Consider the following 72089-nt stretch of genomic DNA (forward strand, 5'->3'; position numbering starts at 1 on the left):
ACACACGAGATAAAATAATTTATTGCACAGCTCCGGGGGTCTTCCGTCTTCGGGGGTCTTCTCGCCGGACTCCTCCACTATCTTCTTGTAGCTCTTTTACTAGCGGAGGAGCCCGGCATTCTTCTTCGTCGCCGCGGCCTCTTCTTCCGACTTCAGGGGTCTTGTCCCCCTCTTCGGTTCTTCTGCTGGGCCACCGCGCCTTCTTATAGCTCTTTTACAGGCGGTGGCCCGGTCTTCTGTCGCCGCCGTCGCCGCCGCCTTCCGTTCTTCTTCTTCTTCTTCTCCAGGAGATGTTGACTCGACAATCTCTCCGGCCGCAATGCCAGGGACGCGCTGCGCTGCCACTTATATAGGGACAAGGGGCGGTGTCACATGGCTTTATGTCACATGGGTTGGTGTCACATGGTGACCCCCCCCTTACGATGTCACAGTCCCGAGGATGCTGGGACTGTCGCCATGTGACATCAACCCATGTGACCAACCCATGTGACATCAACCCATGTGACACCGCTCCTTGTCACTATATAAGTGGCAGCGCAGGACGTCCCTGGCATTGCGGCCGGAGAGATCGTCGAGTCAACATCTCCTGGAGAAGAAGAAGAAGAAGAAGAACGGGAGGCAGCGGCGACGGCGGCGACAGAAGACTGGGCCACCGCCTGTAAAAGAGCTATAAGAAGGCGCGGTGGCCCGGCAGAAGAACCGAAGAGGGGGACAAGACCCCCGAAGTCGGAAGAAGAGGCCACGGCGACGAAGAAGAATGCCGGGCTCCTCCGCTAGTAAAAGAGCTACAAAAAGATAGCGGAGGAGTCCGGCGAGAAGACATCCGAAGACGGAAGACCCCTGGAGCTGTGCAATAAATTATTTTATCTCGTGTGTTGTGTTTTTTTTTTGTACTTTATTTTACAGGTGAATGGGTAGGGGTACATTGTACCCCATACTCATTCACATAGGGTGGGGGGCCGGTATCCGGGGGCCCCCTTATTAAAGGGGGCTCCCGGATTCCGATAAGCCCCCCGCCCGCAGACCCCGACAACCAACGGCCAGGGTTGTCGGGAAGAGGCCCTTGTCCTCATCAACATGGGGACAAGGTGCTTTGGGGTGGGGGGGCCGCGCGGCCCCCCCTTCCCCAAGGCACCCCCCATGTTGAGGGCACGCGGCCTGGTACGGCTCAGGAGGGGTGGCGCTCGCTCGCCCCCCCTTTCCTGGCCGGCCGGGTAGCGTGCTCGGACAAGAGTCTGTTGTGGACTTGGGGGGACCCCCACGCCGATCTTTTCCGGCGTTGGGGTTCCCCTTTAAGTCCATATCAGGCGGCGGGGCCAGTGACGTCTCCTTCGCGGGCCCCGCCTACCTGGAGACCCGCTCGAAATGAGCAGACTTTTCTCGGGGCGGGAAAAGTCCGCTCATTTCAAAAGTACGGCGGACTGGCATACACACGGCCGGATTGTCCGCCGAAATGCGAGTCCGGCGGGAAGATTGGAGTGCAACACGGCATTCTAAGTCCGCCGTACTTTCGGGTCAAAAAAGTATGCCGGAGGCTACACACGGTGGGATTGTTTGGCGGACTTGAGTTTGCCGGACTTTTCCACCGGATTGTTTGATCGTGTGTACGCGGCATAAGAGACCGTGTGAATTTTCCCCTCTGGTGATGGATCCTTCCCAGCACTTATTTGTGTGGACCTGCACTCATTGGACTGTTTTTACATCTGTTTTTACTATCTTTCTAGTATTTGGAGTATTTTTACTAGTGTTTAGCGTTGCACTTATGATTTATTATATTGTGATTATTTTCTGTACCAGGAGAATTGTGCCAGCAGCTTTCACTTTTACCATCATCTGTACCATTTGTGATTGTATTTAGTGTGGGTATTTGTGTTTTTTTTTTTTTTTTTTTCATTGAATAGGATGTCTGGAAATCCTATAAATCTTAATGTTGATGATCTTTATGGATGAACGAATATATTGATAATGACTGAAACCTCTTATACCGAGTAACAGCATGTCAGCAATACAGTTCCAGAGAGAGCAAGGTGATCCTCAGATGCTATGTGCCATTGACCCTATAGCCTACCTGTTTCGTGATGCATTATCATGTGTTTTTTTCAGCAAATAGGGAAATTATGCTTCTTCAGTAAAACCACCACATTTTAAACCACGTTCTGGCATCATCTACTGTATGTACTTTGGAAAATTGACACTCTGGTGAGTTTACAAATCTTCCACAACGTGCAACACACATATTGGCTTAAAGTTAAAAGTATAATGGTTTCTGGTCAACTGAATTTTATTTTTAGGTTTGCAAGTGTATATACTGTTTTTTTTTTTAAGTAAGAATAAAAAAATAATGCTTATTTAATTTTAAAAAAAGTAATATAGAGTTCATTCATAGCATCTATTATTATACAAGATTTATATGGCGCCAACAATTGCGCAGCACTTAAAGCGGTAGTAAACCCGATGACTTTTTTTTTCTATACCTGTAAGGCAAAAGGCATATGTCAAGTCACCTTGAGGCGAGGTGACAGATGCACACCGTAGGGATCAGGAGTGCACCGCAAGGTTGTGGACCCTACGGCTGACTGCTGCGGACGGGAGACAGGTCCCACCGGGGTTAAAGCGTAAGATTCCCTGGGGCACGGAGTCTAAGAGCCAGCAGGTGTTCACCAGAGCCTCAAGTGGTGAGGATGGACTTGGCTGCAACTGGCTCCAGGTTGCAACCCCCAGGGTCCCCCAGCTCACACCCACAGTAGGCAACAGGAGGATAGGGATGGTGAGGGACAAAGCCAAGGTCGGGGCCACAAGCAGACGGGAATAGTCAGGGATACGCCAAAAGGTCAGGATCACAGGCAAACAGGGATAGTCAAAGACATGCCAAAGTCGGTAACGGAACAACAGAAGAGCACACGGCAGGTAACAGGAAGCTAACACACAATGGTTGATCAGCAGGGTTGGCTAGCAGTGCACAGGTTAATATAGGGTTCCCTGATAGGGCCTGGGGTGGAGCCATGCTTAGAGGAGAGGTTATAAAAACCACCAGGTGGAAGTGGCTGGCCTCTTAGTCTGAACACATGAGGGGAGGTAAGCAAACAGGAAGATCACTGCATAACCATGACAGCATAATAAGCTAGTATGCGTTGCATACTAGCTCATTATGAAATATTTACCTTAGAACGAGACGTTGGTATCTCATCCAGTCCACGCAGAGGGAGCCAGCATTTTGCCTTGGCATGTCTTCCGGGTTTTGCCGCTCCAGCGCTGTCAGTGGCCAGAGCCGAAATGTCGTCACTCCCCCGCATGCACGTGGGAGACTTCTTTCAGGCATGACCCGGCATCTGATGGACTTTCAGTCGAGAATCCCCAGAGTGCATGCGCCGCTGGAGGGGAATATCTCCTAAACCATACAGGTTTAGGAGATATTCTTTTTTTTTTTTACATTCAAGAAATATGTTTATTGAAAGGTAATAACAGTACAGAGGAAAAGTACAGACTCGGAGTAGAATCAGACAAAAATAAGGCAGAAGGATACAAATTGCGGGTTAATAAGTGCATCAGGTTATGTCCAGAAAGACAATTATCTACCAGCTCAGATCTGTTCAGGATTGCAAACCAGGTTTGGCAGCACAGCTAATTGGCCGCATAGATTGTAGCTAACAATGAGTAGCGTAAGATATCCGTACTTCGTGAGATAAAGGAGAATAGGAAGAAACAGAGGAAAAGGGGACAAAGAGGAAAAGGAAAGTAAAGGCAGCAGGAAAGGCGGTGGGGAATCTGGTGGACTAAGGACACTGTATACAGCATGTAATAAATATCACATAGTGGTGGGTCATCTATCTAGCCAACGGTTATTTTGTATTGCCACTAAAACGAACTCCAGGTCACAGGACCAATGTTTTGAATTCTGGCGAGAGCCGGTACGCGAACCAGGGAGACCAGGTCCTGTGATAGCGTTCAATGTTCTCCTCCGATTGTGCTTTAGTGTCCTCCATTTCACAAATGGAAGAAATTTTGAGTAGCCATTCTTTCAAGGAGGGAGAGCAAGTGGTCTTCCAATGCAGAGGAACAAGCGACCGAGCCGCATTAATCAAGTGCCTAGATAAGGAGTTTTTGTACTTCTTCATAGAGAAGTTGGAAATGTTGAGCAGACAACACGCAGCATCTAAAGTAAGCCTGGTCTCCGTGATTCGACGCACCAACCCAATCACGCCACTCCAGTATGGCCTTATCTTTTCACACGTCCACCAAATATGTAACATAGTACCCTTATCTTTGTGACAGCGCCAACATAGGTCACTCGACAGAGGATACCAATTGTGAATTTTGTCGGGTGTAGCATACCAACGGGTAAGTACCTTGTAAGCTGTCTCCTGCATCCTTGTACTGATGGAGCACTTATGAGCCAGTGAGCAAGCCCTTTCCCATTGGACATTGGAGATGTTTACATTCAGGTCCTCCGACCATCTCTCTCTGAACCGGTCGCTCGTTACTGCTTTTAGGTGCTGTAACCACTCGTAGGCTGTAGAGGTTGTTTTTAGAACCCTGTCCCCTTTGAGGCACACCGACTCCAACTCAGTGAGGTCTCTGGTAAAAAGATGTTTACCAGACCGTCGATTAACAAAAGAACGTATTTGGAAATATGTCCACAGGGGCAGGTCGGGTATGTCGTTGTCAGTCTTCAGGTCAGAAAAGTCCTTCATGACTCCCCCATTAAAGCAATGAAGTGCAAGGAGGGGGAGTTGTTTGTTACTGGGTCGTAACAATTGGTTCCCCAGTCCTGGGGTAAATTCTGGATTGTTTTGTAAGGGCGTGAGGGGACCCAAGGGTGTGGTAAGTCTGTCCTGTTTAGATAGTAAATGGAAGGTGTCCAGTGTTGTCCCTATCAAGGGATGTTTTTTTAGTTGCGAAGGGTACATGGATTTCGAGATCCAGGGGGAAAAAAGCAGAGGTATTGGGGCAGACTCCCTTTCCAACACCACCCACTCCTTTGTATCGGCATGACAGTGCCAATCAATAATGCGGGCAATGTGGGAGGCATGATAGTAATTCCTGAAATTCGGCACCCCCAACCCTCCCAGATTTTTGGGTCTCATTAATAGGGCGAACTTAATACGAGGTGTTTTTCGCGCCCATAAAAATTTCAGCAGTATCGCCTGCATGGACCTAAAGAAACTTTGGGGAATTCTGACAGGTAGGGCGCGGATTAGATATAGTACCTTAGGCAGGACATTCATTTTACAAATTGCAGCCCTACCAAACCATGAGAAGAGCTTGGCATGCCAGTGTTGCAAGTCTTTCTCAATTGACCGTAGGAGGGGCACAAAGTTATGGGTGAAAATAGAGTCAACCTTGGGAGTTAACCAAACCCCCAGATATTTAATGGCATGCGTGACCCATCTGAAGGTACTATTGTCCATAATATGTTGCAATTTCAGTGCCGGCAATGATACGTTCATCGCTTCCGACTTGGAGTAATTTATTTTAAGGTTAGAGATGTAACCGTATGTCGTGAATTCCTTTAAAAGGGATGGGACTGTTATGTGTGGTTCGGTCACAAAAAATAGGAGATCGTCGGCGTAACCGGCCACCTTAAACTCCTTCCCCCCGATCTCGAAACCCCTCACCGACCTGTTGGTTGTGATCTTTCTGATGAAGGGTTCAAGCGTAATGATGAATAGTAAGGGGGACAGGGGACAACCCTGTCGAGTGCCATTCCTTATGCTTACCCTGTTAGACAACATGCCGTTAATCTTAAGTCTAGCCGAGGGGCTTTGGTACAGGGACGCTATCAGGTTTAACATGCCGGGCCCTAGTCCCACATGTCTGCAAGTCTCAAACATGTAATCCCAGGCTACTCTATCGAAGGCCTTCTCCGCATCGGTTGACAGGAGAAGGCCCTCGATTTTTCGCTCATGGGCCGCATGTATCAGGTCCAGGGCCTTAGTGACGTTGTCTCTGGCCTCTTTTCCAGGCATAAAACCCGCCTGACTCGGGCCAATCAGTTTGGGAAGAAAAGGTAACAATCTCGTAGCTACAATCTTCGCTAGTAGTTTGATATCTAAATTTAACAGCGAGATTGGCCTATAACTAGCGCAGTTTACTGGGTCTTTGTCCGGTTTTAAAATAACTGCAATATATGCGGACAGAAAGTCAGGTGGGACCCGCCCTCCCTCCGTTAAAGAATTCAAAGCGGCAAGAAGGTGTGGGGCCAGTATGTCCTGGAATGTCTTGTAGTATATGGCTGTGTATCCGTCCGGGCCCGGGCTTTTGCTCGTTTTAAGTTCCTTGATTGCCAATCTGATTTCTGCTTGGCTTATGGGGGCGTCAAGAGCAATAGAGTCTTCCTGTGTAAGTGTAGGGAGACCCGAGTCATGTAGGTATTCCCGTATCGCTTGTGTTCTATCACTCCGTATGTCTGGGGGTTTATGCTGTGGCGGGAGATTGTAAAGTTTAGTATAAAAATCGTGAAAGTGTTGGGCTATTTTGTCAGTCGTCCTGTCAACATGGCCGTCGTTGTTACGGATACCCGGTATGTTGGTATTATTTGTAAGGTCTCTCAGGGCTCTAGCGAACAAGCATCCTGCTTTGTCTCCCTGTTCATAATACACCTTTTTCCCGTAGGAACAGGAGACGCTTGGTTTTTGAGTCAAAGAGCTGTTTAAGGGTCATCCGCGCCTCTAGTAGTGTTGTAGCTGAGTGTTCGGACAGAGACTGCTTATGGAGGGTTTCTAAATGACGGATGGCGTGGGTCAGTTGTCTAATTTCGTCTTCCCTTTCCCTCTTCCGCTGAGCCCCCATTGCCATCAGTACCCCCCTAACGGTACATTTATGGGCTTCCAGAGCAATAAAGGGTCAATATCAGGAGTCACGTTATGCTCAAAAAATTCTTTTATGGCCTCTTCAATTTTTGGGAACAGTGAAGGATCTGTCAGGAGTGAGGAGTTCAGTCTCCACATGGGGGTCGTTTTAGTGTTAGACCCCAAGTCAAGGCTGAGCGACACCGGGGCATGGTCAGAAATAGATTGGATTCCTATATGGGCCGCATGTACCAAGTGTAGATCCCTTTGGGAGACAAATAGGTAGTCGATCCGCGAGTGTCTGTCGTGAGGGATAGAGTAAAATGAAAAGTCTTTATCAGCTGGGTGTAGGTAACGCCATGCGTCTACCAAGTCTAAAGTGTGGAGAAGAGTTTTTATTGTTTTCAGGGTCTGGAAGGAGACAAAAGTTTTCCCGGTAGAAGTGTCGAGTAAGGGGTTGAGCGGGATATTAAAATCCCCTCCTAGAACTAAGCACCCCGACCCAAAGCTCTCAAGTTCCTTCATCATCCTTCTGCAGAAGGCTAGTTGGGAGGTATTAGGGAAATATACATTCGCCAACGTGGTAGGCATCCCTGCCAAGGTCCCCTTTAGGAAGATAAATCTCTCGTCTGGGTCCACTAGCTTGTCAGAGAGCTCAAAGTTAGCCCCCTTACTTAGGAGGATAGAAACTCCTTTCGACTTAGAGACATCATTAGTGGAGTGGTGTGCTTCTGTGAAGTAGGAGTCGGTGAGCCTAGGGACCTGGTTTGTTCTAAAATGAGTCTCCTGTAGGAAGACGATCTTTGGCTTACCTTTTTTCAACTCCCTCAATAGGGTTGAGCGCTTCTCTGGGATGTTTAACCCTTTCACATTGTGGGACACCAGCGTAGGCGCTGTGCCCAGTGCCGAGTAAGCCATCGGTCCAGGTCAGAGAGAGATGGTGGGCCGTGTCCAAAATCCCAACCTGTGGAGAGCAGAAAAGACAAACTTATAAATTAACACACCCCCACCGATTCCACCGGAAAGGAGGCCAAGAGAAGCAAACGGTACGGGAAAAGGAAACAAAGAAAGAAAAAGGCAAAAGAGAGTCAGATGTAGAGGGGGAGTTAAAGGTAACGACCCACCTGGACTACTAAGTCGTCCAAGTACGTCAAAAATCTGGAGCCCGGGCGGTAACAGAAGCACCGCCCAGACCCCTAACTGTTTGTGAGGACAAGGGAGGCACCCAAACGGAGCTGCGGTCACAACCCTGTACGCAATGACATAAACAAAATGTTGTAAATGCCAGAACGCAAAGGGTATACCAGCAAAGGAAAAAACAATAAACCAGAGGGAGCCAAGCCTTAGCCCCTGTAGCGTACACAACTAGCTATAAAATCCTCTCTGCCATAAGAGGAGACGTATAAAACATAACTGTTAAACGGGTGAACATACTAAACCAGATCTGGGCAAAAGAACTGAGAATCAAACCTGCGAAACATAGAAGTTAGCATCAGAGGGCGCCACCGGCAGAGGTGCGGGTAGAAAGAACGGACTAACCCACCCCTCCACCACCACACACCCCTCCCGGCCAGCGCCCCCCGTTCAGGCACTCTGTGAAATACCCCATATCCCATCCCAAGCCAACTTAGGTCCCGTAGCTCTTTAAGCAATAGAGATGTTTTCAGGGTCCAGCGATGGTAGGGCAATAAACCGCTGCGAACCTAACAGCGCCCTGAAGACCAACAAACCCGGGGGGTCCAATGCCGAATCATCATTTCAGATCAGTTTAATGAAAGGCGTAAGTTGCTGAGGTCCAAATATGCCTTAGAACATCCACAGTAATACTGATAGCGCAGGAGTAATAGAAATTGTTTGCCCAGGAAATAAGTGGTGAGGGCAGACCACAAAAACCAGGAACTTGTACACAGGGATCCAACATGGCAACCTCTAGTCTTCAGGCTGGGACCGCGAGGAATGTGCTCTTCTACGTGGCGTGCCCACACCAGGGCTCTCCTGCCAGGCCTGACGTTGCTTTTTGGAATGGCGCTTGTCGGGCGTCGACACGGGGGAATGGGGCGGACTCCTCTCCCTGGGTGGTAGTGCATACTCCTGGTACCAGTCCGGTAAGTCCACAGGATCTAGGTGCAGGGCGTTGCAAAATTCTGGGAGATCATTCGGTGTGCGGAGCGTGTATTGCTTGCCATTGTGTGACACCAGGAGGGCAAAGGGGAAGCGCCATGTGTAACGGAGGTCCCTGGCCCGCAGTATCTCCAGCAGAGGGTGCAGGGCTCTGCGATTTTTAAGTGTTATTTGCGAGAGATCTTGAAAAAGTTTAATGTTTTCGCCGTTAAACACAATCAGGTCGTTTCTACGTGCCTTAAGCATAATTTCCTCCTTCAGGGAAAAGTTCTGTAAGCAGCATATTATGTCACGCGGAGGCAAGGTATCGGGGCCTCTAGCTCGGAGAGCCCTGTGGGCCCGAAGGAATTCAATAGCAGAATCCTCCGGCCTCTCCAATACACTATTGAAGACTCTCTGGAGAGCTGGTACTATCTGCTCGGCGGTCACTGACTCTGGCACCCCCCTGACTCTTATATTGTTCCTCCTCCCTCTGTTGTCGAGGTCCTCCATGTGCCTATTTAACTCAATAAAGTGCTGAGCATGTGTGGAGGTGACATTGTCCAACCGGAGTATTGCTTTGTCTCTAAGCTTCCCTGCTGTTTCAGCGGTAGCCATCTTTTCAGTGAGCACAAGCAGGTTGGTTTTCAAATCTGTGATGGCCGCTGAAAATGATGCCTTGATATCAGCAGCAAAACCTGACATGTCTGCATATGTGAGGGGATGGTCAGGTCGTGCCATTCTCCTACCGTTATCCTCTGTAGCGGATTGAGAGTCCTCGCTGAGATCACCGTCTGTGTGGACCGGCGCCATCTTGCCTCTCTCCGGGGCCTGCTGTGCCATCGCCTGTTTCTGAAATATGTCGGAGATATTCCTGCTAGCTGACACCGCGGTGGATCGGCGGGATCGTGAGTGCTGTGATCCGCGAAATTGTTTGTTCATCCTCGCAGGGTGCTTGGCAGAGAGGTGCTTAGGGCTTCAGGCTGCACGGAGCTCCTCTTTCAAGCCGCCATCTCCGTTGCGCGCCAAGCCACGCCCCGTTTGCTTTGTTTTGTAGGTGATGTGCTAGGAGATATTCTTTTTACCTACAGGTAAGCCTTATTATAGGCTTACCAGTAAGTAAAAGTAAAAAAAACTACTATACAACCACTTTAACAATATTAGAGAGACAGTACAGTTGGACTACAACAAGAGGGTTAAAAATTCCCTGCTTGTGAAAACTTACACTCTAATAGGGAGAGGCAAGTGATACAAAAGGTAACAACAATGAGGGATGAGCTGATAGAAGAACTAAAAGTTCAGTAGTCATGAGTAGGTGGGATATGTTTTCAGGAATCACCTAAAGGTGGATAGAGTAGGAGATAGTCCGTCAGATTGAGGTAAGGAGTTCCAGAGGATGGGCTAGGCTCTGGAGAAGTCTTGGAGGTGTACATGGGAGGAGGAGACAAGGGAGCAGGAGAAGGAGGTCTTGGGAGGAGCGGAGAGGACAGTTTGGTTGATATAATGAGACAAGATTGGTGATGTAGCTGGGCACAGAGTTGTGGAGTGCTTTGTATTTAGAATTTTATTTGTTGGGTGATCAGAAGTCAGTGGAGGGATTGGCAGAAAAGGGTAGCGGAAACTGAATGGTTCGTTAGGTGGATGAGTCTGTCAGCAGCATTCATGATGGACTGAAGTTAGGATAGCCTGTGTGGAGGTAGTTCTATAAGAAGGAAGTTGCAATTGTCAAGACAAGAGATAACCAGAGAGTGAATGAGTAGCTTGATGGTTTCATTGGTTGGTAGATGTCTTCTCTCTGCAGTCCTCAATTCCTGTTATAAAGTCACCATCTCTTTCTGCAATCTCCAGGCCAAATGTTGTACCCTTAAAAAAATGAGCCATCTTACCTCTTATATGCTTTTTATTTTAATAATGTCAAAAAAGAAAACGTGATGAATATATTTTGATATTTACTTACATAATACATGTTCAGCAAGTTAAATCAAGTGATTTTAAATTGTATATATCTTATACAGTACATTACACAATTTCAGAAATTGTATCGTATATACCTAGAATCTTAACATTCATAAAAACAAGTGTAGCACTGGCTCCTAAAGAGCATGCGCTATGTTTTTGAAATTTAATGTTACACCTGAACTTCAGTTTGGTTTGGGTATGATTATTATTCCTAATTTGGACCTCAGCATCAGTCTGACTGGACTATAGGGTGTTCAGTCTGGCCATAGGGGCACTGTCTCTTTTGGCAGGCATGGAACCACAGTCTGGTTGGGTGCTTTAAGGTTATTTTCTCTCAGAGCCAGCCCAGTGGGAGTGTCACTTTTTCTGTGCTTTCTGGGAGGGGGTACTTAAAATGCGGATGTCACGTGGTTCGGGGTTCCAGTCCAGAAGTATGTTCTGACTCCATGGTTCTGGTCCTCCTGACCAGTCCCCAGGAAGGCTATGGCCTGGGGTGCGGATCCATCCGACTTTATGTCTCGGGGCTGGCTAGCCCGAGGCAAGGAAACTAAAGAAAGGATTCTGAGGTGGTCCGGTGCCGTCTCCGGTTGTGGAGAGGCTGAGCAACTTCGTAGGTATCCAGGGGAGGACTCTTCAGAAGAAGGCCATGTATGGTTTGGCTTCTTAGCAAGAGCCTGGTGAGGCTGAGGGACCTAAGTGATTCCAATCTCGTAAGTATCGCCGAACCGGCTGAAAGATACTGGTACCACACGAATGTTCTACAAATTTCAGTTTCCTACATGTCCTACAACAACGTCTGTGGCAGAGACTTATTCCTAAATGTTCTACAACAACATCTGTGGCAGAGACGTGTTTCCTGATTTAAGCACCTTGTTGGCTGCGAGGCCTTGTAAGAGGGGGGCTATCCAACTTGAGTGAACATCCAGTTGTGAATGGCTATTCTCTGGATTTAGTCAAAGTAAGCAAGTCCTTTATTATTGACTTTGACACTAAGAGTACCTGAACTTTCTTTCTAACCCTCTGATCCTACACTAGAGACTGTTGTTAACTAAGTTTTTGCAGATAAAAATCCCTTTAAGCGGATCTGTCTCTAGTCTCTAAAGTTTCTGCGCCATCTACCACGGGAAACACCTAGACGCAGATCGTGGTGAAGAAGGTAACGGTAAGCCCAATTAAACCAGCAGCTCCTTCGGGGGTTAGTGCTACACAAGGATTAGCTTCTTAGATTTTTTATTTTTTTTTCATTTCATTTTGGTTACAAAATTGCGCAAGACATTTAACATGAACACATGTCGTAATACAACCCACAGTGCAGCAGTCTAATCAGTCTAATCAGTACAACAAATTACATTGCAGATTGTGGTCAGCAAGGTTTAGGAAATGTCAGGTTCCCGCTGTCCATGGCAACCAGAAATTGCAACCTAGGGACCACAGTCTGCAACAGAGCAGGAGGTCAGCAACTTCTGAGATGCTACAACTACCACCTCTAGTGCCAGCAATCATTCCACCATAAGAGTGGCTTAGATTCCACATCTTACCTAGGATAAGGTTGATCACATATGTATCGATGTGATCGTTTGTTACCAGAAACATTTACATATAATAATAATATAATATGTAAAAATCTGTGGTTTCAATCAATACTTCTTATGGTTTTAAGTGATAGCAATTTAATTGAATAAGCAAATGGGTCATTGAAATTGAAAATTATGTGAAATTGAAAAATTGCCTGATTATTTAATAAGATATATATATCCATGTTGTAAAGATTAGCTTCAATGGTAAGAGCATTGAGTAAAACTGTAAATATCGTCAGAACTATCACTGATGGTATGGCATGATGGATAAGTATCTTCCTGTATTTCTCAGCATCGAGGACACCATTGATCAGGCAACCTTGAGGACTGTAGACGCAGTGGTTGACCTAGGAAACTTAATGCAGCAGATGAAGGACACATCATGCTTACTGACCTTTGACAGATAGAGTTAAGTCAAATAGCCTCTTTTCCACATCAGACGTATAGGTTTTAAGCTAAAATTCTTCCATGAAGACCACTTCTTGCCAGACTTCTCCAGACAGTAGATGGTTGTACCTGGATTCCATTGGTTTCCACCAGTTCTGTGTGGAAGATGTCCATCAGTACCATCCACACAGAACTGGTGGAAACCAATGGGACCCAGGTACACCCATCTACTGTCTGGAGAAGTCTGGCAAGAAGTGGTCTTCATGGAAGAATTGTGGCTTAAAACCTATACCTCGGATATGGAAAAGAGGCTATGTGACTTAACTTTATCCACTTCGGTTCTCACTCCTGTTCACCCCTTATGGACCAGAGCAATTTTGCTATGAGTCTGTTTATTCAGCAATAATTCTGTCTTTATTTAAGATAACAATATAATACATAAATTGTTTTTTTAAGGACAAACAAGGCTTTCTTTCTGTGAATATTGTCCTGCAACAATTCTTTTTTCTAGCAATCCTTAGACAATTAAACATAATAAAAGTAAAATAAAAGGCACTTTTTTTTTATTTTATTTTTTTGAGCATTGTTAGTTTAAAAATAAATGGTGTTACTGCACATAAAAAGTTTACATTTTACTCTGCAATTTGTCATTTTTAAAACAAGACTAAAATTATGATTTTGGTAAAAAGCATTGCAAGGTTATTTACAAATGAAGTAAAGTTTTTTTTTTTTTTCAATTTTTGTGATACGTGTAAATATATGTAAAAATATTAATGAACAAAGCAAACAAAAACAGAAAGAAAGTTTAAATGTAAGTTAATAAAATAGAAAACATACATTAAAAAATCACCAGAAAAATTATAATATAACAGAGAAGGAGAATAGGGAGTTAATTAGGGCTGATTAGCTTAAACTAAGGGTTAATAAGGGGTTTAATAGAGGAACATTTAATAAAAAAAACCAAAAAACTTTTTTTTAGGCCTCATGTACACTGCTGCTGGTAAATGGATATTTAGGAGCAGTTGAGCATTTTTTTCAGCTGACCCGGCCTGAACTCTCCTCAGTTATCTCATCAGTACATGAACACAGGGTCGTTTATAGTCGTTTCTAGGCAGTTGAGTTTAGAAGCATTTATTGGAAAGCCAAAAAAATGCGACCAGGACAGATGCTCAGAGGCATTTGAAACGCCAAACGCATGTAGCAGCTTGTAAACGCGGTAACTCACGCTTAGCCGTTTTTTGTTTACAGGCGCTTTTAATTTTTGACTATTTGAAAAAAAAGCTTCTAAACACAAACGCGCCAAAACGGGCGTTTTTAAACGTCAGTTATTATCTGCCAAGTTAAATTGTTCAGGAGAGGTTTATAACATCCCGTGTAAATTTATGCCGCGTACACACGATCGCACTATCAGGCAGACTTGGCTACACACGATCACTCCAAAAGTCCGGCGGATTCAAACGTGATGACGTAGAATAAGGAAGTTCATAGCCAGTAGCCAATAGCTGCCCTAGCGTCAGTTTTAGTCTGCTGGACTAGCATATAGATGAACGGATTGTCCGCTAAAAGCCGAGTCCAGCGGACAATTTTGAAGCCTTTGAAGTCTAATTTCTAAGTCCGTCAGACCTATGGGAAGAAAAAGTCCGCTGGAGACCACACACGATCGAATTGTCCGCCGGATAGTCCGATCGTGTGCACGCAGCATAAGCCTTACCTGTTAGGTTGCTTTAACTGACTTCATCTGCAGATTGAAGTTCGTCCCTTTGATCTGTAAATGAATAAACAGAAAAATACAAAATGAAACAATGTTTCATTGTAGCTTTCTGTATTCACTGCTTAAAGTGGAATTTCAGTCATGTTTTCATCTTTCCATCTATTAAATCTTCTGCCCTTGTTGCTTTAACTTTGGATAGTAAAACATTTTTTTCTGTCTGTAAATGCCTTATGCAGCCCACTTCCTGTTTCTTGTCTGGAAAAAAAGCCTAGGCTTATGACATCATACACAGCTCACGCTCTCACTCTCCTGAGAGTTTGCCAGGAAGGAAGGGGGGATGAATCATAAGAGGGCCAATGAGAGCTGCAGAGCTGGAGGTGTGTCTGTGTAAATCCATGAAGTGAACAGGCAGCAGCTTCAGCTGCCCACAGTTAAAATGGTTGCAGCCAGACTCGGTGGAGGGAGATTTCTGCAGCATATTTGGCAAGTACAGAATCACAGTATATATAAAATAATATGCAAAGTGGTCGGAGGGAAGCTTTATAACGACAAATATGTTTTTATTACAAATTATGTGAGCAGACCGCCGTTCCTTTTTAAGCAATGTTGTTGCTAAACATTGCCAGACTTACCTGCTGAGGTTTCCCGATTCTTCACCATCCCCAGTTGGTGAGAATACTGCTCCAGTACTTGCTCCAGTTACTCACTGTGGTCGCTGATAATAAGGTGGATGGTCCCTTAGTGGCGACAGCTTCCCCTCTACCTCCGACCATGACAGGTTCTCCAGCCGGCAAAACCGTCACTTCTGGTTGAACTGCAAGCCGCAATCCCAACCCTGCACTGCTCTCTTGCTTCTGGATAGGCCCTCAGATAGCCTTGCAGTCAGATGAGCCAGGGATAGGTCCAAACAACAGCCTAGCAGCCTGGGCAGCACAACACACGTCCACCCCGACAGCCGTCCAGGTGGCACAGGACACTGATCACCTGACTCCACCCAAAGATATAGGTTCTCCCAGCAGGCCAAGGGATTTAAGAAAACATCTGCCCATTGGCTGAGATATGCCATATACTCTTAATCTGACCTTGCAGTGCCCTTGTCTTATTTAATGCCACCAAGTGCCCGGCCATCTAGTGACAACAGAGAAAAGTGCAGCAATCACAGACTTATGCCCTATACACACGGTCAGATTTTCCGACGGGAAATATTCAATGGGAGCTTGTTGTCAGAAATTTCGACCATGTGTAGGTTCCATCGGACATTTTCTGGATCTGGATCTCAAATTTTCTGACAACAAATTCCGTTAAATTCCAATCGTGTGTACACGATTCCGATGCACAAAGTTCCACGCATGCTCGGAATCAAGCAGAAAAGCCGCACTGGCTATTGAACTTCATTTTTCTCGGCTCGTTGTATGTGTTGTATGTCACCGCGTTCTTGGCGAACGGAATTTCCGTCAAGATTTGTGTGACCATGTGTATGTAAGACAAGTTTGAGCCAACGTCCGTCAGAAATTTGTTGTCGGAATGTGCAATCGTGTGTACGCGGCAATAGAGTGAAATCAATTGATCCTCAACAATTAGGTAGCTATAGGTGGCAGGTGTAAAAATATACTAAAGCGATAATGTGAATAATATTATATATATGTGAACTGATGCGCAAAAATAAATTGTTTTGAATGAATAATTGCGCTAATATTAACCTACTAATATTGCACAGTGTACCACCAAATTAAGTGAATAATATTGAACACATAGTGAACCATACAAAATATAAGAAATATATAAAATATATAAAATTCCTTCTGTGTAATGGTAACAATAGTGCAAACTTTTTCCACAGGTAAAAGAATATCACATTCCACTGTGTACAAACCAAAGTCTCTGCCAATAAATTCACATACGTGGGACTAGATAATCAAGCCTTAATGAGTCTTCTGAGTAACAGATGGTTCATTAGAGATTTCACTGCTAATTCCCATGGATGAACTTGCAGCTTTCAGCAGGACTTCCCCGCAGGATAGATCGCATATGAAATGATCAGTTGCATACAGCATAACGCTGGGAACTCCTCATATGCTGACAGTGCACACAAAACACTGCTGGTAACGTCACAGGCTCCTCCTCCCGACTAGTTGCGTCACTGGACATGTGACTTTTTCCTTTTTCCTGACTTTCCTTCAAGACTTTTTGAGATTTGTTTACAAGTTATAAACATTTTTTTTGCTAGAAAATTACTTAAAACCCCCAAATATTCCACTTTTTTTTCTAGCAGCTTAGAAAATAAAATGGCGGTCGTTGCAATACTTTCTTTCACACCGTATTTGCACAGCGGTCTTACAAGTGCACTTTTTTTTTTTTAAATACACTTTTTTGAATAAAAAAATAAGACAACAGTAAAGTTAGCCCAATTTTTTTTTAGATGTGAAAGATAATGTTATGCCGAGTAAATTGATACCCAACACATCACGCTTCAAAATTGCGCCCACTCGTGGAATGGCGACAAACTTTTACCCTTAAAAATATCTATACTCAACGTTTAAAATTTTTTACAGGTTGCGAGTTACAGAGGAAGTCTAGGGTTAGAATTATTGCATGTGATATATGTGATACCTCACATGTGTGGTTTGAACATCGTTTTCATATGCGGGCGCTACTCACGTATGCGTTCGCTTCTGCACGCGAGATCGGTGGGATGGGGCGCGTTTCAAAAAAATGTTTTTTTTATTATTTATTTTACATTTTATTTTTACACTGTTCTTTTTAAAAAAAAAATTGTGTCACTTTTATTCCTATTACAAGGAATGTAAACCCCTTTTAATAAGAAAAAAAGCATGGTATGACCTCTTAAATATGAGATCTGGGGTCAAAAAGAATATTTACACTATAATGCAATAAAAAAATTAAAAAAATAAAAAATATGACCCTTTAAGAGCCTATGGGTGGATGTGACATTTTGACGTTGCTTCCACCCAGCAATGGTATGGAGACAGGTGGGGGCCATCTTCCCCTCACTCGTCTCCATACCCAGCAAGGGAGAATATCAGATCGCCTCTGCCGCTGGTGACGGCTGCAGTAAGTGGCGGAGGGCAACAGAGAGTGAGGGGGGCCCTCTCCCGCCGCCGATTAAAGTGATCTCTCGGCGAATCTACCACAGAGACCACTATTATTGGAAACTGGACTGCAGGCTGAAGAAGAGGATACCAGGGTTATGTCACCTAGCTGCTGCCATAACAACAATATTCCACTTCAAATTTAGGATGTATATCAGCGCGCGGCGGTCCGGAAGTGTTTAATGTCTGTACCAACTTCCGTTAAAAAATCTACTAATTTATGGCCAGATTTAGATGGCCAGTATTTATTCATTGACCCCCAAGGTCTTGGTTGGTCCTAAGATGTGCCAAAACAAAATCTCAATAATGAGTATTGAGTAGAATAGACAGCCATGCATGAGCGCCTAGAAACAGGGCCAAAGTGATTAACAGCTGAATTGCAATTTTGTGCAAACATTACCCTCCTGTGTGGTTCATGCTTAGGTAAGTACACATTATTTTCAATGCAACCAAAACTGCCTTTCGTAGATCAAAACCAGAAGGTAGGTCTAAATATAAGGTAGGTCTAAGTCAAAACTCCAGTTTTTGGTGTTTCTGCCGAAGAATTCCAGATGTCACTTGGGGGCTTAACACGGGACGGGTCTTAACAGGCAGGTATTAGCCCCGACCCACAACATAGAGTCTCCATTCATGTATTAGACGGTGTAATCACTTCTGTCTTGATGTGATGGATGAGGAAAACACATCCGAGGAACAACACACAACCTGATAGTGCCAGACGTATTATGTTCACTGTTGTATAATCCGTTCTGCGGTTTCCTCCTAAAATTAGAACATGGTACATTAGTATAGTAGGGGAATTACTAAAAACTTTGAAATGTACAACACTTTCAACAGTTTGTATTCACTATATTATAGGTGCGCTCATGTTATTCCTATTCACATACAGTATATGGGATGTGCCACTCTATTACAATTTACTTTAGTAAGGTCTCGGTTCTGGTATTGCCATTACAATATATATCTACGAGAGCTCTGGCTACTTGAAATCTGGGTAAAGGGAAAGATCAATATACTAATTGATTGCATTATTTTATGCTTTATCATAGATCTAGTTTGAACTGGACAGAGTGTTGGTTTTGTGTATATTATTTTACAACAGTGAGCTTATGTGTCGGGTAAAAAAGAAGTAGAACTGGGAGAGAAGTTGGGTCCATTGTGGTCTGCTTCATAACTATTCTACTATTTTTGTACATTTGCATAAACAGTAAAGGTCCTCTATTTCTCAATTGTGGTATGTTATGTGTTTAGCTAGTGAGGGGCATTTTTTGGCACAAATGAGTCAAGGATAATTGAAATGTAGCGCTAAAGAAATTTATAGCCCTTTGCCAAATGTAGGCTGCATAAGGCTTATAATAATATATTTATGTATGCTATATTTCATAATTACTCAACTAAAAGGAAAACAATTTGTTTGGTTTTACAGGTACTATGGGATTTTAGTGAATCCTGCATGTCTGAGGCTCAGGGGCCAGGCAAACCAATGCAGGAGTTCATCAGACAGGATTCATTATAACCATTATGCACTTTCTGATCTTTAAACTTAGGTCAGCTGGTTTCGAAGAACCTCCTCAACATTAGCAATTCAACCCTCGTCTTCGTATTCTGATGTACTCAGGACTGTAGCCCAGGAGAATCAAAGACAGAGGATCACAGTTCAGAGGATCAGAGACATGTTTTTTATTAGAGGGGATCCTACCACCATCAGAAACTGCGATGAAGAGCTTCTTTTCCTAGCATCTCCTCAAAGTTTCAGATTTTGAGCACCCTTTGGGATGATGGCAGTAAATCTGCCATCTCACCCTTGTATTGGGGATCTAATAGAGTGACCACCCAATAGCGGCCTCCTCCTTAGATTACCCAAATCCTGGGGTACTTGTGCAGGCTTTTGAACTTAAAGACCCCATTCACCAAAATGTGCCTGCAGTAGAGGACCTAGTATCCCTCCCAACCTCATCCCACCCACATACAACTTCTGGGATTGGGAAAGGATGAAACCTCTCACTTGAAGTCTGCCCCATTTCCTACTCCACCTCACTGGCAGCACCTCTTCCCTCCTCCCAGTATTCTTCCTCTGCCCCCTGCTGCCTCATTGCATTCCACATGATGATAGAGGGCAGGAATGGCCTTCTGGGCAAAATAATGGCAGCTGGGAAAGTCTTCTGGTAAGAATAATGACAGTTTGGTAGCGGCCACTGTGGTGTAGCACAGGCTAAAAGAGGTAAGTCCTTAATCTGGAATCAAATAAACTGCAGATCCAATAGTTTTGCCCAGCTGGCATTAAGATGCAGGGCATGGGGTTGATTTGGAGAATTTGTTTTCCATATACCTCTAACTTTAGGTCTGCTTTATTTTTTTAAAAATACATTTAATGACAATTATGGCAATAGAGGGATAAATATGTGGCGCTTTGGATCACACTCCTGATTGTCTCTCAGAAAATAAACTCAAATTTTTATTGCAAGATAAGTGCTTACATACTTTTCTGACACTAGCCAATTTCTATCATAAACATACCGTATATACTCGAGTATAAGCCGAGATTTTCAGCCTCTTTTTTGAGGCTGAAAGTGCCCCCTCGGCTTATACTCGAGTCACCGCTGTCTGACTGCTCGATCAGCGTATCGAGCAGACAGACAGCGGCCATTCTAAAATTCAAAAGCCGCGCCTCCGTCTCCGCCTTCGCCTGTGATAGGCGGAACACTGAATTTCCCAGCAGTCAGTGTTCCGCCTATCACGGACATCGTCTCATCCTCGTACTACGGACGAGGATGAGACGATGTCCGTGATAGGCGGAACACAGGCTGCTGGGAAATTCAGTGTTCCGCCTATCACAGGCGAAGGCGGAGGCGGAGGCGCGGCTTTTGAATATTAGAATGGCCGCCGAGAAGAGCGGCGATCCTGGAAGGACGGAGGAGGCTCGGGACGACGGCTCAGGACGGCGGCTCGGGACGGCGGCTCGGGACGGCGGCTCGGGACGGAGGCTCGGGACGGAGGCTCGGGACACAGGCTCGGGACACAGGTAGGCTGGACACACACACAAGGCTGCACGGACACACACACACAGGGATGGATGGATGGACACACACACACACACACACACAGGGATGGATGGACACACACACAGGGATGGATGGATGGACGGACACACACACAGGGATGGATGGATGGACGGACACACACACAGGGATGGATGGATGGACGGACACACACACAGGGATGGACGGACACACACACAGGGATGGACGGACACACAGGGATGGACAGCCATGTCTCACCCTCGGCTTATACACGAGTCAATAAGTTTTCCAGTTTTTTGGGGGTAAATTGGGGGCCTCGGCTTATATTCGGGTCGGCCTATACTCGAGTATATACGGTACTTAAAAGTGTTACTAAACCCAAAACAGTAAAATGAGTCTGTATATGCAGTAAAGCATGCTTGTCATACCTACTGTGGAACCTAAGGGGTTAATCCTCCGGATTGTGTAAAAAGGCTGTTTGGTCCTGTCCGCTCTGATCCTCCCCTTCTTTTACTGTCCCCAATCCATCTGCTGATAGAACAGAGTCTAGGAGGTACTCTGCACATGCTCAGCTTGGTGTGCATTGCTAGAGAGTTTTTTTTCCTGGGAAGCGGCATGTGATCAGCACAGGGCCAATCAGCACTGTCGAGACAGAGGGTCAGGAGTCATGCAGCCTCTTGGGACTGTCAGAGCAGAATAAAAACCTACTCCTACAAGCTTTAACCAGTGCTCAGCCAGACACTGATAGAAGTGACAAGACTGCTATATACTGCTGATGAGAAAAGGTATTTATCAATTTATATTTACTAAAATAATTGCATTTCCATGTTCTGTGTGTAGTGGATGACATTTTGGATAAAATGTAATACGCATGTAAATTTTCTTTTTGCCTCAGAACAATAGGGGTTCTGAGGGTTAATTATGTAGGTTAGGCCTTAACACCAGTCTGGCCAGGCTGTGTTTGGAAGTTCTGCCTGGTCATGTGAGTGGTGAGGTACACATGACAGGCCAGAACCAGGTCTGGTTGGATGTTTAAGTATCAGCCTTCTCGGAACCAATCAGTTGGAGTGCCCGCTGAGGACTCTGAGAAGGGGTACTTAAGCTGTGTGGGTCACGTGTTTAGAGGAGAGAGGAGTTTGTGAGACCCGTGGGGTCTGGTCTGGTTCCAGGACCGGGGTAGGCCCCTGATAGACCCATCTGGTCTGGCGTAGGGATCCGTCTGTTCCCGAGTCTCGGACACGGCTGGTCCGAGGCGCAGTAACTGTGGGAGGATTCAAGGTGACCGGGTGTGCTCTTGGCTTGGAGAGGCACCACAGCTCGTGGAAGTGACTGGGGGAGGACTCTTCGGAGGAGGGTCGGCAAGTGGCCTCCTGGGAAGTGCCTGGTTACTGAGTTGGGAAGGACATTGACAAATTCACGTTTTTCTAGTACCATTGAGGAGATGGGAAACGTTCCAGGTACTGAAGAAAAGGTTCCCGTTCACCCTTAGTTACATTTTGTACACGTTCACGGGACTGTTTCAAGTTTTGAGTCAACGTGCTGACTGCCATGATCTCTGGCTAGAGATTTAGAGGAATTAGGTGGAATTAGAGACTTTGCTAGACCTGCAGTTCAAGGTGCCTGAGTTCTTCACCCATGCCCTCTGTTCCCTAAGAGACTGTGTTGTCTGAAAATTATCGCAAAATAAAACCTTTTAAAGAGGACTTCATCTGTGTCAGTGTGCAAGTCATTGGGTATCAACACTGGGAACCCCTAGACGCGGAAGAGCAGGCCGAGAGAAGGTAACTGGTAAGCCTAACAAGTCAAGGCCGCACAGCAAAGGTTGTGGCCGCTACATGTGTACTTTGGAAGACCAGATATAGTGAGTGCAGGGTCCTGGGTTTACTAACACTTTAAAGTCTACAGTTTTAATATTTTGGGAATAATTGGGATTACAGAGACGTGGTTCAGGGAATATGAGGTTGTAGTTTTTGTGCACTAAGTTTTCACATTTTAATAAAATTAAGACAATGAAGTGTCGTACACTGAAAAAAAAAAATTACCGTATTTATCGGTGTATAACACGCACTTTTTTCCCCTTAAAATCAGGGGGAAATCGTGGGTGCGTGTTATACGCCAATACTCCCCGATTTCCGCACAATTTTTTGGGCTCTGAGCCCTTTTCGCGGCTTTTGGCCGCTCTCGGACCTTCTCTGCGGCTTTCGGCCGCTCTCGGATCTTCTCGGCGGCTTTCAGACGCTCTCGGACCTTCTGAGAGTGGCCGAAAGCTGCCGAGGTCCGAGAGCGGCTGAAAGTCGTCGAGAAGGTCCGAGAGCGCCCAAAAGCCACCGAGAAAGTCCGAGAGCGGCCGAAAACCGCCGAGAAGGTCCGAGAGCGAACGAAAGCTGCAGAGAAGGTCCGAGAGCGGCCGAAAGCCGCCAAGAACTTCCAGGTGGCGCCGAGATACACGGGACATCTCAGCAGCGCCATTTTTAAAAACATAAGCAGACAATGCACTAAGACTGACAAGCTGCATGTCAAGGCTGCAATGACTACAGGCTGCAATGACTACAGGCTGCAATGACGAGGCTGCAATTAGGACAGGCTTCATGACGAGGCTGCAATGAGGACAGGCTGCATGACAAGGCTGCAATGAGGACAGGCTGCATGACAAGGCTGCAATGAGGACAGGCTGCATGACAAGGCTGCAATGCGGACAGGCTGCATGACAAGGTTGCAATGCGGACAGGCTGCATGACAAGGCTGCAAATGACGCTGACGAGGCTTCAGATAGACACTGATAAGGCTGCATTGATGGACATTTAAATGTAAGTTTTTTTTCCTTAAATTTCCCTCCTAAAAGTTTTTTCCACAAAATTCCCTCCTAAACTTGGGGTGCGTGTTATACGCCGGCGCGTGTTATACGCCGATAAATACAGTACATACACAAAATATGTGATGCCAGAATACGTTTTTACTGATGCTGTCGATGAGAATTGTTTTGTTCTGTAACACCACATACAGCTTAAAGGCATCTCCAAAGAATGTAATTGAAAGGATTGGGGTTTTTAACTTGTCCTCCTTAAAATTGCATTAAATTAACACCCCCACACACACACACACACACACACACACACACACACACACACACACACACACACACACACACACACACTATATTATGTGTCTTTTTTCAGCCTATGTATCTATGGTATTTGCAAAATAAAAAATGCCAGATATTAGTATCAAGATTTATAGACTTCACTGGGGATAGCGTCAAGTTTGGGGTTAATGGATTACAAGCAGGAGTCAACCAACCCCTTGCGATTTGAATCCGGGCAGATTCACTTATTTTTGTCTAGCGAGGTATTTGGTGTATTTGTATTATAGTTAAAACATTATGGATTCAGTGTGCGTTTATGCAGAACCTCCAGACTAGAGCTCGTTCTTAAAGATTTCAGCAGTTGTACCATCGGGGCCTTTGCACTTTATCTACAGAATATTGGTGTGTGCAGATCTTTAATAGGGTTTGACCCGGAGACTCGGTTTTATCCCATGGTTCAGCCATGTAATATAACTTTATATCAACATTGTGTATAAGCTCTCTCTTTCATACTGCGACCCCAGTGCCCTAACTATTACACATTATTACCTTGTATCTGGAAATATAATTCTTCACTTCTTTTGATGACACTGTTGGTCGGAGTTCTCACTTCACAGGAATAATTCCCAGAATCCTTTGGCTGAGCAGACTGGACTTCATATCGATGAGATGAACTAAATTTCTGAACCTCTAGTCCATCTCGGTAGAAAGCAAACTGCAGTTCTGTCCCCTGTCTGGGTGGACTGAGACTTGTGTCACATATCAGGGCCATGTTGTCACTTTCTGTCTTTGGATACAGAATGGTGGTAATATTTGGCTTTGAGAACAGGTCTAGGAAAAAAAAAAAAAAAACAATTGTTAGATTTAATAATAACATGGAACACAAACTAAAAGATAAATATGTCCACCTAAACTACTAGCAAGCATGGTTGACTCCTGACATTGGGTCACTTGTGAAGAAAAAGTCATATTTTGCTCTGCTTTGTAAAATAAGTTATTTCACAGGAATAATTCCCCAAATCCTCCAGCTCAATGGATTGGACGCCATTTTAATTGGATGAATTGAATCTTTTAAAATTCTCTGCATTAAGCAAACTGTGGTGTCACTTGAGTCTGCGGGTTCTACTGACATCATATCCAAGATGTAATAGGTCAAATAGAGCGCCAAACAAAAATCCTTGGAAGTCCAGAGTATTTAAATATTTAACTGATTACAACTGGAAGAGCAAAAGGACAGCCAATTTGTTTTAAGGGCCATATACCACTATCTTCATTAGGGGAGAGCTGGACACAAAATACTTCTAAAAAAAACTGATTTGCTGAAGAGGATATTATAAATCACAGTCAGTGTTGATGTTACCAGCAGAAATGGCAAGAACCATATGAGCAATTAAAGATTTTGAACTCTCAAGGATTTTTGTTGGGCACTCTCATTGACTTATTAAATTTGCGGTAAGCTACCAAACACAAGCCATTAGGCTCAAATAATGATTTAGTCTGCCTTTTGATGATCTGTGAAAACTCATGTCCAGAGGCCTACCACCACATCTTCTTCATTACATCCAAGATGGAGGTACCCAACAGCAGTCTCACGGCTTTTGGATGTCACAGGGGAGGCTTTTACAACAAAATCATACCGTATCTCACAAAAGTGAGTACACCCCTCAGATTTTTGTAAATATTTTCTTCTATCTTTTCATGTGACAACACTGAAGAAATGGCACTTTGCTACAATGTAAAGTAGTGAGTGTACAGCTTGTATAACAGTGTAAATTTGCTGTCCCCTCAAAATAACTCAACACACAGCCATTAATGTCTAAACCGCTGGCAACAAAAGTGAGCACCCTTAAGTGAAAATGTTCAAATTAGGCCCAAATTAGCCATTTTTTTCTCCCTGGTGTTATGAGACTCATTAGTGTTACAAGGTCTCAGGTGTGAATGGGGAGCAGGTGTGTTAAATTTGGTGTTATCGCTCTCACTCTCTTATACTGGTCACTGGAATTTCAACGAGGCCCCATTTGTCAAAGAACTCTGAGGAACTACAAAAAAAGAATTGTTGCTCTACATAAAGATGGCCTAGGCTATAAGAAGATTGCCAATACCCTGAAAATTAGCTGCAGCATGGTGGCCAAGACCATACAGAGGTTTAACAAGACAGGTTCCACTCAAAACAGGCCTCACCAAGGTCAACCAAAGAAGTTGAGGTCACGTGCTCAGCATTATATCCAGAGATTGTCTTTGGCAAATAGACGTATGAGTGCTGCCAGCATTGCTGCAGAGGTTGAAGGGGTGGAGGGTCAGCGTTGTCAGTGCTTAGTCTATACGCCCCACACTGCAAATTGGCTGTCATCCCAGAAGGAAGCCTCTTCTGAAGATGATGCACAAGAAAGACTGCAAACAGTTTTCTGAAGACAAGCAGACTAATGCCGCGTACACACGATCAAATTGTATGACGTACTTAGTCCGTTGAAACGCATTTCAACGGACAGTCCGATCGTGTGTGGGCTTCAGTGGACTTTTTCAGCGTGCAATCCGGAGTACTAAGAAGGCCGGTTTGCACACCAATCTTCCCGTCATACTTTGGTTTCAGCGGACAATACGTTCGTCAGTATGCTAGTCCGACGGACTAAGAATGGCGCATGCCCAGAAATGATTTACAGGGCGGAAGCGCGCTGTCTTGTAAAACTAGTGTTCGTATTGAAGCTAGCATATTCGTCATGCTGCTAATTTTGTGATTTTTTAATATAGCACATTCTTTTCTTCTTCATAATGCGAGAAAAGTGAAGTTGCTTTGCTGCTTATATTCACACAGAGTTATCACAAATGTCTTTATTCATCCTCATCTTATGATTAATATTCCAATTCGAGAATAAATAAAAAAAAAAATAACGGACGAATTAAGCTGAAGTCTGAAAAGCGCGAATCGTCTCTAACCAAACTTCCACTAACGCAAAGTCAACAGAAGGAGCCCAAAGGGTGCTTTGCTGTGTCTTGGACTTCCTATTTCTAGTCCCGTCGTACGTGCTGTACGTCATCGCGCAAGCTTTCGTCGGACTGTTTGTGTATCCGTGTGTGGCCAAGTCCGTTCAGTACAAAGTACGCCGGATTGTCCGTAGGATTGTATGATGGACTAAGTACGTCATACAATTCAATCGTGTGTACGCGGCATTAGGACATGGATTACTGGAACCATGTCCTGTGGTCTGATAAGACCAAGATAAACGTATTTGGTTCAGATGGTGACAAGCGTGTGTGGGGGCAACCAGGTGAGGAGGTCAAAGACAAGTGTTTCTTGCCTACAGTCAGGCATGGTGGTGGGAGTGTCATGGTCTGGGGCTGCATGAGTGCTCCAGGCACTGGGGAGCTACAGTTCATTAAGGGAACCATGAATGCCAACATGTACTATGACATACTGAAACAGAGCATGATCCCCTCCATTTGGAGACTGCAGGGCAGTATTCCAACATGATAACAACCCCAAACACACCTCCAAGATGACCACTGCCTTGCTAAAGAAGCTGAGGGTAAAGGTGATGGACTGGCCAAGCATGTCTCCAGACCTAAACCCTATTGAGCATTTGTGGAGCATCCTCAAACAGAACATAGAGGAGCGCAAGGTCTCTAACATCAACCAGCTCCATGATGTCATCATGGAGGAGTGGAAGAGGACTCTAGAGGCAACCTGTGAAGCTCTGGTGAACTCCATGCCCAAGAGAGTTAAGGCAGTGCTGGAAAATAATGGTGGCCACACAAAATATTGACACTTTGGGCCCAATTTGGACATTTTCACTTAGGGATGTACTCACTTTTGTTGCTAGCGGTTTAGACATTAATGGCTGTGTGTTGAGTTATTTTGAGGGGACAGCAAATTCACACTTTTATACAAGCTGTACACTCACTACTTTACATTGTAGACAAGTGTCATTTCTTCAGTGTTGTCACATGAAAAGATAGAATAAAATATTTACAAAAATGTGAGGGGTATATTCACTTTTGTGAGATACAGTATGTCTAAAATATGTTAAATGTACATATAATCTTATGAAAAGATTGTTGTTGACGTAGCCTGGGTCTACCCACCACCTCATGATTCAGCTGACCGTAAAGTTAAAATAGTGAAAGATGGTAAGAGCTGGCTTCAGCTTGGTTCTCCACTGGTATAAGAACCCCAATGCATTTCACCAATGTAGGGCTTAATCATAGTGGTAACCATGACTGCAAACATTCATTATATATAGCATCCTGAGCCACAGAGAAGAAAATTGCTGCCCAAATGGTTTATATTCCAGCCTGGTTGACTTATGTGGTGTGAATCTGTGTAACTCCCTTTTTTAGGTTAGTCAGTGTTTAGTGACGTCTGCATTAGGAACAACTGACAAATAAGTGGCGCTTTGAGCACAGGCATATCTTTTCTCTGTTGTAACACAGGTCACATTACTATAAAGATAAAAACCGCGCTGGTCAACACTGGGTGTAGGATAGATAAAAAAACAATAACAATAAATTCAGGGCAAGTGCTATATGTATATATAATTCTAGGTTGCTGCCCCCCACAAAAAGAAAAACCCCACTAGGGGTTTCTCCCAACAATAAAAAGAATCTTACGACCGGGGTAACTGGCGCTACCTATTTAGCATGAATAAATATTAACTCTCATTAATGAAACAGATGTGTTTTTAGAAAAAGAAAATTAAAAAATGCCAAGAATACAAATAAGAATAATCTATCTCACCATTAGTATTTTGCATATATCCAATCGCACCTCAATGAAGATAAAAACTCCCTTACGGAAGACAGTATGTCCTTTAGGACCCACTTATTTCAGTCCAGAACAGAAAAAAGGAACAGAAAAAAGGAACACACAAGCGGCTTCTCCCAGAAGTTACAAATAATCGCACAGATTCCCTACTGCGACTCCAATGTGACAATAACCAGTGTAATGATTTAGGACCTTGTTCTAAAAAACTCCATATAATCCCAAACAAATCAAAAATAGATCCTGTGAAGAGGAAAATAAAAGAATAGAAAAACTCGTACTGAGTGCGATTTTTCTTTAAAATCGCATTAGTGCTAAAATGTGGTTAGCCCAACGATCTGTCAACTGAATGACAACTATGGAAACTCCAATTGCTAAATGTGAGAAATAAATATAAAAATACAAACTCTAGTAAATATAAACATAAGTGAAAGTGCAATCAAAGTGCAGGAAAAAACTATATGGAAACCCCAAAATATGTGACACAATTCATATCCAAAATCAAAAAGTTTTCCAAACATATGTGTTAACAGAGCATCAGTGAAAAAACATATAATAAAAAATGTGTTATAATGATCCTCAAACAATATAAATTAAAAATATATTAAATAAAGATGAAAATGAGCACACACATACAAAAAAGAGAACAAAAAAAATATATATATGTAAACATACAAAATAAAAAAAATAAATAAAATAAAAAAAATTAAAAAAAAAAATTAAAAAATTAATGTCCAACTGTCCAAAAAGTCTTCAATAGTGCAATCCACCAGTAAATGTTCATATAGTGACTTTTGTGCTCCTTGTGTAATCCTCAAAGTGACTTCCGTGCTCCCCCGCAAGGTACCCCACTCACCAAAAGAATTCACTCCTGCAGGGGTAATTCGCCTTTAGATCCAATCTGCCGATATCCAGCTCCTTGACCCGTTTTTTTAAGATCATTCGTATCCAAAAGAAGATTACATTTGTGCCCTCATAGGAAAAAAATTATAGTCTCCATAGTGTAATCCGTATCAAAACCAATTTATTTCCACGAAAATGGTAAAAAACAACAATAAAAGCAATTTTCATATAAAATAAAAATAAAAATAAAAATCAAAAAATATCAAAAATTATAAATAAAAAACGTTTTTTTGTATGTGTGTGCTCATTTTCATCTTTATTTAATATATTTTTAATTTATATTGTTTGAAGATCATTATAACACATTTTTTATTATATGTTTTTTCACTGATGCTCTGTTAACACATATGTTTGGAAAACTTTTTGATTTTGGATATGAATTGTGTCACATATTTTGGGGTTTCCATATAGTTTTTTCCTGCACTTTGATTGCACTTTCACTTATGTTTATATTTACTAGAGTTTGTATTTTTATATTTATTTCTCACATTTAGCAATTGGAGTTTCCATAGTCGTCATTCAGTTTACAGATCGTTGGGCTAACCACATTTTAGCACTAATGCGATTTTAAAGAAAAATCGCACTCAGTACGAGTTTTTCTATTCTTTTATTTTCCTCTTCACAGGATCTATTTTTGATTTGTTTGGGATTATATGGAGTTTTTTAGAACAAGGTCCTAAATCATTACACTGGTTATTGTCACATTGGAGTCGCAGTAGGGAATCTGTGCGATTATTTGTAACTTCTGGGAGAAGCCGCTTGTGTGTTCCTTTTTTCTGTTCCTTTTTTCTGTTCTGGACTGAAATAAGTGGGTCCTAAAGGACATACTGTCTTCCGTAAGGGAGTTTTTATCTTCATTGAGGTGCGATTGGATATATGCAAAATACTAATGGTGAGATAGATTATTCTTATTTGTATTCTTGGCATTTTTTAATTTTCTTTTTCTAAAAACACATCTGTTTCATTAATGAGAGTTAATATTTATTCATGCTAAATAGGTAGCGCCAGTTACCCCGGTCGTAAGATTCTTTTTACAGGTCACATTACGCCATTCATTTCCATCCTTGCATTTTATGTGACTTGACCCTTTCCTCTCCTGACCTCTCTGTGTATGACCTGTACTGTATTAGTCTGGGCACAGTGGTACATATTGGGGTAATTGTCAGTCAATTGTCAGTCAAATGTCAGTATCAAAGCGTGGAAAAATGGCCTTGTAATGAAGTGGGTGTGACATGCTGGTACAGAAGTGGTTAAAGACAGACTGGGGAAGGGTTGGAGCCCCTGTTTGGTTTTCTGATTTGCCTGGGAGACTAACACAGTGTGTGTGTGTGTGGGGGGGGGGGGGGGGGGGGAGGTGACTGGAGTGAATTCTTTATACCTTTAGTAATCTAATCTTTAGTAACTCTAATACCTTTAGGAATGTTTTCAACTTTCCATCTATTAAATCTTCTGCCCTTGTTGTTTTAACTTTGGATAGTAATGCCTCATACACACGGCTGGACATTCCGACCACAAAATCCATCAGATTTTTTCAGATGGATTTTGGCCAAAACTTGTCTTGCATACACACAGTCACACAAAGTTGTCAGAAATTCCAATAGTTTGGAATGAGATGACAATTGTAATGTACGACGGGACTAAGTAGAGGCCAGTAGTCAATAGCTTTTGTCTCCAAATTTTTTCCGAGCATGCGTGGCACTTTGTGCGTCGGAATTCTCTACACACAATCGGAAAAAGTCAGATCGCATTTTGTTGTCGGAAAATTTTAGATCCAGCTCTCAAACTTTTTCAGGTGGAAATTCCGACAGAAAAAGTCCGATAGAGTCCACACACGATTGGATTTTCCATCCCTATGGGAAAAACGGATGTAAACGGATGATTATCTCTACTCTAACTGGCGGTTGTAAAAAAACTCAACAGATGAAAAACTGATGTAAACTTCATCCATTATTCCTCTTTGAAAAAATGTGACTAAACTGATGGAAGGAAGACATGCAGGTAGGTTAAGGTAGGTTAATTGGCTTCTGTCCCAAATTGGCCCTAGTATATGAAAGGGGGTCTTGGATTGTGAGTTCCTTGAGGGTAGGGACCAATGTGAGTGTGCAATGTACAGGGATAGGGACAATTGTAGACACTCAAGTTGGACTGGTGTCTTTATTCAACCTTAATAACTATGTAACTATGTAAGAATTAGGCTCTGCTGAGATGAGAATCCCTTCTATCCTTGTCCCTTGGATTGTTGGGGGTAGGATAGGTAGACCTAGTTATTAAAGAGGAACTTTGCCCCCCAACCAACTGTGTGTGGGCTAAACTTCTCAAAAAAGGTATTTCCCGTTCAAAAAATAATAATATTTTTGAAATAAAAAAGGAGTGAAATGGGAGTCCACTTCACCTTCTGACTCTGATCTCAATCCATATAAACTGGATTTTTATTAGGGTTTAAGGCATTCAATGGCCTTCTGTCTGGATGAGTCTCTGGGCTCACCCTCAATCAAGCATTAATGATTTGAAAGCAGTATGTATGGTACACAAGAGCTTTTTTTTCAGCAGAAATGTGGGGGGATGCAGTTCCGGCACCTCCAGCGCTAAATGTATGTAAAGGCAAGGGGTGCTGGGGTGTGCTTCAAGGTCTATTACTGGCTGCTGGGGGATCTATTGTTGCCGAGGGTGGGTCTTATGTTGCTGAGGGGTCAGTTGTTGCTAGGGGGATCTTCTGTTTAGAGGGGTCTATTGTTGGAAAATTTGTTGTTGCTGCCGGGGGTCTATTGTTGCTGGGGGGGGTATGTTATTGAAAGAGGTCCATTGTTGCTTGGGGGATCTGTTGTTGATGGTGGTGTATTGTTGCTGACTGCAGGGGATCTTTTTTACTGCTTTACTTTTTATCATTGACAAAGTCTATACAAATTGCTTAGCACTAATGCTACTTGTTCTGTATTCTCTAAAAGGGGCAGTACTGGGAGGTAGGTAGGAGTTGGAACCAAGGTACAGTGCTTTAAGGTGGGTAGGGGACCGAGACAAGGGGAGACTCTCAAAGGGGGAGTTCTTGAAACCTATTCTCTGAGAAAAATAAAGCCCTGATGATACATCTCACTTTGTTCTAGAATTTGAATTTTTTTTTATTCCCTGATATTAAAGAGACCCTGTCATCAACGTTTTTTTTTTTTAAATCAGAACAAGGAATGTTACTTACATTTGATGAGAAGTGTCCCTTGTGCTGGTGCCGACTGTCTTTGTTGAGATCTTCTGACCTCTTTGGGAGGATGGGCGGATGAAAAACAAGTTCTCCTCCTCCATTCATAGAGTGCTTTTCATCGATGGAAGCTATAGTACAGCTTCAATGATTGATGGAGGGGCAGAAACACGGGAGGGGGGGGCATATTTGACACTTCAGCTGCTGTATTGACCCCCACAGCATTGGAATAGATTCGTTGCAGGGGTATGGGGGAGGTCAGAGGACTGAAGATTTCAACTTAGTGGGCGGCACAGTGGTGTAGTGGTTAGCACTCTCACCTAGCAGTAAGAAGGTCACTGGTTCAAATCCCAACCATGACACTACCTGCCTGGAGTTTGCATGTTCTCCCTGTGCCTGCGTGGGTTTCCTCCGGGTACTCCAGTTTCCTCCCACAATCCAAAGACATGCAGGTAGGTTAATTGGCTTCTGTCCAAAATTGTCCCTAGTATATGAATGGGAACCTTGGATTGTGGGCTCCTTGAGGATAGGGACCAATGTGGGTGTAGCAATGTACAGGGATAGGGAAAATTGTAGACACTTACTCAGGTTGAACTGGATGGACTGGTGTCTTTATTCAACCTAACTAACTATGAAACTAACACAGCCAGCACCAGCATAAGGAACATTTCTCCTTGAATATAAAATTGCAAAAAAAAGTGTTATTTTTTTAAAAAAATGCTTGCTTTCAGGGTTTTTCCTTTCCATAAACAATTTGTTATATATTTGCAATATGCCTTTGAACTTTCTCCAGAAAGGCCAATTCCCTAGCACAGCCCCTTCCCTCCTTGCACATCACAGCCGTCTACTCTTCTAGGAGTGTTTAATGACTGTCTGTGTTGGCCCAGCTCCACAGCCCCTCTCCTCACTTCATTACATAACAGTTCATGTAGCTGCTCATGGCTACTGTCTACATATATACATGCAGATTATATATATATATATATATATATATATATATATATATATATATATATATATGGAATGAGTTGCCGCAGGATAGCCAAATTCTTATCTCTCCGTGGTCCTGGTTGTCATTTACAACACAACTGACCTGTAGAAGCTGTGATGTTTGTGAAGAAGGAGGTCCAACTCACACCGGTATGGGAACAGATGACCGGAGCCATGGTTATTCTTTATTGGTTACAGAGAACACCATAGACACACAATGAGTTACCTCTGACATGTAGGGACACTTCATCTGTGTGTGTTACATATTCATCCCGGGATAATTCTGTCACACAACTGTATCTTCCAGACCAGTCATAGTTTCCATCAAGAAAGAGGATAGAGTCATCACTGAATGGTCCATATATGAGATCATTATCCCTGAAGAATATTTTCCAACGTACAGAATATTCAGGACGGCTGTGACACTTTATATTTATATTTCTTCCCCGATACACAAAGATTGGAGCCTGCACGATAAGAGGACCTACAATACAAAATGGTTATTAAATGATTATGATAAACAATCCTAAAGAAAAAACTGAATATACATATTGTAGTAACTCATACTATATCTGTCATTTAGCTTTCAGATTACAGTCAATGGTTAAATGAGATCCTAAGTGGATGACATTCACTTTGCTAAAGCACTATGAAGTAGTTCCCATATTTTTTCGCTAAGAAGATACTGTTTTCAGCTTTTCTCTTTCCTTATTTGTATCCAAGGACGTGGATAAGGGGGTACCACTGGTCCTCCTGTACGGGGGCCCAGACCATCAGGGGGCCCAGGCAGCAGGGTGAATTGGATGTGATCGCCTCCATTACTAGTAAAACAAAAATGATCAATAAAAATGCCATAAAGCTATCACCTATTTTGTAGATGCTATAACTTTTGTGCAAACCAATCAATAAACTCTTACTGCAATTTTTTTTATCAAAAATATGTAGAATACATAGCAGCCTAAAATGAGGAAAAAAATGTTTTGTTATATATTTTTGGGGGATATTTATTATAGAAAAAAGTAAAAAATAATGCTTTTTTTTTTCAAAATTGTCGCTCTTTTTTTGTTTATAGTGCAAAAAATAAAAACCGCAAAGGTGACCAAATAGCACCAAAAGAAATCTCTATTTGTGGGAAAAAATGGACGCAAATTTAAAGGTACAGCATTGCATGACCGCACAATTACCAGTTAAAGTGACGCAGCGCCAAATTATAAAAAGTGCTCTGGTCAGGAAGGAGGTAAAACCTTCCGGGGCTGAAATAGTTAAGACCGGGCCTATTTTTTAGATTTGTTGTGTACATTGTTAAAAATCTTTTTTTTTTTGCTAGAAAATTACTTAGAACCCCCAAACATTATATATATTTTTTTCTAACACCCTAGAGAATACTTTCTGTTTGCACAGCAGTCTTATGCTGCGTACACACGATCGAACCACAGTACGTCAGACAATTCAATCGTGTGTTGGCTCCAGCGGACTTTTTCATCGTAAAAGTCCGGTGGACTTAAAAAGTAGTTTTGACTCAAAATATGTCCGCCGGAACTTGGCTTTCAGGGAACAATCCGTTCGTCAGTATGCTAGTCCAGCGGACTAAGAATGACGCATGCTCTGAAGCAATTAGAGAAGGAAGCTATTGGCTACTGGCTATTGAACTTCCTTTTTCTAGTCCCATCGTACGTGCTGTACGTCATCCCGTTAGAAATCGCCAGACTTTCAGAGTGTCCGTGTGTGGCCAAGTCCGTTCGTTATAAAGTCTGGCGGATTGTTTGCCGGATTGTTTGTCGGACCAATTCCGCCAGACAATTCGATCGTGTGTACACGGAATTACAAGTCTTTTGGAAAAAAATACACTTTTTTGAATTAAAAAATAAGGCAACAGTAAGGTTAGCTCAATTTTTTTTTATATTGTGAAAGATGATGTTACACAGAGTAAATTGATACCCAACATGTCACGTTTCAAAATTGCACCCGCTCGTGGAATGGCGACAAACTTTTACCCTTGAAAATCTCCATATGCAACATTTAAAAAATTCTACAGGTTACCAGTTTTGAATTACAGAGGAGGTCTAGGGCTAGAATTATTGCTCTCATTCTAATGTTTGCGGCGATACCTCACGTGTGTGGTTTGAACACCGTTTTTATATTCAGGCGCTACTCAAGTATGTGTTCGCTTCTGCACGTGAGCTCGGCGGGATGGTGCGTGTTTTTTTTCTTATTTATTTTACTTTTTATTTTTAATTTTACACTGTTCTTTCAAAAAAAATTGTTTCACTCATATTCCTTTCACAAGAAATGTAAACATCCCTTGTAATAGGAAAGAAGCATGACAAGACCTCTTAAATATGATATATGGGGTCAAAAAGACCTCAGATCTGATATTTACACTAAAATGCAAAAAAAAAAAAAAAAAACTATTGTATGGAGCCGAGCAAGGGCCATCTTCCCCTCACTCAGCTCCATACCACAGAGGGGAGAGGACGCAATGGCCTCCACAGCTGCTGTAAGTGGCGGAGGGCACCGGAGATCTACGGGAGGGGGGGCCCTCTCCCACCACTGATAAAAGTGATAGTGTGGCCAATCCGCCACAGAGACCACTTTTATCTGAAAGTGGACCGCCCACTGAAGAAGTGGATACCGGGTTTATTGCAGCTAGCTGCTGCCATATTAAAAACTACTTACAATCATGTGAAGAAAAATTGCTTTGTGAAAGCCTTCCAATGATTGTAATCGTCTAAGTCTAAATATCGACTGTCTCCAGTGCAACAGAAGACATCAGGACTGCTGCTGACTGACGCGTTTCGGAGGCATACCTTCTTCCTCAGAGCCTACTAGGCATCCCTTCGAAACTCGTCAGTAAGCCCCTGGGGCAGAGAAGCCTGAGGAGTCCTTTTCTTGATAACATCCCTTACTAAGCTTAGAGTGAGATTCTGGGTCAGAGTCTGGATAGAGTCAGGAGAATAAGAGTGAGGAAGCTCCACTATTTTGGGACCGAAATGAGTACACAGTGTAGAAGTGACTGTGGGTTGTCTCTTCTTACCAATCTATACAGGGCAGTCATAAGCTGTGCAAGACAGCCAGGAGCATGCCATATTGTTGAATTGTGCCTAGTGCAGCCAGGAGCGGAGTCAGGAGTTGCACAATTTCAGCCAGCAAAGAGACAGTACAGTGCAGTTTAAGTTTGTGCAGTACAGTCAGCATCTTGTACAGAGCAACCAGAAGCCTAGTTTTCCTCCAGTTGTACAGTTTTAGAGTATCCCACTGCTCCCTGAACCCTATCCAAGTTATTGCTACAATATAGTCAAAGAAGGAAACCCTGATATTTTCTAGTATCAGAGTGTGAAGTTGCAGTTTGCTTGGCTAAATATAAAAATAAAGCCGCGCTTATGGAATGGGTCTTGCTCAGCAGGAATATGTATAAGTATTAATCTATACCTGGGACCTTGTACTTTATGTAATTTTTTATTGGTTTAAATTCTTTTATCTGATTTTAACCTTATTAATTTAGAAAGTTTAATGAGAGTCCTCTTCGTTTTTTGAGGTTGCTGCCTCCCTGATGTACACAGGCTGCACTAAACAACCTGCGTTAATGGAATGATTCTTAATTATAGGTAATTGGCGCTACCTCCAACTAATTATTTTCAATAAAACTATTAAATTTCTCAAAAACCTTTATATCAATCACCTTGACCTGTCCCCAAGGACTGCGTGAATTAAACCCGTATTTAATGTTATATCTCAGCTACATCCAATTTGTGCAACACCTAGGACTCCACAAAGGGTGATTCCACACCACTTTATATCGCCTCTACTAAGTGAACTAGTGCCACTAATTTTTTGTGTTATTTTACATATAATTAAATTAATAGCCAAGAAATTCTAATCAAAACCATATATAGAAAGTGATAACTTATATTATATGACTAATCAAACCTCTAATGTCAAAACCAAGAAGCCCAATACCAAAATCAAAAAACCAAAAAATAATAATAAAAAATAAAAATTGTAAAAATTAAAAGACCCAAAGCACAAAAAGACAAAAAAACACAAAAAAACTTCCAGCTGACTTGCAGTATAAAGGCCCCTCCCTAATATAGGGAAAAAAACTGCCTGCGATTTTCATACAAATCACTTGTGTTGATTAATAGATTCACTAAATCCCCCTATATTAGTTCATGTGAAAGGAAAAAAGGAAAGATTTCCTCACACATTACCAGAAAAATGAATATATAAAAAATATATATAAAAAACGTGAGAGATATGTTTACATCCAATACAATGTTGACACTAATCCTAAAAGCTTATGAAGATGTGAACAATGCAAACAATATATATAGAGGATAAACAATATATATATATATATATCATAGAAATATCATAAAAAATAAAAATAAAAAATAAAAAATAAAATATAAAAAATAAAATAAAAATATTTCAGTCCACAGTGAGTCTTCTATCAGATATATCAGTGTACAATTGTGCCTCTTCAGAATACAGGAAAGGTGACTTTCGTGAGAGTGCCTGCGCTTTTATTGGTGACTTTCGTGCTTGTTCCCCCTCAAGGGTCCCCACTCACCAGATCCATTCACCCCCTAAGGGGTTATGCGCCTTTAATCTGTATCCCGTATGTCCGGAGACTCCACAATCCACTTGTGTCTTCAGTAGGTCCTTCTCAGGGTTTTTATTGAAGGTATAGGTGAGTCCTTGTATCCACTAATGGTTCCTTTTCCTCTTCACAGACTAACTTTGTCTGTATGTCCCGGGCAGAGAGCTCTAGTCAGCTGGAAGTTTTTTTGTGTTTTTTTGTCTTTTTGTGCTTTGGGTCTTTTAATTTTTAAAATTTTTATTTTTTATTATTATTTTTTGGTTTTTTGATTTTGGTATTGAATGAATGAATGAATGAAATACTTATATAGCGCACAATGCGAACTGAATCGCCTTTAGGCGCTGTTGGGCTTCTTGGTTTTGACATTAGAGGTTTGATTAGTCATATAATATAAGTTATCACTTTCTATATATGGTTTTGATTAGAATTTCTTGGCTATTAATTTAATTATATGTAAAATAACACAAAAAATTAGTGGCACTAGTTCACTTAGTAGAGGCGATATAAAGTGGTGTGGAATCACCCTTTGTGGAGTCCTAGGTGTTGCACAAATGGGATGTAGCTGAGATATAACATTAAATACGGGTTTAATTCACGCAGTCCTTGGGGACAGGTCAAGGTGATTGATATAAAGGTTTTTGAGAAATTTAATAGTTTTATTGAAAATAATTAGTTGGAGGTAGCGCCAATTACCTATAATTAAGAATCAGTTTGCTTGGCTGCTACACTAGCGGGAATAGAACCTGGGACTTTAAATTATCATCCTTGGTTGAGAGTAACGCCACAGTAGTTATAGACTTGGACAGTCTATGGGTATGCAAATGAAGACCATGCAGGTGTATATAGCATAGAGGTTCTACTCATGAGGTCCTGGCTCATAGTCAGTCCATAGATAAAGCCCCAGAAGTAATCCAGCCTGCAGTCCAGGAGCGCTTAAGGGACAGGGAACCCCCCTGAAGGTCACAGATCCATCTGCCTTCTGGGAAAAGACAATCCCCTCAGGTCTTAAGACTATTTAATAGCAGCCCAGGGATTGGCTATGCCCTGCTGAATTTTTAGGCTATATATTTAAATTCTTCTGCCTTAAGCTTTAGAAACTTCTCCTAGAGGCAGGGGGAAGCAATCAAACTCTCAGCCTGTGAAGCTCTGAACAGACCAAACTAAACAATCACTGATCCTGTGATTACAGCACGAGCCAAAAACTACATTTAACTAGCAGCCTTGCTAGAAGATTGCTACACTTAAATTCTGAATAATGCTAAATAACGTAACTAATTATTTAAATAGAAAAATGGGTGGCCCTGTCCTGCTCTGTTTGTATATAGAGTACTCGCGTCCTTGCTCATGAGCTATAAAGACTATGAAGTAATTAACGTGTAAAAAGTTAGCTGTACACCAACCCATCATAAGGGAAAGGTGCCCAATTAACCTTTGCCAGTTGAGGTGAAGGTACCTAACCCTTATCAGTTTCATAAGATGCTATGTTGTGAAGTTGTAATAAGCAGATGTCAAAGTTAAGAGTAGGTTCACACTTGTTTGGGCTGTGTGTTTGCACAGCACGTCACAGGTGCAGCAGCCAATTTCATTTAATTTTGAGAGGAAAAAAGTCCCTGACCTATCTTAAAAATACACCTCACATGAGCCTAGCCTAAGGAAATATATATTATGTTAGTATTCCCAATAAGTCAAGTAGTGATGGCCAAAAGGTTCGCCCGGCGGTCGTTTCGCTGTGAATTTCGGCTGTTCGCGATTCGCCCAGTCGGCGGACTATCGCCGAACTTTGACCTATGATGTCACATCCATCATGGGGTACAGGACAGCCACTTGAGACATTACAGCACATGGACACTTGGACATTCCCCCCAACTTATAAATACACCCGATCCGGCGGCCATTTTACATTCTTTCTTCTGCCACTATAGGGAGAGGTTGCTGTGTGGATCAGGGAGAGATTGCAGTGACCCAAATCGCTAGCTATTTGGTACACAAAAGTTCTTTTCAGGACTGGTATAGGTGTTAAGTGTATATAGGTTTGCTGTGCTACTGATTGTTGCAGCAGCCTGAGCGTCTTTTGTCAGTTTAGAGAAAGGGACAGGACGGTGTGTCTGCTGTAGGGACAGTCAGTTTAGTCATTAGCTGTTACTATCAGGTCCACAAAAGTGCTATTCCGGTTATTGTTCCAGTAGCCTCTGTTTTGTCAGTTTATACAGGCAGGAAGCAGTGTGTGAGGCAGTGAGGGTCAGTTAAATCAGTAGCTGTTACTATATTAGGTCCACAAAGGTTCTTTTCAGGACTGGTATCAGTGGTATGGTAATAGGCTTGTACATGTATAATATTCTTTCTTCCAAATATAAAAAGAATATTATACTTGACTGCTGCCCTTCTGCTGCAGTCTGCTAATCAGTCCCAACCTACTTGTTCCACAAAGGTCCTTTGTAAGGACTGGTAATAACCTGGTGTAGGGTGCTATAGTACATAGGGTTGAGTGAGGTACAGTCTGCTATTCTATAAGGACTGGTATAGGTCCACAATACATAGGGTTGAGGTGCACTACTGCTGACCGCTGCCCTATACTGCAGCAGTCCTTCATCGGTATAGGGACTGACGTACAGTCTGCTAATCAGTCACAACCTACTTGTTTGACAAAGGTCCTTATAAGGACTGGTAAGGTATAGAGTACTACAGTACATAGGGTTGAGTGAGGTACAGTCTGCAATTCTATAAGGACTGGTATAGGTCCACAATACATAGGGTTGAGGTGCACTACTGCTGACCGCTGCCCTATACTGCAGTAGTCCTTCATCGGTATAGGGACTGACGTACAGTCTGCTAATCAGTCATACACAACCTACTTGTTCCACAAAGGTCCTTATAAGGACTGGTAACTTAGTCTGTCTAGGGTTCTACAGTACATAGGGTTGAGTGAGGTACAGTCTGCCATTCTATAAGGACTGGTATAGGTCCACAATACATAGGGTTGAGGTGCACTACTGCTGACCGCTGCCCTATACTGCAGCAGTCCTTCATCGGTATAGGGACTGAGAGTTTTGTCACAGGGTCATTTAAAAAATGACAGGCAGAGGAAGAGGCAGGCCCTTCCGCAGGGGTGGTAGGGGTAGGGCAAGAGCAACAGGCTTGAGCCAAAGTGGGAAGTTGCAGAAGGTGCGTTCAATTACTTTAAAGGACGCACCAGACTTGGTTGAGTGGCTTACTCAGCCTTACTCTTCCGCACCCTCCTCATCCTCTTGATCTGCACCCTCTTCTTCACTCTCTGCTATGTGCACCCCCAAAGACACTACCACCAACACCACCACCACCACCACCACATACCTTCCGCTTGAGTCACAGGAATTATTTTCCGATCCATATCAAGACATTTCTGATGCGCAGCCACTCTTGGTATTGGATCAGGAAGAGGAGGTAGCAACAACTGCTACTCAGCAGTCTGACGACAGTACCCAGATCAGCCCAAGGAGGAGGTTGGTCCCCGGTGTTGCTGCCTACTCCGAGATCTCTACTTATAGTGGTGGGGAAGGTGAAGTCGATGATGACGTGTCTAGTGATGTCACGTGGGTGCCCACAAGAGAGGAAGAGGAGGGGAGTTCAGAGGGAGATATGGACCAGCAGATAGGGAGGAGAAGCAGGAATAACTTACATTGCACAGGAGGGACAAAGCAGACTGCAAATGTATCAGGAGCGAGTCATCGACCATGTACGGTCACATCTGGCGCTCCCAGGACACCGGCACATGGCTCCGCAGTGTGGGCTTTTTTTAACGTGTCCGCTGCTGACAATAGCGTTGCCATCTGCAATCTTTGCAGTCAACGCATTAGTCGCGGTAAGCCCAACACTCACCTAGAGACGACCGCCTTAAGAAGGCACATGAGCAGCCATCAGCGAGCCCAGTGGGAACAACGGAACACACAAAGCCACACTCCAGGATCTCACCATCCAGCCTCGTCTTCTACTTCTCCTTCTTCTCTCTCCTCACAATTGTCCTCCACTCCACCTTCCATCACGCCAAGCTCACGTTTTTCTGCAAAAAGGCAGGCTTCCGTGGGCCTAATGTTCGAGCGTAAAAAAATAATGACGCCGGATAACCCTCTTGCCCAACGGTTGACGGCTGGCTTGTCAGAACTCATATAAATTCTATATAAAAGTGTAGCGCTTTAGAAACCAGGCATGTTATACCATCCTTACATAAAATGATATATACTTATATGTGAAAACTTGTGCATATATATTCAATAAATATTAACAACGTAAAATAGTGCGATGACAAAGTCTTACTGTAAATCACATATAAATATTAATTGCTGTATATATATAGCTATAAAGTGATTTTAATAAAGAAAAAATTTCAAGCAAAAGAGAAGTCCAAAAAAGAGAAAAATCCAAAAACAATACAGATGCAGAGTCTCTTGTATATAATGTCTGTGTATAGTCCACAAGGGACTCCACTGCAGCCTTGTTTTTTACTAAAAAGCGCTTAACCTATTGTACACATGTGAGTTTACTACTTTTTTATTAAATTTCTTTTATAAAACGGAATTACACTATTTTGGTCCCTGTTCTCCTTTATATGTGTTCAACTACTCTTACGGATGTGTATGGTTGGAGATAATTTACTTCCCAGTACACAAACGGAATAGTTACATTTGAAATCCCCTTGGAAAATGCACTGCTGAAGGAATCTGCATACAAACGTTTGAGCTTTTGTGATCCTCCAAATGTAAATTTGTGTGGATCCAATAAATTCGGTAAGCGTCCATTTCGCTTGGTGAAGGGAATACCACGTGGTGCCTGCATGACTTATATATAGAGAAGGTGTATGTTTTTTTCTGCACACTTGTGGACTATACACAGACATTATATACAAGAGACTCTGCATCTGTATTGTTTTTGGATTTTTCTCTTTTTTGGACTTCTCTTTTGCTTGAATTTTTTTCTTTATTAACCACTTGCTTACTGGGCACTTAAACACCCTTCCTGCCCAGACCAATTTTCAGCTTTCGGTGCTCTCACAATTTGAATGACAATTACTCAGTCATGCAACATTGTACCCAAATGAATTTTTTGTCCTTTTTTTCCCACAAATAGAGCTTTCTTTTGGTGGTATTTATCACCTCTGGGGTTTTTATTTTTTGCGCTATAAATGAAAAAAGACCCAAAATTTTGAAAAAAAATGCATATTTCTTTGTTTCTGTGACAGAATTATGCAAATTATTAATTTTTCTTCATACATTTTGGCCACAATTTATACTGCTACATATCTTTGGTAAAAATAACCCAAATTAGTGGATATTATTTGGTCTTTGTGAAAGTTAGAGAGGCTACAAGTTGTGGTGTGAATCGCACAAAATTGATCACATCTGATGTACTGGTGGCCTATCTCGCTTCTTGTGACCCGAACAAGTCAGGAAAGTACAAATACCCCCCAAATGACCCCTTTTTGGAAAGTAGACATTCCAAGGTATTTAGTAAGAGGCATAGTGAGCTTTTTGATGTTGTCATTTTTTCCCCACAATTCTTTGCAAAATTAAGATTTTTTCATTTTAATTTTTTTCTCCACAAAATTGTCATTGTAATAGGTTATTTCTCTCACGTGGCATGTGTATACCACAAATGACACCCCCCAAAAAATTCTGCTACTCCTCCTGAGTATTACAATACCACATGTGTGGGACTTTTTCACAGTCTGGCCACATAGAGAGGCCCAACATGCAGGTAGCGCCATCATGTGTTCTAGGAGCATAAATTACACATCTAACTTGTTGACTATTTATTACACTTTTGAAGAACCAGGACAATGATATGTGACACTGATGACAGATGGCACTGATACATGGCAAGGATGACACTTATACGTGGCACTGATGACACGTGGCACTGATGACAGATGGCACTAATATGTGGCACTGATGACAGATGGCACTAATATGTGGCACTGATGACACGTGGCACTTATACGTGGCACTGATGACAGATGGCACTAATACGTGCCACTGATGACAGATGGCACTAATACATGGCACCGATTAAGCGTGACACTGATGACAGATGGCACTGATAAGTGGCATTGATGACACGTGACACTGACAACAGATGACACGTGACACTGACAGGTGGCACTGATGACAAATGGCACTGATACATGGCACTGATGACAGATGGCACTAATACGTGGCACTGATGACAGATGGCACTATGTAGCACTGATGACACGTGGCACTGATGACAGATGGCACTTATACGTGGCACTGATGACAGATGGCACTGGGGACAAATGGCACTGACAACAGGTGGCACTGGGGGCAGGTGGCACTGGGGGCAGGTAGCACTGGGGGCAGGTAGCACTGGGAGCAGGTAGCACTGGGGTGGATGGCACTGGGGGCAGGTAGCACTGGGGTGGATGGCACTGGGGGTGGATGGCACTGCTGGGGGAGGATGGCACTTTTTTATTTTATTTATTTATTTATTTATTTTTTTACTCAAGGCAGAACGGCCGTTCATCTCTCCCCTCTCACACTGTCTGTGTGAGGAGGGAGAGCGGCACTGAGAGATGATCTCATATGTTTACATATGAGATCATCTCCCATTGGACATGCCGATCATGCTGTAAACGGCCGCTGTGATTGGCCGTTTACAGCGATCTGTGTTTGCCTGTCCCCGGGGGACACGGTGAACACAGAACTTCCGCGATGCGCGGCAATGCGGCGGCGCGCATTGCGGAAGTAAACATCAGGACGTCCAGGGACGACCACCTGGACGAACGCGCCTGCTCTACGGCCGTCATTCGGCTATAGGGCGGGCGCGAGGTGGTTAAAATCACTTCATAGCTATATATATACAGCAATTAATATTTATATGTGATTTACAGTAAGACTTTATATGTCATCGCACTATTTAACATTGTTAATATTTATTGAATATATATGCACAAGTTTTCACATATAAGTATATATCATTTTATGTAAGGATGGTATAACATGCCTGGTTTCTAAAGCGCTACACTTTTATATAGAATTTATAACGTTGCACTTTTTATCCTTGTGGTGTGTTAGCAGCTTATTTTTGTTTTTTTGCTCTGTATTTATTTATAAGAATAGCGCAGTGTTTTGTTGGATAGTTTGTCAGAACTCATAGCCCGCCAACTACTGCCATATAAACTGGTGGACTCTGAGGCCTTTCGCAAATTTGTGGCCATTGGAACACCACAATGGAAGGTCCCAGGTAGAGATGAGCCGAACACCCCCCGGTTCGGTTCGCACCAGAACTTGCGAACGACCCCCGCGTTCGTTACGAACGTTTGAACCCCATTGAAGTCTATGGGACTCGAACGTTCGAAATGGAAAGTGCTAATTTTAACGGCTAATATGCAAGATACTGTCCTAAAAAGGGTTTGGGGACCTGCCTCCTGCCTCAGGGGACATGGGTCACTGCAAAAAAAAGTTTTAAAAACGGCCGTTTTGGTGGGAGCACTGATTTTAATGACGATTAAAGTGAAAAAAAAAAGTGAAATATTCCTTTAAATATGGTGCCTGGGGGTGTCTGTAGTATGCCTGTGAAGTGCCACTTGTTTCCCGTGTTTAGAACAGTCCCTGCACAAAATGACATTAAACGGAAATAACACCATTTAAAACTGCTTGCGGTTTTAATGTTATATCTGGTTCCTGCAATATGGTTGAAAATCATTGAGAAAAATGGCATGGGTAGCCCTCCCTGCCCATTACCAGCCTATTTGGGTCTTGTACGCATATTAAGGGGAACCCCGTACCCATATTAAAAAAAGGAAATGCGTGTGGCCCCCAGGCCCTATATACTCAGAACAGCAGTATACAGGCGGTGCAAACAAGACAGGGACTGTGTAGGTTTGTTGTGTTAAGTTGAATCTGTTTATAATTTTCAACCGGTACATTTTTAAAGTGTAGCTCCAGTCAAAAAAACTATTTTTAAGCTTTTTGGAAAACATAGGGAAGGGTTATCACCCCTGTATAATTTGTTTTGTCGTCCATCTTTTTTCATCTCACTTGCTGCTGTCTCCTTGCGTTTGCAGTAGTAGTTTGTAAGTTGGATGTTTGAAAGTAGGGGCCTGCCCTATATTATAGCGGTATGTACTGGGTACAGAGCACGCAGACAGCACGCACTATCTCCTAACACTACTGACTGCAAGCTCTATTATTAACCACTTGACCACTGGGCACTTAAACACCCTTAATAACCAGACCAATTTTCAGCTTTCGGTGCCCTCACATTTTGAATGACAATTACTCAGTCATGCAACACTGGACCTATAGGAAATGTTTGTCCTTTTTTCACACAAATAGAGCTTTCTTTTGGTGGTATTTAATCACCTCTCAGTTTTTTATTTTTTGTGCTATAAAAGAAAAAAGACCGAAAATTCTGCGAAAAAATGAATTTTTCTTCGTTTCTGTTATAAAATTTAGCAGATTAGTCATTTTTTCTTCATAAATTTTGGCCAAAATTCATACTACTACATATCTTTGGTAAAAATAAGTACAAATTGGTGGATATTATTTGGTCTTTGTGAAAGTTATAGAGTCCACAAGCTATGGTGCCAATATCTGAAAATTGATCACACCTGAAGTACTGACGGCCTATTTCCTTTTTTTTTTTTTTTTCTCCACAAAATTGTCATATTATCAGGTTATTTCACACACACAGCATATGCATACCACAAATTACACCCCAAAAAAACATTCTGCTATTACTCCCGAGTACGGCGATACCACATGTGTGAGACTTTTACACAGCGTGGCCACATACAGAGGCCCAACATGCAGGGAGCGCCATCAGGCGTTCTGGAGCACCCAGGCCAATTCTGACATTTCTCTCCTACATGTAAAAATCATCATTTATTTGCTAGAAAATTACAGAGAACCCCAAAACATTATATATATATATATTTTTTTTTAGCAAAGACCCTGGAGAATACAATGGTGGTCGTTGCAAATTTTTATCTCACACGGTATTTGCACAGCAATTTTTCAAACGCGTTTTTTTGGGGGAAAAAACAGTTTTGTGCTTAAAAAACAAACAAAAAAAACAGTAAAGTTAGCCCAATGTTTGCATAAAGTGAAAGATGAAGTTATGCTGAGTAAATAGATATCAAACATGTCACTCTTCAAAATTGCACATGCCCGTGGAATGGCGCCAAACGTCGCTACTTAAAAAATCCCCATAGGCGACGCTTTAAAATTTTTTTTACTGGTTACATGTTTTGAGTTGCAGAGGAGGTCTAGGACTAGAATTATTGCTCTCGCTCTAACGTTCTCGGCGATACCTCACATGTGTGGTTTGAACACCGTTTTCATATGTGGGCGGGGCTTACGCATGCGTTCGCTTCTGCATGCGAACACATGGGGACATGGGCGCTTTAAAAAAAAAAAATTTTTTTTATTGTTCATTTTACTTTATTTATTTTAGTTTGACATTTTTTTCCCCAAAAATATATTTTTGATCACTTTTATTCCTATTACAAGGAATGTAAACATCCGTTGTAATAAGAATATGGGGTGACAGGTCCTCTTTACAGTGAAATCTGGGGGTCAATATGACCCCACATCTCACCTCTAGGCTGGGAAGCCTGAAATAAAAAATAAAAAAAAGATTCTGGCTTTGATCGTACTGGCGAGTTGGTAGAAGCACCGGAGGGCGGTGAGGGGTGGGGGGCGTCTATGGCTGGGTATTTCAGGGTATCACCGAGTATGGCTGGGTATCTCCGAGTATGGCTGGGTATGGCAATTTATGGCAGGGTATTGCAGAGTATTGGCGGGGTATTGGTGGGGTACTACAGAGTAATAGCAGGGTACTGCAGAGTATTGTGGGGTACTCCAGAGTAATGGCAGGGTACTGCAGAGTAATGGGGGTTACTGCAGAGTAATGGGGGGTACTGTAGAGTAATGGCAGGGTACTGCAGAGTAATGGCAGGGTATTGCAGAGTAATGGCGGGGTACTGCAGAGTAATGGCGGGTACTGCAGAGTATTGTAATGGCGGGGTACTGCAGAGTAATGGCGGGTACTGCAGAGTATTGGGGGGTACTGCAGAGTATTGGGGGGTACTGCAGAGTAATGGGGGGTACTGCAGAGTAATGGCAGGGTACTGCAGAGTAATGGGGGTTACTGCAGAGTAATGGCAGGGTACTGCAGAGTTATGGCAGGGTACTGCACTGCAGAGTAATGGCGGGGTACTGCAGAGTAATGGCGGGGTACTGCAGAGTAATGGCAGGGTACTGCAGAGTATGCACTGGTATTGCAGAGTATTGGCAGGGAATTGAGGGGTTAAATTCGGTGAGCAGCGATGTGGGCACTGCAGATGCAGCCCACATCGCTGCTGACACCGATCTCTTTCCCCTCCGCTGTACCGATCGGTACAGAGAGGGGAGGGAGGAACCGGCGTCATAACATGACGCCGGTTTGTTTACAAGTGATCACTACGTCATTTGACGGAGCGATCACGTGGTAAACGGCCGCGACGAGCGGCCGTTTACCGTGATCCGTGATGCGCCAGGTCCTGTGGACCCGGCAGTCACGGATGCTCTCGAGTGCGCGCCCCAGGGGGCGCGCGAGAGCAGAATTCTGGGAGGCTGTTAATTAACGGCCTCTCAGAGTTAAACAACCGCCCTGAAGCCGTTAATCGGCAATGGGCAGTTGTTAAGTGGTTAAAGCTAGATCACTAGCTATATAGGTGAGGTGAATATAGTGGTGTATACTGCGGTCAGGGCACAGACAACAACCACTACACAGCAGCAAGATAGGAAATCAGCCAAAAACGATTGGTGTGTACTGTGTTGAAGGTACACAGAACACCCACTGCTTCAGATGCTAACACACAACACGAGGCCGCCTCAAAGGCGGCCTTATATAGTGTGGGGCGTGCACTACACAGCCTGAGCTATGATTGGCCACAGGCAGGATGCCTGTGGCCAATCATGGCTCTCCTCGCTGCTGGCGCTGCGATTGGCCAAGCATGCGGGGTCACAGTGCATGCTTGGCCAATCATGAGACAGCAATGCACTGCGCCACCGCAGTGCATTGTGGTCCGCGCGCGCGCCACTCGAATTTTGACACGAACGGCCAAAACGTTCGGAATTCGCCGAACGGCCGAACAGCCAATGTTCGAGTCGAACGTACGTTTGACTCGAACACGAAGCTCATCCCTAGTCCCAGGAAGGAAGTATTTCTCACAGAAGGGCATCCCAGAGCTATATGGCCATGTTTAGCGGCAAGTGAATGTATTTCTGGCACACAGTGTCGGTGCCAAGATACATCTGACCACAGACACGTGGTCTAGCAAACACGGGCAGAGAAGGTATATCACTTTTACTGCCCACTGGGTGAACCTTCTGACGGCCGTCAAGCATGTAACCCGTAGCACCCGTGTAGATTTGTTTTTACCACCACGGATTGCATGCAGGCCTGACTCTTCTTCTCCTCCTCCTCCTACTCCATCCTCCTCCCTCTCCTCCCCGGCTGACTCCTCCTTTTCCGTTGCTAGCGTCTCTTCCGCTGCGCCGCTCAAGCTCCCCAGAACCTATTCGACATGCCAGGTGAGACGTTGCCATGCCGTGCTGCGTCTGTTGTGCCTGGAAGCCAAGAGCCACACTGGCCCGGCACTCCTTTCAGCTTTGCGTTTACAGGCAGATCAGTGGCTAACACCGCTCAATTTGACAGTTGGTAAAGTGGTGTGTGACAATGGTGCCAATCTGCTTAGCGCATTAAAACAGGGCAAAATCACGCACATGCCATGCATGGCACACGTCTTAAACTTGGTCGTGCAGCGATTCCTTGTCAAATACCCTGGGGTCCAGGACATCTTGCGGCAGGCAAGAAAAATCTCGGCCCATTTCAGAAGATCTTACACGGCCATGGCTCGCCTTGCTGACATTCAGCGGCGACACAATCTGCCAGTCAGACATCTTATTTGCAATTGCCCGACGCAATGGAACTCAACCTTCTATATGCTTGATAGGCTGCTCCAGCAGAAACGTGCAGTTAATGTCTACCTGTATGAACTCTGTGGCAGAACAGGTTCTGGGGAGCTGGGGTTTTTTTCACTGCGCCAGTGGCTGCTCATGCGCGACGCATGGAGACTTCTGCGCCCATTTGAGGAGATCACCAAGCTGGTCAGTTGCAGCCATGGCGCCATCAGTGACATGGTAACTTATGCCTTCTTTATGGAGTGTGCATTGCGTCGTGTCATTGATCAAGCTGTGGAGGAGCAGGAGCGGGAATTTGAGGAAGTCGCAATGCTGGATGAATTCCCAGGGGGGGCTACTCTATCTGAGACAAGTCAACAACAGGAGTCTGAAGAGGAGTCAGAGGAGGATGGTGCCGGGGCGGATGAGGAGGAGCAAGAAGAGCATGCTTTAAACCTTTCTGGGATCCCTGTTGTGCGTGGATGGGGAGAGGAGAATGAAGAGGACGACATTATCCTGGATGACGAGCAGGAGCCAGGCCACCCCACCGCTTCCATTTTAGTGCAAATGGGGGCCTTCATGCTCCAGTGTTTTAATAGGGACCCCCGTATAAAAAGCATAAGGGTCAAGGACCAGTACTGGGTGGCAACGTACTTAGACCCCCGGTCCAAACACAAAATGGCGGAAATGCCAAAAATGCCGTCACAGAGGGCTGGCAGAATGGAGCACTTCCAGGCCTTGCTTCTAGAAATGCTGCATTCTGCTTTTGCGTGCGCTGGCAGAGGAGCAATTCCCACTCCCAGAGAAGGAGTTGCGGGTACCAATCCAACAGCGCCTGCAAGAAGAGGCCGGTTTAAAGATGTTTTGGTGACTTCGGATATGAGATCATTCCGGTCATCCGGATCCAGCATCAGGGAACGCCTAGACTGACAGGTGTCCGACTACATCGGGTTAACGGCTGATGTGGACGCTCTGAGAAGTGATGAACCCCTGGACTACTGGGTGGGCAGGCTTGACCTCTGGCCACAGCTTGCACAATTTGCAATGAAAATGTTGGCTTGCCCCTCGTCCAGTGTCCTGTCTGAAAGGACGTTCAGCGCAGCAGGGGGGATCGTGACCGATAAGCTCACTCGCCTAGCTCACGACAGTGTTGACTACCTCACATTTATAAAAATGAATGAGGCATGAATCTCGGAGGAATTCAACACATGTGACCAGTAGACCATGTATATGCATAACTCTATAAATCATTTATATAATATAGCACACGGACCTTTTTTCTACCTTTGGCTCACTTGTACATAAAAAGCACACCGTACTATATGCCCGTACCCTCCTGTTTGAAGAGGTTCAGCGGTGTCATATTTTTGGGTCCCACAGCGAGTTGCTGGTATCAGTGCTGGTGTCAGTGATCTCTATCTCGGTGCTGGTGTCAGTGATCTCTATCTCGGTGCTGGTGTCAGTGCTCTCTATCACGGTGCTGGTGTCAGTGCTCTCTATCACGGTGCTGGTGTGGTATCAGTGCTCTCTATCTTGGTGCTGGTGTCAGTGCTCTCTAACACGGTGCTGGTGTGGTGCCAGTGCTCTCTATCTTGGTGTTGGTGTCAGTGTTCTCTATCACAGTGCTGGTGTGGTGTCAGTGATCTCTATCTCGGTGCTGGTGTCAGTGTTCTCTATCTCGGTGCTGGTGTCAGTGCTCTCTATTACGGTGCTGGTGTGGTGTCAGAGCTCTCTATCACGGTGCTGGTGTCATTGCTCTCTATCACGGTGCTGGTGTGGTGTCAGTCCAGTGGAGCTCTGCATAGGTGGGGGTAAGGGCAGGTTGGCACACTGGGACACTGGCACAAGACTGCACTGCCCTGACTGTGGCACTGATCATCTCCTGCACCCCCTTCATAGCCTGGCCTGACCTTGCCTCTCCTCCATGGCCTTCATGCTCTCCTGAATTGTCAAAATTTCACAGATAAAAAAAGGAATGCTTGTCGTTGTCGATCCCAGATTAACTTAATACTTCTGGTATGTCAGTATCCATATTGTGGGACTATGTGTGCACAGCTAGTAAGTATTTTGTGGCTGAAAATATGACCTGGAGGTTTTTAAGGTTCGCCTGGCATTAAAGTCAATGTGGTCCGCCGCGAACTTTGCAGTTCGCAAACTTTTGGGCATGTTCGCGGATCGCGTTCGCAAAGCGTCCCATCGGAAGTTCGTCCATCACTATTCATGACTGTTATCTGAACTCCATATGCTACAGAAATAAAGATGGTTGAAGACATTTATCTTCTCTCTCATTTGAATATTTCTTCGACACCAGTCTTTCTACAACTCCGGGCCTACTCCTAAAATGCTTGGAGAGCTTTCAGTATAAATGCAATATTCTTTTAAAATGTCACTTTTTTTTTTTTTCAAATAGCTGTTTATTCACTTGTAAAAAGACTGAAAATATGCAAGTTAGGTCCTGACCTAAGGTAAGGGTAATTCCTTTCCCGGCTCTCTGTTTTTTGGTGGGTATCCCACCGATCCTGTGATATAAAGGAGGGACAGTGGTCCAGAGACGTGGGAATGGGGGGGGCTAGAAAGAGTAGAAGAGTCCCCAAAGATACCAGTCTATATATGGACTATAACCTTGCAGGTATGCCAGGGCAGCACATATCCTGAGTTAAGCGTAGGGATGTAGGAAAAATCCTGTTCTTGTATGCTGGACTTTGAGATGTTAATTTTGCACTTATTTAAAGTGGAGGTCCTGCCAATTTTTTTTTTTTTTTCAAAATTCTGCAGCTACAAATACTGCAGCTGCTGACTTTTAAAATATGGACTCTTAACTGTCCAGGGCCCCCGTGATGTCGGCACCTGAAGCAGATCTGTCCCTCGGCTCTCGGATGGAGGCACCGCCATCTTCAGTAAGGGAATCAGGAAGGGAAGCCTTGCGGCCTTCACAGCCTGGTTCCCTACTGCACATGCGCAAGTCGCGCTGCACGATCCCACAGGTCCCTGCTGTCTTCTGAGACCTCCCCCAGAAGACAGCGGGGGGGGGGCAGAGGAGGCACTCAAATAGCAAATAAAGTACCCCCAAATATGGCATAGATAGCCACCCCCAAAAAAAGGTGCCAAATGTGACACTGGAGGGGGGAAGGATTCTGAAAAGCAGAAGTTTCATTTTTCAGTGGAACTCCGCTTAGTGTAAAGCATCTGAAACCATGTTCCCGTCTGGGAACAATATCCCAAAAGCTGAAGCTGATAAGTCTGACAAAGGGAAACATTAGACATTGGCACAAGTAAACACTATGAAATAAACAAGTAAGCTATGAACAGGGAAGCAGGGTTGCCATAGAAACGTTGGATTGAGAAAGAGGCTTGGTTAACAGTACAGGAAGTGCTCAATGTAAGGGCGGGAATACACTCCACTGTGGACTCAGAAAACAATACTTAAGATGGCGCTGCCTAACCCCTGGAAAGAAGTTTTTTAAAGTTTATTTAAACAGTAAGTAATATGCGATTTGGGCTGGATTACAGTGGCTATAGTCTGATAATGACTTATTATAATAGACTAAATGAAAAGAAGTATCAGAGTGGGAGAGTTTACTTCCTCTTTAATTCCAATACTTTATTACAGCCAATTATAGAAGAAACTCTGCAATCCCGATGAAAGGAATGACTCAATCCTGAAACATGTCAGGTTGAAGAGGATATATACATACGCATACGCACAACCCAAAAACTCCCCACGCTTAAAATAATTTCACTGAATACAAAGGGCCTCAACATAGCCGAAAAATGTAGTCAAGTGCTTGACATGATGTATAAACTAAAGGCAAATGTAGTATTTCTACAAGAAACGCACTTTCGCACAAACAAAATCCCCAAACTTACGAACCATATGTTTCCAACTGTGTATCATGCGACCAACCCACTCGCAAAAACCAAAGGGGTCTCAATTTTACTCTCGAAAAACCTTGATTGGCAACTAGTAGATTCTCTCTTAGAACCAGAAGGCAGATACATATTTTTAAAGGGCCGACTCCGAGGATGACCCGTGACTTTGGCTAACATATACAGCCCCAATACGGCACAGGTTTCCTTTTTCAGATCAATCTCAAAATTACTCGCAGAATTCAATTCTGGTTTAACCATCCTGGGAGGGGATTTCAACGTAGCCCTTTTCCCCATTCTAGATACCTCCTCAGGTACAGCCTCACTACCGTATAAAGCCATTCGGCAAATTAGGCTACAAATACAAGATCTTCTCTTACATGATACATGGCGTACCCTTCACCCTGACGACAGAGATTTTACCTTCTTTTCTGCCCCACATAATAAATATTCTAGAATAGACTACTTGTTCCTATCCCAGAAAGACATTCCCTTCCTATCGTCCGCCACCATTGAACCAATGTTACTCTCGGATCACCACCCAATCACAATGACCTTGACATTTCCCGACAAGCACATCCCCAAAAACATCTGGCGACTAGATTCTTCACTGCTCACCTCAGAAGAGGTTGCTAACGACATCCGTAGTTGCATACAGGCATTTTTTCGTGAAAATGACACACCTGACACAGCCCCAATCACTCAATCGGAAGTCCATAAATGCGTTCTCCTTGGGAAACTCATTGCCCTTAAAGCAGCCCGTCAGAAAGCCCACCAACAGATAATTACGCACATCCTTGACAAAATCAAACAACTCGAACTTGCACATAAACTCTCACGAGCACAACAAACTTATCAAGAACTTACTACCCACAGGAAATTGCTGTGGGAAGAACTAAACCGTAAAACACAACGCAAATCCACCCTACACCAAAAGCTCTACTATGAATTTGGCAATAAGTGTAGTAAATACCTGGCCAAAGCCCTCCAAACCAGGAAAGTGCGCACACATATCCACACCATCAAAAATTCTCAAGGGAAAGCGCATGTCTCCCCGGTCGATATAGCGGCACAATTTGAAACCTATTACACCAACTTATATAATCTCCCTAAACATAACACAAACCATGATGTACCTGAGAGTCAGACCTCTTCAATCCAGTCTTTCCTCAACAAATTTTGCACCAAACGTATAGATAGAGAGGATGCCACCCAGTTAGAAAACCCTATTTCGGAAGAAGAACTTAAAGTGGCAATTAAACAGCTTGAAAATGGTAAAAGTCCAGGCCCCGATGGGCTTACGGCTGCCTATTTCAAAACCTTTACAGACGTACTAGCCCCGCATATGATTAAGACCTTTAACTCTTTAACATCATCCACTCTCCCCTTTCACAGGCTACTAGAAGCCCACATCACAGTGATCCCAAAAGAAGAAAAATACCCTACAGTAGTGACTAATTATAGGCCAATATCCCTATTAAATGTCGACATAAAGATATACGACAAAATTTTAGCTTCCCGTCTGTTAATCTTTCTGCCGTCCTTGATAGGGACAGACCAAGTAGGCTTTATACCTGGAAGAGAGGCCAGGGATAATACCATAAAAGCTTTGAATATTCACCATTGGATTACGACTCGCAAACAAGAGGGGTTCTTTCGATCGCTAGTTGCAGAGAAGGTGTTCGACAGGCTGGCGTGGGACTACCTATCATGAACTAGATGTGACCAGAACTGTGTGACTGCGACAGAGTGAACCAGACATAAATAGGTGAAGGTAAATTTATTAAAGTAAACGCATATAAATGTGAACACACCACCAATACAAACTGAGTGAACAAACCAAACAACCAAACAGTGAAGATAAACAAATAAACCAGCATATGTAATAAAAGGGAGTACCAGAATTGTAGTCAAGCCAGGCCAGGGTCATAAATAGGAGGTCAGCAGATGGGGGGACAAGGAGAAAGGGAACAGGTTCAGGAGGCAGGAAACAGGTATCAGGTATCAGGTATCAGGTATCAGGTCAGGGCACAAGGACAATACCAAGGCAAGGTGTGTGTGCACTTGCCGGGTATTTATAATGGCTGCTGTCAGTCATGTGACGCCTGACTGCAGAAGGCAATACCTGCTTCACACTGCCAGGATCCCTCCGCTGGTGGACACCAGTACTGCGGACCAAAGATTACATAATTCCAGCAGGAGACACCTGCTGGTGGATGGCAGTACTGCATGCCAAATGATTGATATTACCAGCGGAGGGAACCTTTCCTTACAGTACCCCCCCTCAAAGGAGCGACCTCCGGACCCTCCAACTAGCAGTTGCTGGGGAAAGTCCATTGCGTCAAGCTGGGCTATGAGCAAAGTCACATCAGGTTGGGTAACGGGCACTTCAAGCATGGCAGCAGACAAAAGCACATCGGACCGGGAAGCTGGCACATCGGGCTGGAAGGCAGGCAGCGGCACGTCAGGCTGAAAGGCAGGCAGCGGCACGTCAAGCTGGAAGGCAGGCAGCGGCACGTCAGGCTGGAAGGCAGGCAGCGGCACGTCAGGCTGGAAGGCAGGCAGCGGCACGTCAGGCTGGAAGGCAGGCAGCGGCTCGTCAGGCTGGAAGGCAGGCAGCGGCACGTCAGGCTGGAAGGCAGGCACTGGGACGTCAGGCTGGAAGGTAGGCACTGGGACGTCAGGCACATCAGGATGGACAGCAGGCAATGGGACGTCAGGCACATCAGACTGGAAGGCATCGGACTGCAAGGCCAGGACATTAGACTGGAAGGCATCGGACTGCAAGGCCGTGACATCAGACTGCAAGGCATCAGACTGCAAGGCCGGGACATCAGACTGCAAGGCATCAGACTGCAAGGCCGGGACATCAGACTGCAAGGCATCAGACTGCAAGGTCGGGACATCAGACTGCAAGGCATCAGACTGCAAGGCCGGGACATCAGACTGCAAGGTATCAGACTGCAAGGCCGGGACATCAGACTGCAAGGCCGGGACATCAGACTGCAAGGCCGGGACATCAGACTGCAAGGCCGGGACATCAGACTGCAAGGCATCAGACTGCAAGGCCGGGACATCAGACTGCAAGGCATCAGACTGCAAGGCCGGGACATCAGACTGCAAGGCATCAGACTGCAAGGCCGGGACATCAGACTGCAAGGCATCAGACTGCAAGGCCGGGACATCAGACTGCAAGGCATCAGACTGCAAGGCCGGGACATCAGACTGCAAGGCATCAGACTGCAAGGCCCGGGACATCAGACTGCAAGGCCGGGACATCAGACTGCAAGGCCGGGACATCAGACTGCAAGGCCGGGACATCAGACTGCAAGGCCGGGACATCAGACTGCAAGGCCGGGACATCAGACTGCAAGGCCGGGACATCAGACTGCAAGGCCGGGACATCAGACTGCAAGGCATCAGACTGCAAGGCCCGGGACATCAGACTGCAAGGCTGGGACATCAGACTGCAAGGCCGGGACATCAGACTGCAAGGCATCGGACTGCAAGGCCGGGACATCAGACTGCAAGGCATCGGACTGCAAGGCCGGGACATCAGACTGCAAGGCATCGGACTGCAAGGCCGGGACATCAGACTGGAAGGCATCGGACTGCAAGGCCGGGACATCAGACTGGAAGGCATCGGACTGCAAGGCTGGGACATCAGACTGGAAGGCATCGGACTGCAAGGCCGGGACATCAGACTGGAAGGCATCGGACTGCAAGGCCGGGACATCAGACTGGAAGACCGGGACATCAGACTGGAAGGCATCAGACTGGAAGGCCGGGACATCAGACTGGAAGGCATTAGACTGGAAGGCCGGGACATCAGACTGGAAGGCATCAGACTGGAAGGCCGGGACATCAGACAGGAAGGCATCAGACTGGGAGGCCGGGACATCAGACTGGAAGGCATCAGACTGGAATGCCAGGACATCAGACTGGAAGGCCGGGACATCAGGCTGAAAAGCGCCAGGCTGGAAGGCCGGGACATCAGGCTAGAAGGCGTCAGGCTGGAAGGCCGGGACATCAGGCTGGAAGGCGTCAGGCTGGAAGGCCGGGACATCAGGCTGGAAAGCGTCAGGCTGGAAGTCCGGGACATCAGGCTGGAAGGCCGGGACATCAGGCTGGAAGGCGTCGGGCTGGAACTCTGGCTCTGCCACTCCGGGCTGGAACTCTGGCTCTGCCACTCCGGGCTGGAACTCTGGCTCTGCCACTCCGGGCTGGAACTCTGGCTCTGCCACTCCGGGCTGGAACTCTGGCTCTGCCACTCCGGGCTGGAACTATGGCTCTGGCACTCCGGGCTGGAACTCTGGCTCTGGCACTCCGGGCTGGGACAGATTGGTAGGTGTGGAGGCAGGTTGGGTTAATGGTAAGACCATTTTGGTTGGGAAAAACTTTCGTTTTTTCTTTGGCTTAGCCACCGAAGCTCTGTAGGTGACTGCAGGACTGTAGGTAAGGGGTGCAGCAGACTGGAAAGGAGGATTGTGATATGGCAGAGAAGAGGTACCAGTAGCTGGGGGAAGAACTTGTGGGTTTGTAGGCAGCGGAGAGGAGGCAGGTGGGTTGAATGCAGGATAAGTACAGGGAGCAGAGACTGGATATGAGTATTTGGTTGGGAGCAGCGTGTACTAGACATGTGCAAAAGGAAAAAATTTGTTTTGTTTAGTTTCGTTTTAATTCGTTAATTCATTAATTTCGTTTAGTTATATTCGTTAACTTCCTTAAATTCGTTTTCGGATTTCGTTTAGTTTTCCACCGAATTCGAAAATATTTCAACCAAATTCTAAAATATTTCTACCGAATTCGAAATGATTTCAACATGATTCGACATTTGCCCCTAAAGTCGGGTCACAAAATATTTTCGAATGCGGTTGAAATAATGTTGAAACATGTTGAAATCATTTTGAATGCAGTTGAAATAATGTTGAATCATGTTGAAATAATTGCGAATGCATTCGAAATTATTTCAACATGATTCGACATTATTTCAACCACATTCAAAAATATTTTGTGACCCGACTTTAGGGCCATATATCTCGGGGTCACTTGGTGCTAGAGACTTCAAATTTTGATATGTTGTAGTGCTAGTAATATTGTGTTTGCATACCAAATTTGGGATTTCTAGCTATAAGTGACCCCGAGATATGTGGCCCCAAAATCGGGTCGCAAAATGTCATTCTCTGCTCTAATAACTAATAACATTTTGCAACCCGATTTTGGGGCCACATATCTCGGGGTTACTTATAGCTAGAACCCCCAAATTTGGTATGCAAACACAATAATACTAGCACTACAACATATCCAAATTTAAAGTGTCTAGCACCAAGTGACCCTGAGATACATGGCCCTAAAGTTGAAAAGAAGAAGAACAGGGTGGGACTTTAAATGAGATGTGCAGTCGACAGTGGTGGATGTAAAAAATTGCATATTTAATATAAATCATTATTACAAATTCATACAGTGAAATGAATGATAAAACAGCAAATTTCATATATATACAAGTAGGGACATGAATTTACATGACAGTATATAGCCCTTATGCTACATTGACTGAGAAACTCCCCATTTGTTTGAATTTACTGAAACCGTTACAAATGTCCGCATGAATGATGATAACAGTGATTAGATGGCTTAGGCGTAGCATGTACTGAGGCTCTCTCCATATGAAGTAGAAATCAATAAGAACAATAAATAAATTCATGCATTGCATATACTAAAGGCTCTACGCGTTTCGTGGAGTGTGTAAATCCACTCATCAGGAGCAGCAATGTCTTGATCTAAAAAAGAGAAACAATACAGAATGTCTGGGTCACAACAATTTGGGGAAGGAAGGGATATAATAAAAAAAACTTTTATGATATAAACAATACTCACAGCCGCCATAAGGGGCCCCGTCACAGCTCCCGGACTAGACACCCCTAGGGGAGCTTCCAGTTCCCAGTATAGCATCCCCTTATGGCGGCTGTGAGTATTGTTTATATCATAAAAGTTTTTTTATTATATCCCTTCCTTCCCCAAATTGTTGTGACCCAGACATTCTGTATTGTTTCTCTTTTTTAGATCAAGACATTGCTGCTCCTGATGAGTGGATTTACACACTCCACGAAACGCGTAGAGCCTTTAGTATATGCAATGCATGAATTTATTTATTGTTCTTATTGATTTCTACTTCATATGGAGAGAGCCTCAGTACATGCTACGCCTAAGCCATCTAATCACTGTTATCATCATTCATGCGGACATTTGTAACGGTTTCAGTAAATTCAAACAAATGGGGAGTTTCTCAGTCAATGTAGCATAAGGGCTATATACTGTCATGTAAATTCATGTCCCTACTTGTATATATATGAAATTTGCTGTTTTATCATTCATTTCACTGTATGAATTTGTAATAATGATTTATATTAAATATGCAATTTTTTACATCCACCACTGTCGACTGCACATCTCATTTAAAGTCCCACCCTGTTCTTCTTCTTTTCTACATAACCGGGATGGAGGTATCACCTCATTTAAAGTCCCAACCCCTCCTTTCTATGAATGGCCCTAAAGTTGGGTCACAAAATATTTTCGAATGTGGTTGAAATAATGTCAAATGCAGTTGAAATAATTTCGAATGCAGTTGAAATAATTTCGAATGCGGTTGAAATAATTTTGAATCATGTCGAATTCATTTGAATTCATTCGTTATATTTCTTTCGTATTCGTTGTAATTTGTTATTTTTTTTATTCGGACATTCGGATGCATCCGAATGTCCGAAAGATGCAAAATTCGGCCGAATTTCTATTAGTTACGAAACGAATTGCACAAGCCTAGCGTGTACTGGGCTGCAACTGAGGCTGACATGGCTGATGGGGAAACATACATTTGGGTAGGCTCATATCTGATGGCAGAGGTGGATTGTTTGGCTGGGGCTGATTGCACCATGTCAGACCATGCTGAAAGTATAGGTTGTACAAACTGAAGTTTTAAGTCTCCCTGTCCAACAAAAGACTGAGCATATACAATGCACTCAGCAATCACCTGTGGGGAACAGGCTGAGTAGTGTTCACAAAATCAGCAGGATCATCTTCAAAAAGCCATACTAAAGATACAACCTGATTCATATTAAAAGGAGGAGTGAAATTATCACGGCCATCTGGGATACAGGGCAGGGCCAGCTCAGTACAGATCTTGATCAAAGGCTGCACCTCCCCAAACAATATATAACCCTGATCGACCAGGGAGTGAGCCAAATGGATAGCTGCAAACAACTGGTCACTAGACCATCCTTTCAAAGCCTGGCGGCAATAATCACTACTCTCAGATGCCAGCAAAGAAAAATAAATTACCTCACCAGCATTCATTTTTGCAACCAAACTGAAGCAAATGGTTCCCCTGTGCAGCCACTTCTGGTCAGGAATAGCCTTGGTATTCTATCATGAACTAGATGTGACCAGAACTGTGTGACTGCGACAGAGTGAACCAGACATAAATAGGTGAAGGTAAATTTATTAAAGTAAATGCATAAAAATGTGAACACACCACCAATACAAACTGAGTGAACAAACTAGGGTTGCCACCTTTTCTTCAAGCCAAACCCGAACACTTTAGCGGTGCATGGCAAATTTTTTTGTGCTATACTCTATAGGACTTTAAAGACCAGGAGAAGAGCAATAATGCCTCACACTTAGCACTCCGCGGCAAACAGTTTGTGTGGCCAATTTTAACAGGTGGCAATGGATTGGTGTCCGACTATCTTGGTAACTTACGAAGCCACAGTTCCATCTGAATAATGTGACTGGGTCTTAGGCAGAAATTCAGACACGATTGAAAACCTGAGCTATTCAAGTGGACCCCACACAGGTAGCAATCCTAGGCGACATAATACAGGGGTCAGTATCAACCCCCCCCCCCCCCTTTTCAATACAGGGGTCAGTGTTAACCCCCATAACACAGGGTCAGTGTCACACACTTAATATAGGGGTCAGTATTACACCCTCCATAATAGAGGGACCCCCATAGAGGAACCCATTAGATCAGAATCCCTTTATATCAGTCCTCCCCTTAGAGACCCAAAAAAAATTACATTGAAAAAAAAAATGCAGCACAACCTCAATAATTGTGAATGATGGTGGAAACCCCCAAGGATAATCCAAGTATTAATACACTCCAATCTAAAAAAAAAAAACATACGTATTGTTCATTTCCACACACATACAATAGTGTATGAATAATGGTGTAAATCCATTCCACAATGTGTTGTGCTAATATCCAATTTATAAACACCTATTGAGTTAGATACGTTGGATATTAGCACAACACCTTGTGGAATGGATTTACACCACTATTCATACACTATTGTATGTGTGTGGAAATGAACAATATGTATGTTTAAATAAGATTGGAGTGTATTAATACTTGGATTATCCAGGGGGGTTTCCATCATCATTCACAATTTATTTTTTCACATTTGAATTGATATAATTATAAGGGGAGGTTGCACTGCATGTTTTATTTTTATTTTTTTTAGATCAGATTCCCTTTAGAGATCAGTCTCAGAGGAGAGGGGGGTCTGAGAGAGAAGAGAGGGGGGTCTGAGAGAGAAGAGAGGGGGGTCTGGCAGAGAAGAGAGGGGGGTCTGGCAGAGAAGAGAGGGGGGTCTGGCAGAGAAGAGAGGGGGGTCTGGCAGAGAAGAGAGGGGGTCTGACAGAGAGGAGACTAGTCTCTAAAAAGGGGGTTAATATAAGGACACTGATCCTTATATCATAATGTGGGTCTCTAAAGGGGGTGCTTATATAAAGAGAGTTCCCCTTATCTAATAGAGGTCTCCAAGTAGGGGGAGGGGGTGCTGATATAATAGGGGGTCTCTAAGTGATCAACAGCAGTCAGAACCCCCCTCCCCACAGACTCCCCCCATTAGCTCAGATTCCCCTTCCCTTATATCGGTCCCCCCTAGATAGATTAGGGATCCCCACATCAATGTCCCCTGCCCTGAAAGACCCCCATTAGACTGCCTTACCGAGAGCTGCTTCGAGCCAGGAAGTGCGGGAGCTGGAGCATTCACTCACAGGCTGCTGTTAAATGATTAGGGCACCCATCACCTGAGGAGGGAAAGAGGTGGGGGGAGGGAGGTAAAAAAGGGGCAGGAGAGAGATAGAGATACAGGAGAGAGGGGGGGGTCTGGCAGAGAGGAGAGAGAGACAGGAGAGGGGAAGGGGGGTCTGGCAGAAAGGAGAGGGGGGTCTGGCAGAGAAGAGAGGGGGGTCTGGCAGAGAAGAGAGGGGGGTCTGGCAGAGAAGAGAGGGGGGTCTGGCAGAGAAGAGAGGGGGGACTGGCAGAGAGGAGAGGGGGGGACTGGCAGAGAGGAGAGGGGGGACTGGCAGAGAGGAGAGGGGGGACTGGCAGAGAGGAGAGGGGGGGACTGGCAGAGAGGAGAGGGGGGACTGGCAGAGAGAGAGAGACAGGAGAAGGGGGTCTGGCAGAGAGGGGAGGGGGGACTGGCAGAGAGGAGAGGGGGGACTGGCAGAGAGGAGAGAGAGACAGGAGAGGGGAAGGGGGGTCTGGCAGAGAGGAGAGGGGGTCTGGCAGAGAGAGAAACAGAAGAGGGGGGTCTGGCAGAGAGAGAGACAGGAGAGGGGGTCTGGCAGAGAGGAGAGGGGGTCTGGCAGAGAGAGAGAGGGGGGGTCTGGCAGAGAGAGAGAGGGGGGGTCTGGCAGAGAGAGAGAGGGGGGGTCTGGCAGAGAGAGAGAGGGGGGTCTGGCAGAGAGAGAGGGGGGGGGGGTCTGGCAGAGAGGAGAGGCGGGACTGGCAGAGAGAGAGACAGGAGAGGGGGGTCTGGCAGAGAGGAGGGGGGGGCCTGGCAGAGAGAGAGACAGGAGTGGGGGGTCTGGCAGAGAGGGGAGGAGGGTCTGGCAGAGAGGAGAGGGGGACTGGCAGAGAGGAGAGGGGGGTCTGGCAGAGAGGAGAGGGGGGTCTGGCAGAGAGAGAGAAAGGAGAGGGTTGTCTGGCAGAGAGGAGAGGGGGGTCTGGCAGAGAGGAGAGGGGGGTCTGGCAGAGAGGAGAGGGGGGACTGGCAGAGAGGAGAGGCGGGACTGGCAGAGAGGAGAGGCGGGACTGGCAGAGAGAGAGACAGGAGAGGGGGGACTGGCAGAGAGAGAGAGACAGGAGAGGGGGGGCCTGGCAGAGAGGAGAGGGGGGCCTGGCAGAGAGAGAGACAGGAGAGGGGGGACTGGCAGAGAGAGAGAGAGACAGGAGAGGGGGGGCCTGGCAGAGAGGGGAGGGGAGTCTGGCAGAGAAGAGAGGGGGGTCTGGCAGAGAAGAGAGGGGGGTCTGGCAGAGAAGAGAGGGGGGTCTGGCAGAGAAGAGAGGGGGGTCTGGCAGAGAGGGGAAGGGGGGTCTGGCAGAGAGGGGAAGGGGGGTCTGGCAGAGAGGGGAGGGGGGTCTGGCAGAGAGGGGGGGGGGGTCTGGCAGAGAGGAGAGGGGGTGTGGCAGAGAGGGGAGGGGGGGTGTGGCAGAGAGGGGAGGGGGGTCTGGCAGAGAGGAGAGGGGGGATCTGTCAGAGAGGAGAGGGGGGGTCTGTCAGAGAGGAGAGGGGGGGGTCTGGCAAAGATGAGAGGGGGGGTCTGGCAGAGATGAGAGGGGGGGTCTGGCAGAGAGGAGAGGGGGGGGCGGCTGGCAGAGAGGAGAGGGGGGTCTGGCAAAGATGAGAGGGGGGTCTGGCAGAGATGAGAGGGGGGGGTCTGGCAGAGATGAGAGGGGGGGCGGCTGGCAGAGAGGGGGGGTCTGGCAGAGAGGAGAGGGGGGGGGTCTGGCAGATAGAGAGCCAGGAGGGGGGGGCGGCTGACAGAGCGGATGAGAGAGACGGACAGGAGACAGACACACAGCGTGGGTTAGGACTCCGGAGCATGCAGGGCTGTCACGATGATCCAGAAACAGTGCAGCCCTGCATCCACATGTGACCAGCAGCTACAGCTTGAGACAAATTCTTCGGGGACCTTCATGTTCCCCATCCGGTCTGTCCCACACATGACCTGCAGCCTGCTCGGCCAATCACAGAACACCCGCTGCTGCCCTTTGCTGAGCTGGACTCAGACTCGGAGCGCACCGATGTTCAGGCAGTGTGAACTGAACATTGATAGCATTGATGTTTGTTGCGGCCGCGCCGGCCAGAGCCAGAGATCCGGCTGCCACAGGACAGTTGATGTGTGCCCGGGTTTCCGACGGGTGGAAACCCGGGCACATGTGTCAAAACCCGGACTGTCCGGGTCAAAACCGGACAGGTGGCAACCCTAGAACAAACCAAACAACCAAACAGTGAAGATAAACAAATAAACCAGCATATGTAACAAAAGGGAGTACCAGAATCATAGTGAAGCCAGGCCAGGGTCATAAATAGGAGGTCAGCAGATGGGGGGACAAGGAGAAAGGGAACAGGTTCAGGAGGCAGGAAACAGGGATCAGGTATCAGGTCAGGGCACAAGGACAATACCAAGGCAAGGTGGGTGTGCACTTGCCGGGTATTTATAATGGTTGCTGTCAGTCATGTGACACCTGACTGCAGAAGGCAATACCTGCTCCACATTGCCAGGATCCCTCCGCTGGTGGACACCAGTACTGCGGACCAAAGATTACATAATTCCAGCAGGAGACACCTGCTGGTGGATCACAGTACTGTATGCCAAATGATTGATATTACCAGCGGAGGGAACCTTTCCTGACACTACCTGAGCGCAGTCCTTAGGCATATCGGGCTACAAGATCGTATGTTTAATGCCATTATGTCCCTTTATACAACCCCAACCGCTAGAGTACGTGTGAACGGCCACCGGTCGAACGCCTTCTCTATCACTAATGGGACAAGACAAGGATGCCCACTATCCCCAATCCTCTTCATCCTTACCCTCGAACCCTTATTTCAATGTCTCAGAGACAACAACAGTATCAAAGGCTTTCTCATCGGCTATCGTAGCTATAAGATGGCTACATTCGCCGATGACATATTGCTATTCCTGAAGGAACCACACATTTCGATCCCAAATCTACTAAAAGATTTGAATCACTTCCTTAATATTTCCAATTTTAAGATTAATTATGCAAAATCCCAGGCCCTGAATATCTCTCTCTCACAAGAAATGGTAAGACAATGCAAAAACAACTTCCCCTTTCAATGGAAACAGGACCACGTTAAATATCTTGGAATATATCTAACGGCAAGCCTCTCAAATATCTTCTCAAAAAATTTTCAACCCATCCTCAAAACCATTACCGATGATCTCACTAAATGGAACAACCCCCATTTTTCCTGGTTTGGAAGGGCAGCAATTCTAAAGATGAATATCCTCCCCCGTATTTTATATATCTTACAAACCATACCCATCAAACTTCCCCCAACCTTATTTCAACTTTACCAAAGAATGACAACTAGGTTCCTGTGGAGACAGAAGAGACCTAGGATAGCGTACGAACAACTGACGAAAACCTAAAACGAAGGGAGGCATCGGTCTGCCAGACTTAAAGAAATATTACTGGGCATGCCACCTTTCCAGAATTATTGACTGGTCAGTACATGGCCCCTACAAAGATTGGGTGACTCTAGAGCATACATTCTCCCCCCTACCCCTGCGATCCCTTCCTTGGATCGCACCTGAACACATTCCGAAGCACCTAATTGAACACCCTCTAATTGCCCCGACGCTTCGCTGTTTCAGGGAAACGTGCCGAAAGTTACACATTTCTTCCAATCCTGGGCCCCTTACACCTGTAAAATTTAATCCAGCGTTCTCACCTGGCATGGCTGCCAACTTCCTTACAGAAACCTGGCAACACACAGAGGCGCTAGCCCACCATTTTTTCAACTTGGGTTCATTCTTAGAACGTTCTTCTCTGCCAATCAACACAGATAATAATGCCCTTCCACTTTGGACATATTTCCAGATCAGACATTTTCTTAAGAGTACTGATCGCGTAGCCTCTGTCTCTCGAGTACTGACACCATTCGAGCAGCTATGTTCCCAATCTGCTATCTATGATTTCCAATATATGCCACATACTCTCCTCTGATAGTCTAATGAAATCGAACAAAGCCTGTCTAAGCTGGGAACAGGACCTGCACATAGAAATGACAGAAGCGCAATGGGAACACATTTCCCAGATAACACATAAAGGCTCCCTAAATGTCTCAATCCAAGAAAACAACTATAAACTACTAATGCGCTGGTACAGAACCCCAGCAATTCTCAACAAATATAACCCTGCCCTTTCGGAGAAATTCTGGAGATGTGCCAGAACTACAGGTACTTTAGAACACATCTGGTGGTCCTGTACTCTTATCCAACCATTCTGGACTCAAGTAAGGGAACTGACGTCCGCAATCTCTTCATACACTCTAGAACACACCCCAGCACAACTTCTTTTACACCATTCGGATATACCAACACACCACTATCGTAAAACACTGATTCCTCCACTATTGAACACAGCCAAACTATGTATCCCGCTGCATTGGGGGACAATGCAAACCCCAACCATCCCTGAATGGCTCAAACGTGTGGGGAAAATTGCAGAAGTGGAGGAATTAATCTCCATAGCCAAGGACTGTCCAACTAAATTTTCCCGCACATGGGCCTGTTGGACCCATTTCCGTACTGCTGACCGATACAAACTACTGACAAGCCAAACCACTTCCAATGACACATCCCAAAATGATGACGACCCCCAGTGATTTCCTCACCTTATCTAGAAAGTATCCACAGCAAAACATGAGATAAGTGACCTCCCTCACCTAAACAAGGGGAGACAGAGGGAGGACCCTTGTCAAATTATCTATAAGAACATCCAAGTATATTCAGACTAGATTCCTCTACCTACGTTATCTCAATCCCCCGGGATTGGTGGCGGAGACTGTGAGGTACCCCAAACCTCAACCAGCCCCCCCTGATTATTCCCCCCCCCCTTTTTTTTCTCTCTTTACTCTTCCCCCTCTCTCCTTCTCTCCCCCCTCTGTATCTCCTCCCCCTCTGGGTTTACACCACAAACTATCTCCCCCATCTGACAAAACTCCCTGCTCCCAAGCACAGTCATGTAACCGACTTTGACTACTTAGCCCTTAGATACAACTACCTAGTCAAAGTTGGCTAATACTCTCAGATCCAGCAATTGTCCAATCAGATCCACGCAACGAAAATGCTGACTATCTACAAGCAGTTCTATGAAACTGATGGACCTAAGTGTTTACTAGACCATCGACAATTACACTTCAGGCCTTTGACGTGTTTGACTAGCAATAACATAAACTAGATAATATCCTACTTCTGATATTGCTGATTATTTCAACCCATCGCTTCTGTGATATCTTTGTATTGCTTTTGTCTATATAACTAAGATGTCGTAAACCTTATTTCATGTTTTTTTTTTATTATTTGATCTCTCAATAAAATATTATGGAAAAAAAAATAAAAAATTTCACAATTGTTGTACCTTTTGTCTATGGTTTTTATAAGTTGTAATAAAGTATTGGAATTAATTTATCCTAAGTGATGACTCCTTATTTGCCCCTAAAGTCTCACTATTTCTGGGGGTACTTTATTTGCTATTTGAGCCCTCACCCTGTACACAAGTACGGAAGACTTATGTAAATTGCACGCATGGATTCTGCTCTAACTGCATAGCGGGACCCCATACTGTTACAGGGCGTGAAATAGCTTTGTGACGCTGGACAGGTGCATATGTACAAGGCTCGGTGTGTGCCTGCTAAATGCAAGTTACAGAGAAGGTGTACATTTACAGGGGGACCCAAGAGTTAAATGGAGAACAGTTATGGTGTTATGGTATCTCTAAAAGTAGAGGCCTGCCTTAAGGTCAAATATTCCCCAACATCAGCCTCAGCCTGTCTCAGGGCATTGATGAAAATGGCACAGAAGTAATGGTACCCAATAAACAAGGCAAGCGACCTTGTTATGGTGCCTAGAGTAGCCCAGAAGAGCCCACCCCTGTGGTAGAACCAACCCCTGTGGTAGGTGTGACCCTTGCTTGGAGCTCAACGAGGAGAACATGGAAGACGTAACGACAACCCCATCACACCAACCCTCCCCCACAGACTGGTATATTGTAAGCTTTTTACCTTTGTGTAAATGCTTATGATGTTCTCTACTTACAATGTAACTTATAGAACATTAAATAAAATGTGTATAATAATAATAATGATTGTTTTTAATATTTTATGGCTACAGTATAGAATGAATGTGTAATACATTTCTTTTAATGAAATAAAGCGCTTTAAGGAAATGAACTGATCGGCTCACCATCGCTGACTTCCAGCCTGAATGGTAAACTATGAACGTGACTTGTCTGGCACTGGTAGATCCCGCTGTGTCCAACCTGGGCAGATGTGATTGTGTAGATCTGTCCGTCTGCCACTAACGTATTATTCTGAAACCAGTGATAAGTCCAGTCATTACCTCCATGGCAGGTCATTGTTATATTGTCTCCGGTAAGTAACTTGTTCCAGTCTGGTGTGAAGGTCACTGGAATAGTCCCAGCATTTTCTAGAAGACGTTATACAGAAATATAAACAAACAATACCAATTTATGAATTATTGATTAATGTTAAACTGATAATACAAGAAACATTTCTACAAGATAAGTTGCCAAAACAAGCATTCAGTGATGCATGCAAGTCATTCAGTGGTAGGGTAAGGTTATTTTTGCTAAAGTTATATATTGGAGATAATCAGAGCCCGATTCCCTAACTTCCTCCGTCTTCACAAGTACAATTCTATAGTTCTACTTTCATCTCCTCCCTTCTCAGAACATCCCCTCTAAGGCTGGGTTCACACTTGTTGCGGCCGCGGTTTACAGCAGGGGGTCCGGTGTGTCCTTGTACACCGATTCAGGTGCAAATCAACCTGATTCGGAGCAAAAGACACACAGATGAGGACTTCTTCTTTAATGTGCAATGAAGGTACATTAATGGTATATTGGTACATAGGAGAGCTGGATTTCAGAAAAAAAAAGGGTGTACTTCGCCTTTAAGCCGGCCATAGACCGTTTGAATCTTGGTTGGTTCAGCAGGGGCTGGCCGAGATTTGAACCATGTATAGGCAGGGCAATACAACTAGACTGAAGTCTCCCCCTTCTCTCTCTTGCCTCTGAGTGAGTACACTAAGGCAAATCAGGGTTCTCAGAGCACCCCTTACATCAGAGTTCCCCTTCACATCAGAGGCCACAGTGTTTCCCCTTACATCAGAGTTCTTAGTGTTCCCCGTTAAATCAGGGTTCCCAGAGCATCCCATATGTTAGAGTCCCCAGAGATCTCCCTTATATCAGAGTCTGCAGAGTCCCCCCTGACAGTGAATGGGAACTCTGCAAGTTCAGACTTAAAGGGGAACTCTGTGGACTCTGATATAAAGGGGGACTCTTGTTATTAACTTCATATGACTGGAAATGTTATTTAGTAGCAAAACATATATATAGTTTATACTATAAAAAAAATTGCTGTTCACCGCTAAAGTGTTCGGGTTTGACTTGAAGAAAAGGTGGCAACCCTAAGTGGCAGGCAGCTCATGTGGGAGCCCTGACCAATCCCCAATTGGGCCTCTTATATAAGCTAGGTGATATGCCACTGGGGGGGACATGTCAGCTGAGTGAAGTGAGGAATGGAATGCTAGGCAGCAGCAGGAGGACACACCCATCTAGGGGGGTGAACAGGAAGAGGCCCAGATAGAGCTGTGAAGGCACTTTGCTTCTACACGGTCATTGGCAATGTCTTTATCACCACACGGTCGGTGGTAAAGGACTCCTGGAGCAGGGGGGCAGGTGAAGCTGTCGGAACGCATGGTCCAATCAAGTTCCTCATCAAGGACTCAGGGCAGTGGAAGGTCGGTGAGTGTTACCACAGTGGAGGGCTGGATGTGCCAGGAAGTCTGTGAGGGAACTTTGCTTCTACGCGGTCATTAGCAAAGTCTTCATCGGTCACACGATGAATGATGAGGAGTTCTGTTTCAGAAAAGAGACTGTGGGGATTTGTGTCAAGTCGATGGGGCCTGAGGGCACAGAATTTGCAAGTTGGGCAGACTGGGAGCAGTAGTCCACCACTTAAAGACATGCTTTTAAACTACTAGGCCTCCGGGGAGAGCTACTGCGGGCCTTAGGCCCAGTAGCAGCGAGCAACCAGAGCCTGATTAGGAACTTATTCAGAGTAGGTCCTTAGCTCTCAAAAGAAAAAGATGTGACATGACTTTAACTCACATTACGCTTGTGCGGGAGGAAACAAGTCTGTTCAGGAGGAAACGAGTTTGTGCAGGAGGTCAAAGAGTTCTAAGATCATCATTTTTACATAGTCAAAAGTGATGTCATCATCCTTCACATGGTGATGGATGGGGAATTCATATAAGGAATAGTATGCGGAGGTTGAGCAGAGGAGGAGCAACAGTCTGCATGGAGATGCAGGAGGAGATTCATACTCAGTATAAATGCACATCCAATCTTCTAACTGTCTGTACTGCTTAAATCTTAAAATATGATGGCTATTATATATTCTATGGGCATCCCATAAATAACAAAAACAAAACCAGCAAATGACTGCTCATTGTCTCTGTAAGTGATGTATGAAGTCTGGCAGCTGGGTGAATTGGTGGATTGTTTGTTACTAGCGGCAACTACATTGCTACATTAGCATTTTGCAAATTACAAATCTAAATTAATGCAGCAGGATTTACTTGTATAGGAAATTGTGGTTGCAGCACTGTAAGTATAATTGATAGTAGTCAGGACTTGTCTCGAGCAACTGTAGGTGGCTTTCAGGTCTGTATATTTTAATTGTAAAGTATCATTGGTGATGGAGTTCGAGATTGTCTGATTGTTCCTGTAGAATATTGTCTCTGTTGCCAGTGATCCAGATGGACTGGAACATCGGAGAGATATGTTGTCACCTTCATATACATGGAGAGGAGCCTGAAGGATGACCCGACCTGAAACACAACATGAGATTTGTTATATCTGAGGATGTGATGACCCAACATTGAGGGAAACATATCATTTTGTGTTGGGAGAAACTACAACTTCTGTTGAATTGGATGCGCCTGTCAAGACATTAAAGAGGAGGCCAGCTTAAAAAATTTTTTTAAAA

The 72089-nt window shown here is 44.5% G+C and overlaps 1 protein-coding gene across 1 annotated transcript; it reads right to left on the reverse strand.

Annotated features, from left to right (window-relative positions):
• Positions 1-13145: 13145 nt before the first annotated feature.
• LOC143973433 (high affinity immunoglobulin gamma Fc receptor I-like) lies at positions 13146-42982 on the reverse strand. The gene is made up of 4 exons (XM_077474414.1): positions 42880-42982; positions 33800-34057; positions 24284-24565; positions 13146-18394 (listed from the first exon to the last, which is right to left on the reverse strand). Exons 1-4 carry the CDS (start codon positions 42980-42982, stop codon positions 18261-18263), a joined length of 777 nt encoding a protein of 258 aa, XP_077330540.1. The 3' UTR covers positions 13146-18260.
• Between the last annotated feature and the right edge of the window lie 29107 nt (positions 42983-72089).

Source organism: Lithobates pipiens, unplaced genomic scaffold (assembly GCF_037356315.1).
Source record: "Lithobates pipiens isolate NorthernLeopardFrog02 unplaced genomic scaffold, aLitPip1_a1.2 Scaffold_82, whole genome shotgun sequence".
Taxonomy (NCBI): domain Eukaryota; kingdom Metazoa; phylum Chordata; class Amphibia; order Anura; family Ranidae; genus Lithobates; species Lithobates pipiens.

Bases quoted from the DNA above. Each gene is read 5' to 3' on its own strand.
- LOC143973433 (XM_077474414.1), bottom strand. From the start codon at position 42,982: ATGCAGGCACCACGTGGTATTCCCTTCACCAAGCGAAATGGACGCTTA. The intron at 34,058-42,879 runs GTTTGTATGCAG...TTTGTATTGTAG, and splicing joins AGGATCACAAAAGCTCAAAC to GTCCTCTTATCGTGCAGGCT. The intron at 18,395-24,283 runs GTAATAATGTGT...TTCTAATTTTAG, and splicing joins ATTATATTTCCAGATACAAG to GAGGAAACCGCAGAACGGAT.